Source organism: Mustela nivalis (assembly GCF_964662115.1).
Source record: "Mustela nivalis genome assembly, chromosome: 1".
Lineage (NCBI taxonomy): Eukaryota > Metazoa > Chordata > Mammalia > Carnivora > Mustelidae > Mustela > Mustela nivalis.
The window spans coordinates 102698481-102770569 of record NC_139020.1 but is presented as its reverse complement, the minus strand read 5'-3'; the positions used below and the strand labels follow the sequence as shown (position 1 = coordinate 102770569).

General features: G+C 39.1%; 1 long non-coding RNA gene across 1 annotated transcript; it reads right to left on the bottom strand.

Annotated features, from left to right (window-relative positions):
• Positions 1-38083: 38083 nt before the first annotated feature.
• On the bottom strand, positions 38084-51927 carry LOC309841527. Its single transcript, XR_014299165.1, has 3 exons — positions 51826-51927; positions 51532-51663; positions 38084-38598 (listed from the first exon to the last, which is right to left on the bottom strand). It is a non-coding gene; the product is annotated as an uncharacterized lncRNA (long non-coding RNA).
• Positions 51928-72089: the final 20162 nt, after the last annotated feature.

Genomic DNA, 72089 nt, shown 5'->3' with positions numbered 1-72089 from the left:
CTGGGAAATTTTATGTGGTTATACAGGTAGTAAAAGTTCCATCCCCAAACTTACACAAGAGCAGCCTGAGGTGGCTGGGAATCTTCAGAGGGTACTATTTTCTTTTTGTTGTCTGCTCCTCCTAGAGCCAAGGCTGTGATCAGCATGTATCCTTAACATCTCTTTCTGTGGGAGATATCTATATCTATATCTCTCTATATCTATATCTATATATCTATCATCTATATATATATATCTGTGAGGTATATATATATATATATATATATATATATATATATATATATATCGTCCTACATCCCTGTCCCTAAGTTTTTAAATCTCCTTCTTCAAAGATATTTTACTTTATTTCATAATTATATGATGATAAACCAGACATTTAAAAATAATTCGAGGGGCACCTGTGTGGTTCAGTGGGTTAAGCCTCTGCCTTCAGCTCAGGTCTTGATCTCAGGGTCCTAGAATCAAGCCCTGCATCGGGCTCTCTGCTCAGCAGGGAGCCTGCTTCCCCCCACCCTGCCTACTTGTGATCTCTCTCTCTCTCTCTCTCTCTGTCAAATAAATAAATAAAATCTTTAAAAAAATAATTTGAAACCTTCAAATCCACTGTGAGCACTGGCAAGACACTTCAAAGCTAACTAGACCCAATGTGATTTGAAGACCAACCAGTTGTGGTCATTGGTTTCAGAAAGGGAGACACAGAAAGTGTGTCTCTAGGCAATTCACTTCTCAGTAGAGTCTGGCACTTTTCCCTGTAAGATTTAGCAGTCTATTTGCTCAGTAGGGTCTATTTGCTTTTTTCTAAGATTAATAATTTACTGGATAAATCCTTGCATGTTCATATTAACATATTTCATCTTTATTTGCTCTAACAGAATTAATTATTTTCAAAGAATTACAATCACTATCATCATCATGGTCATTAATTACTACCAATATCAGTGAATACATACTGAATATGGGGTACTACTAGGCTTCATATGAATTTACATAATTCAGAAGACCATTTCTCATAATGAAATTTTTTAACCCAGGAGAATTAAATTATGGTTCTTTCAGATAATTCATAATTATGCTTCTTCTTTTTCCTGACCTTTCTTCAGCAACAGTGATTCTTTATTCTTATACATTTTTATTTGACATTTTACATCTTTTAGACTAACAAGACTAATGGAAATTTTAAAGTAGTTGGTTTCTCTTTTGTTTGTTTGTTTTAAAGATTTTATTGATTTATTTGACAGCAAGAGACAAAGTGAGAGAAGGAACACAAGCAGGAGGAGTGGGAGAGGGAGGAGACTCTGCACCGAGCAAGGAGCCTGATGTGGAGCTTAATTCCACAATCCCGGGATCATGACTTGAACTGAAAACAGATGCTTAACAACGGAGTCTCCAGGAGCCCTTAAAGTAGTTGGTTTCTAAAGGATACATCACAACGCCTTCAAGGAACCTCGAAATAGGAGAAATAAAATTGCCCTTGGAAGTTAAGCCTCAAGATCAGCACACAATGGCTCAAAGAAGAGATTTCCAGGTGAGTTAAACTAAACTAAGTGCATTGGATAGTATTGTCTACTGGTTTCATTCTTACCTCGCCTGCTTCTTCACCTTAGGGTTTACCCCTACCCCAGCTAAGCTATCTTTCTCACCACTCCACTGAATCCTCTCTTGCTAAAGTCACAAATACCTCCATGTTGCCTAATCCAATAGCCAAATCTTAGTCTTTAGACTTCAAGAGTGAGCTCTACCCCTCAGAAGACTTTTCAAATAATTAACACTCCCCAAATCTTGAAACATTTTCTTCATTTGGTCTCAGGGCTATGTGCGGCTGGTTTTTCTCCCGTCTCATTGACTGTTCTTCCTTAATCCCTTTGCTAGACTCTTCTTATCCCTGCTGCCAAATGGGAATTGCCTCAGGCCTCAGTCTTGGCATTCCTTCTCTTCTCTATCTGTAAGCACCATCCTGAGGAATTGAATTCATTTTGTGGCTTTAAAAACCGCCTACGTGCTGATGACTTCAGTTTCAACCTCTCTGCTATTGACTGTAGACTACCAACTATTTATTCCACTGCCTACTCAAAATCTGCCTTCTCATGTCCAATAGGCACACTAAACGCATTGCGTCCAAAAACAAATCTCGACTGCGTTCCCTTACCCAAATATGGATTCTGTATTCACCTATTGGTCAGGCCTCAAATTCGGAGTACATCCTTCAAAATACATTCCAAATCCCATATTTCTTAATTATTTTGCCATTTTCTGCTCTGTCCTAAGGTCCCTTCATCTCTTATCTGACCTTGCAGTGTATACCGATCCTGGTTCCCAATTGGCACTGTGCCCTCATTAGTCCATTCTCCATGTTGCAGCTGCAGTGGTCCTTTTAAAATACAAATCTGAGGGACACCTATGTGGCTCAGTTGGTTTAACATCTGCTTTCAGCTCAGGTCTTGATCCTAGGGTCTTGGGATTGAGTCCCACATTGGGCTTGTTGTTTAGTGGGGAACCTGCTTCTCCCTCTGCCTGCTGCTCCCTCTGCTTGTGCACTCCTCTCTCTCTGACAAATAAATAAAAGTAAAAAAAAATACAAATCTGAGCACATCATTTTACTGTTGAAAACCCTTAAATAGCTTCTATAATATTAGGATAAAATCCAAAATACCTTATCATGGCCTAAAAGCTCATAGGACCTTTTCTGATATGGTCCCTGACTGCCTCTCTCAAAGCACCCTACCATTTTTTCCCTCATCCTTTGAACAATAGATAATTGGTCTACTATCTGTTTCTCAAACATGTCAAAAATGTTTCCACTGCAAGGCTTTTCCCATGTCTGAACACTGGTATCATGTCCACTTGGCTTGCTTTCATACTCATTCAGGTACCTGTTCAAATATCACTCCCTCAAATAGTCCTTCACTGACCACTCAATTTAAACTACATATTTTTTAATTTAAGATTTTATTGATTGATTGATTGATTTGTCAAAGAGAGAGAGAGAGCACAAGCAGGCAGAATGGCAGGCAGGTGCAGAGAGAGAAGCAGGTTCCCCACTGAGCAAAGATCCCAATGTGGGACTTGATCCCAGGACTTTGGGATCATGACCTGAGCAGAAGGCAGCAGCTTAACCAACTGAGCCACCCAGGCGTCCCATAAACTGACATCTCTTAACCCTCTTTTTTTCCCCCCTGCTTCATTTTTCCTTCATAGCACCTACTATTAACTGGTTTTGATGATTAATTTACAGATTTATGAATTTTTTCACCATTATCTGTTTCTCCCATTTGGAATATAAGATTTATGAGAGCAGGGATTTTATATGAAGCACTTAGAATCATCATACCATTGGGACACCTGGGTGGCTCAGTAAGTTAAACGTGCAACTCTTTGTTTCAGCTCAGATCATGATCTCAGGGTTGTGGGATCAAGCCCGGTGTTGGGCTCCATGCTCAGTGGGGCATCTGCTTGAGTTTCTCTCCCTCTACCCCTCCTCCTGCTCGTGTTCTCTCTCTCTCTTTCCAAAATAAATAAATCTTTAAAAAATATAAAAGAATTACCATAGCCTTATACTACCAGAACCTAGGCAGTCAATAAGTGTTTGTTAATGTTAGAATAGATTAATATAAGGGAGACCTGACACAGTTGTAAATTTGATAAAGGTAATGGATGGGAGCTTCTCAGAAAGCCACCTTATCTTGGTAACCTACTCAGTATTTTGTATATTTGTACATGTATTCATGTAAAGCTTCATTAGTTGCTTTCTTATACAAAAGGGAGGGTACATGGATGGTATGAATGAATTCATTAGGTCCTGAGCTCTGGCAGGATCCCACTGATAGCATGGTGGTAGTGAAGATCAGAGCTCCAAAGTGAGACAGACAGTGAGTTTTCTACCACTCAGCAACCATGGAATTTGAGACAAAATAATCTCTGCATTTCTTGGTTTCCTCATCAGTAAAATAGAAGGAAAAAGAGTATTTACATCATAGGTCTATTGTCAGTCCATACACAAATCTTAGAATACTGTCTACTACATGGTAAGTACTCTAAATATTTGCAATAATTATTATCAGTATTCTTTCATTTCTGTCAGTCTTTCAAAGATCAAACCAACTATTGGACTTTATATCACAGAGTTGGATTCAAGAAAAAAGAAAGTGAAAAAATCTTTTGAGTTCTGTTTTCATCATTGACTCTGAGTTACTCCTTTAATTTGAGAAAAGTGTTAAGTGGAATGAAGGCTTGCCATCTGCCTAGGTCCCAGCAGGTGAGTGGAGAGTAACCAGGAGGTTACAAAACACACTGCAAATATCAAATGGCAGGAATAATGCTAAAAGTAATTCCTTGTAATTTTACAACTACATATGACCAATGGCTCCACCAAAACTCAGTTGACTACTTAACTCTTGAACCCTGGAGTTAACAAGGGAGTCACCAACATGGTGATGGTTGCCCAGCTAAGCAAACTGGAATCCACCTTTATACCTAGAGTAACACCAGGAAATGGGAGATGGCAGAAGGGCACTTTTTTAAAAAAAATACACATTAGGTGCAAAATGTCTGTTTTCCCTCTGTTCAAGCCTTGCTCTTTTATATACTAGCTTTGTTGAAGAACTGTTTAAAACAAAGCGAAACACAAAACCGTAAGAACATTTACTTAACACCTACCATGTACCGTGAACCTTCCAAAGTGTTTTATATGTATTAATTCATTTCTTCCTCACAATTACTCCATGAAATAAGTGCTTTTAACATCTCAATTTTATAGGAAGAACTGAGACAGTCCCAAGAGGTTCAGGAATATACCCATGGTCACACAGCTGGAAGCGATGGAGCTGGGATTCCAGCCTGGGTAATCTGGCTCCCGAGTCCAGAAACTTAAGCGTGCCACTCCATTATATTGTTTAGGAAACTGCTTAAGATACAAATCTTACACACATTTTGGTTATCACTACTATACTTATTATTACAAATAAACTCTCCTTACATATGGAAACCTATCCATTTCTCTTTACAAGTTTTTTAGGGATGAGTACAAGGTACTGGATAACACAGGGAAGATCTACTTCTCATACAAATGTGTAACTGGAACAAATTCACTTGCATTGATTCTATTGGCTCACTCCTCCTGCTCTCTTGTTTTAGACAGTTACCTGACTTCTTGAACAATGCAGTGTGTTCTTTTGTTTTTCCAGCAGAGTTGTAGGAAGGCCCATTGTGTCTGTTCTTCGGCAGCAGGTGGAGCGCTAGAGGGACTAAAAATGGAACAGCCTATCCTCTCTGCCTCTCTCTGCTGTGTGTGTGAATTTTAATAGATACTTTCTGAAGTTAGGCTCCAACTGTCAAAGAGACACATAATAGCAGCGGACAAGAGAATATTACTCAAGGCAAATACTGGTCTGAGAGATAACTCTACTCAATGCTTATTCCTTATTCCTTTAAGACTGATCTGGAAGTGGGATAGGAGGGGTCAGTGGTGTCTTTTGTCCTTCTTCAGCTGAAGAGTAATCTTTTTTGACTCAGTGACTGTGGTGAGGCAGAGAGAACCAAGATCCCGGGTAGAGACATAATTGCTGGTAAAGATATAATTAAGGATGTTTTGTCTAACTTCCTTCTAACCTGAAATTCATGACACAAACATTTTATTCTGCTTTGAAAATAGAGTAAGACTACTTGCCCCTGCTCATTTTGGCACTTGGGTTCATGAAGGCGAGGAAGAGCCCAAGATTTAGAGGCAGATGGAACCTGATTTTACTTACAAGCTGTGACCATTGGCATATTACTTGTTTTCTTCTTTTGTAGAATGGAATATTTTTAAAGATTTTATTTATTTATTTGACAGACAGAGATCACAAGTAAGCAGAGAGGCAGGCAGAGAGAGAGGAAGAAGCAGACTCCCCTCTGAGCAGAAAGCCCGATGCGGGGCTCGATCCCAGGATTCTGGGATCATGACCTGAGCCGAAGGCAGAGGCTCTAACCCACTGAGCCACCCAGGTGCCCCTGTAGAATGGAATTTATAATACCTTCTGGATTGTTGTGAAGACATTAACATATACTACAGGACATATAAAATCACTCGGTAAATGGTGGCTATTATTATTAACTATGACGTTCAAAGGTCTTAAGAACCCTGTATTCTGGGGCACCTGGGTGGCTCAGTGGGTTAAGCCTCTGCCTTCGGCTCAGGTCATGATCTCAGGGTCCTGGGATCGAGCCCCGCATCGGGCTCTCTGCTCAGCGGGGAGCCTGCTTCCCCCTCTCTCTCTCTGCCTGCCTCTCTACTTGTGATCTCTCTTTCTATGTCAAATAAATAAAAATCTTAAAAAAAAAAAAAGAACCCTGTATTCTATTTAATCCATGCAGAAATGTCTTAAATTATCCATTCATTTGGACCTATATTTCCAAAAAGTTAATAGGCTTCCTAGATAATGGCTCTCCTTTTGATAGAAAAGACTCATCAACTTTGCAGAGACATATGAGAAGTACCACATCAGGGACAACCCTTCAAAAATAAGGCAAACTCCTTATACTGGGCAGAATGTGTTTATACCCCATTAAGCATCCTGTATACCAATAGGTCTTCAAAGTCACTTTTCTGTGCAGGATTTTCTTCATTCGTAAAATGAAGGCATTAGCTCAGCTCTGAATTCCCTTCCAGCTCAAACCTCCTCTAGTTTACTGATGAGGTGAGAGGTGATTTATTCAGAGACTGTGGGTTTAGGAACTGTGGATTTTAATTATAAAATTGCTCACTAAGAAGCAAGTTACTTTCTATTATCTATTCTAAGAGGTAAGAAGACTGTAAGTCTCCAGAACTATGTATTATTATCTTCACCACAAAGCTTTGTTGTACAACAAAGGTACAAAATATCTCCAATTTGAGGTATTAATTGGACTGTGAGACACCTAGAAACAAAAAAGCGTCTCCTGAAGCTAGGAAAACAGGCTGGCTTCAGAAACACAGTATATGACCATTTCCTATGGCTCAGTCATTTCTGTTTTAAGACACAACCACTGAACACATACCTTTATTCCTTGGAAACATTTTTTTTTTTCACAGTGTTTGGGCATAATCTGTATATCAAGTGGCAATAAACATTTTCCACCCACACAAATTGAACAGTGTGACATCATTCATACTATGACAAGCCTTGCATTTAGAAATCCAGAGAAATATTAGTAATTTACTCTAAAAAACTTGAATATGGTACTTTATAACTATAACTTTTAACGCTATATTAAGTAGGAAATGAGAACAATAATAGTGTTCTCTGAGCTCTTTGAAGTAGTCCTGTCTTATTAACCTTTATTTCCCCAGTACCTGCCACAGGCAAGAGGATATTTAAATATTGAAAAGAATACTTAATATTTGTGTGAGGGATATTTGAATGGAATTTATTTCTTGAATTCTTAGAGCACTTTCTCAAGTGTCATATGCTATCCATTACATCTCCATGTCTCACTTACTTTATAACTGAAAGATTATACCTCTCAATCTCCTTTACTTATTCGTCCACCCCTTCCCCACCTCCCCTCTGGCGACCATCAATCTGTTCCTTGCAGTTATGAATCTGTTTCTACTTTGTTTTGCTTGTTTGTTTTGCTTTTTAGATTCCACATACAAGTGAAATCATACAGTATTTGTCTCTCTTTGACTGACTGATTTCACTTAGCATAGTACCCTCAAGGTCCATCCATGTTGTTACAAATGACAAAATTTTGTTCTTTTTGATGGCCTAGTAATATTCCATTGTATATGTATACCCTCACATCTTCTTTATCCATTCAACTATTGATGGACCCTGGGGTTGCTTCCATAGCTTGGTTATTGTAAATATTACTGTGATGAACATGGACGTGCATACATCTTTTTGAATTAGTGTTTTTGCTCTCTTTGGATAAATTCCTAGAAGTGGAATTGCTGGATCATGTGGGAGTTCTATCTTTAATTTTTTAAGGAGCTTCCTTACTATTTTCCAGAGTGGCTGCACTAATTTACATTCTCATCAGCAGTGCACAAGAGCTCCTTTTTCTCCATATCCTCACCAACATTTGTCTCATATAATCTCAAAAAAAAAAAAATCTGTGAGCTATTTTGAAAAGTAGGAGCAATTTTTTACCCAGGATCAGATGGTGAATTAAAAGTACATCTATCCTTCGACCTCAGTCCTCTCTCTCCAGTTGCAATATTAAATGCCCCTAAAGAACATTTTGGAATGAGTCGTACTATTGCTTCTTTGCTGTTTGAGTTGGAAACTTAACTATTACTTAACCTCTCCAAGCCTCAGTGTCCTTTTTTGTAAAATGTCTTTGTTGTTATTTGGATTGTTTTAGTCAATATTCAGCCTAATGCTTGTAGCTTATAGCACAAAACCTGGCATATGGAGGAACTATTATTATTGTCGTTATTACGAAGTTACTCTCACCAGTGGTAAGATAACGACATTTCCTGCTATAAAATCAGGAACTACTGTTTGTCATTTCACTAAATCTAGACGAGTTAACATATCCCTCTTTGGCTTGATAAAATACGGAATTTCAGAGTCATCACAGGGAACTGAAAATGCTAACTACCACTCCCACCAAAGGCAAACCCCACTCCCAGACCCCATTCTGTGTGTTCCTGAGCATCCACTCGGCCAGACCCGCTGGGAGAAATAAAAATCAGGACAAGGTCCCCATGCAGAGCTGAATGATTCATGTACAAACGCCCTCTCTGATTCATAACAAGGGACGAAATCATCCTCTCATTCCCAGAAGCCTGCAGAGCCAGCCTCATTTGGCAGGGACTGTGGGGGCTCCCAGCTTCCGGGCATGAAGTTTGGCTGCATTCTGAATGCTTGGTGATGACCAAATTGGTGAGGAATATAGCTGTGCAGCAGAGCTGACGACTCATGGAGGTACTGTGGGTAATTAGAGATTCATTACAATCCCATAGTTTGTATCATGGCTCGAGGTCAACACAGGGTCACTGCACATGGCAAACTTAGGGAGCTGTGTCTGGAAGGATGACGCCAGCTAGGAGAGGCTGGGAGAGCAAAGCGGCCAGAGATGAGGAGCCAGGGGGGCTGGGGTACAGATACACAGCCAGGGACTGGCGACAGCCCGGATGTGGGGCAGTGGGCCCCGCAGGCGCTGGGGAGGGGAGCAAAACACAGGCAGCTGAACTGGCTTCCCCACCGCCATCCCTGCCATCTCCAATTAACCTTCTAAACCAAGGGTTTCCAGAGACTGGCATGTCAAGGGCCAGTCCAATTTCAAAAAATAATTGGGGCCTGACATAGGGTAGCCAACTTTTTATTTTGCAGAGTAAGGACATTGAAAACAAACAAAACAGTTGCCATCCACTATCACCATCACTTCACAAGAGAAAGGGTATTTTTACACTAAATAATGTAGGAAGGACATAATCTCAGGATAAATGACAGTCATGTAAATTTAATTAATTTAGCTTACCAAGTTGTGGTTATTTTTCTCATTACCATGAATACTCAGGAAAACTCTCTTGCAGACTGGCTTTAGGTTTTCCCTCGAGATTTTCCACAAGGGCAAGACCCAGAGAACGGTTTTGTAAAGAATATTCATGAGAAGAAAAACAACATTACAGACTTCATGAACTTTTTATGAAGGACAACTTTATGAAGATTTCTTTATGAAAAATTTTGTGAAGAAAAATGGCTTCCGTTCCTTCTCTATACATTCATTTCATTCTCCAGTGAAAAAGAAGAAGAAGAAAAAAGAAAGGTAAAGAAAAGGCAAGTTATTTGTTAAATCTCTTCATTAGGATGACTTTTGAAGTTCTGGTATAAAGATGTTTCAGTGGGGGGCACCCAGGTGGCTCAGTCAGTTAAGCGTCTGCCTTTGGCTCATGATCTCAGGGTCCTGGAATCAAGCCCCACAGCAGGCTACCTGCTCAGTGGGAGTCTTCTTCTCCCTTTCCCTCTGCTTATGATCTCTCTCTCTCTCTCTCAAATAAATAAATAAAATCTTAAAAAAAGAAAAGAAAATGAAAAAATTGGGATGCCTGGGTAGCTCAGTTGGTTAAACATCTTCCTTCAGGTCAGGTCATGATCCTGGGTTCCTGGGGTCCGGTTCTCCACTGGACTTCTTGCTCAGCCTGTTTCTCCCTCTGCCTGCTGCTCCCCCTGTTTGTGCTCTCTCTCTCTCTGTCTCTGACAAATAAATAAATAAAATCTTTTTTACAAAGTATGTACATCGATTTCAAAAAAAAAAAAAAGAAAAAGAAAAAGAAAAAAACATTTCAGTGGGTCTAAATGGGATTTTTGACCCTGTATTCATCCTTTCCAGGTGACATAGCAATGATCATTTATGCCTGTAGAGCTCTTTCATTTATAACGGACTTTCACATTTATAATCTCATTTGAATCTCCAAATTCTGAAGCTAGTCCTTACTATGATATTACCCATTCTACAGATGAGGAAACTGAGGATAAAATCTGTCCAAGGTAACATATTTGATAAACTGTGGAGGTAGGATTTAAACCCTTGCCCTCTGGTTCCAAATTCTGTGCTTTCTCTACTCCATGCCAAAAAAAAAAAAAAACCAAAAAACGATCCCTTGGTCTTTTGTCATGCTCAGTATATTTTATTCTGCAGAACAAGACTATTACATTTTGGGTAAATGTTATAGAGAACCAAAAATTCAACCAGAGTACGCCTAAAATGAAAAGTTATGTTCTCAGCCCCAAGACACTCTAATTACAAAGAGTGACTAGAGCAAACGTGCTGTATCGAAAGCCACATTTCATTATTTCAAGTGGACTACCTGCAGGATGGAACCACACAGAAAGAGAAAAGCAGAAAGCACCTAGGGAACAAAACAAACCCCCAAAGTGTCAGTGCCTCACTGTAGCTGATTTCCTGTTTGCATTTCAGATTTCCTTTTTTCCTTTTAAAAAAGATATGTTCGTACCTCTTTCTGCTCCATCAAATTGACTTATTTAACATGTGCCAATTTGTTCACATTGGGGACTGGGAAATGAGTCCTTGCTCTGTTGAAGCCTTTCTCTCCAAAGGTGGTAGGTAGGGGGCTGTGGGGCAAGGAGACTGCAGTTTGGGTGAGAGAGGGGTGGGATGTGTTCCTTGGGTGTGACCGGTTGGGGGAGGGCCCATGTAAGGACATGAGGGATGGCCTCCCTCCAGCTGGGTTTGATTCTCCCAAGACGTCTCGGGTGTCATACTCACCTTGCTGGAGTTGAAAAGCTGCTTGAATGCTGAACCCACCCTCAATTTTCTCTTCCCTTCTATCCTAATGCACAGCAACATCCAGAACTGGAAGAAAAGGAGGAAATCACGTTTTAGGGAGAGAAGAGCTTTGCGCTTACAGATTAAAATCAGGGATTCTCGTGTCTATATCCTTTTGAAACTATGCAGGGCTTTGGGATTTGCTTCTGCAGAACGGATAGACCAGACTTCTAAGTAGGTTGTAACAAGTAACTTTTTGAATTTTAAAATTCTTTGAAATTGAGGGGAATTGTGCAGCTTAACAGGTTTTTTACCCTAACACATGTGTCTCATTTGCCTGATTAATGGAGCCAAGATATTAGCTAATTAGCTCCTAACCCTGAGATTAAAAAACCCTTCATGTAAATTCAAATAACGTCCTCATCTGAGTTGATGGAATTGCACAAATGATAATTCCTGGCTTTTGAGACTCTACCATGGTTATATACGGTATCATCCTTGGTGGCAGTGGGGTAAAAGTTATAGAAAGTGTACTATTTTTGCAACCTCTTCAGAGTCAAACTACTTCAAAATCAAAGTTACTAAAAACCTCACAAACTCATTATATAGCTCTTTCCCGGAAAGCTAAGAAGTCTCCAAGAAATAAATAACATTAACGGAAAGGTGATAAACCATATATTCATATCCTCAGAATGCTGAGTGGTTTTTAAAAAAAAATCTAGATAGGTCAAAATAATCATCTAAAAATCTTCTTTGCTAGGTACCTTCATGTGTTTCACGAATAGTTGCTTATCCTTGCCCTGTGTTTGCAGACCAGAGGACCTCCATTTAGAACTAATAAAAGGAATGTTTCTCTCTAAGAAAATTCTATACAAGAGCTTTAAGGAATTAACAATAGTTACCATCCATTGTGGAAGGCACAGGCTTCTGGGCCCTCATATATATTATGTCCTTTAATCCATATTCTAAGCCCGCAAGGCAGTTCCCATTATTCTCCTTTTACAGCTAAGACACTGAGACACACGGACTTGAGGGACTTGTGGGAGGCCACCCAGCTCTGAGGTTCAGGTCCTCCAGAACAAGTTCCTGAAATACCTATCCTGCACCAGCTTTAGTTAATCGCAGGAATTTAATGAGAACAATGTATAATTTCTCATTCACTCAGTGATTTTTTTTTGACATCTATTTTGCTATACATGTTTGTTCTGAAAATTTTCTCTTTTAATCATTCATTAATTGACTGAGTCATTCAACAAACATTGATGGAGTGCCTAGAATGTCAAGCAAAAACAGAACTGCAGAATAATGCTCCTGTCCTCATGGTGGTTGACAGATAATTATATAGATATTTTAAAATAGCAAGAAGTCTATGGAAGAAAAATAAGGTGGTGAGGGACAGGAAAGTACAGTGAGAGTCAGGTGGGAGATGAGGTTACTATTTCAGATGTGGGAAGGGGGAGGTGTTGGGAAAGGCCTCCCTGGGGTGGGGGACAACAGATGAGCAGAGACCTGATGCCGTGAGTGGCAATGCCATAGGGAAAAGGAATAACAAGTGCACAGGCTGTGAGGAGGGAGGGGCGTGAAGCAGGTTGGAACTCAGCAAGCTGAGAGACTGGATTTGGGTTTTATTCTAACTGTGATAGGAAGCCACCAGAAAAAGACCTGGTCAAATTTACATTTCAAAAGAATCATTCTGGATGCTGCCTGGGAACTGTGTGTTAGGGAACTGGGATAGAAGCAAGGGGGCTGGGACCGTTGGGGGCCAGTCAAGGGATCCTGGTAGCTTAGATGAAGGTAAGAGTTTCTTTCCATCCTGGCTCTACAGTCCATGGCTTTCTGACAGTGAACTCTAATATTGAAAGTCTTTTGGCTTCACAATGTAGGGATCCCAACCTGCCAAAGCTGTGGGCACAGAACAAATAACACATTTTGTATTCTGAGTGTCTCTGGGAAAGGAAGAAAAACATGACAGGTGAAAGGGAACAAAGAGAGTGTGTGTTTTGCCATTGTCTCTAAAAGTAGATAATGTGCATTTAGGGCCCTCCCCCTTTCAACTCATCTTAGTGCTTATTTCTGCGCCACTAATTTTTACATAATCACATGTGGCCTTTCTGTGCAACTTCCTTTAAGAAGATGGATCTCTTCTTTCCAAGAATCCTAGAAGCTCCTAAGGGCAGTTACTATGTTGACAACTCTTATATTCAATGACTAGCACTAGTGTAACATAGTGAGTGTGAAGAATGTATACTTTTAGAATGAATCCGTGTTTAGGGAATTGAACTCATGCAACTGAAGTGTGACATTCATTTATTAAATTTAGAAAATACTTTGGCTTTATTGGATGTCTTCTGCCTCTGCTCCATCCTTTCCAAAGGACATTCCATGGACCACGGTTGCACAAGATCTTGAGGTGGGCATAGATGTGAAGAGGTGGTCAGGGTTTTGTGGTCAGCTTGTTTGGAGTATCTATGAGACAACTGAAATTATATAAGTTTCTTCACTGTTGGACTCCAGAACGGTTTTACTATGCTAATGTCTATTGTGAATATCTAAGGACTGACATTATTTGTAGGCTTTCCTTAGCTTATTTAACCATGGAACTCTTTTTTTTTTTTTTTTTTTGGAATTGTTTTCCAGAGCATCTCCTAAGACTAGAGTAATGAAGACATACACTACACTTTGCAAAAGATTTCAGTGGAAATCATGATAGATAATAAAGTGGGCAGACTTTTCTTCTGACTCTCTTAGGAAGACCAAAGCCTGTAGCAAAGAATTAGCAAACGCTGCAATTTACTTTTTGGAACTCACCATCAGAAATACAGTATTGAAACGCACTTTCTACCTTAATCTTAACAAAATGTTGACTTGAGTTTGTCATCCTGGTGTGAAATACAGAATTCACTCAATTTACTGTTTTAGATCCAAATCTACAACGAAGTAGTCTATTAATTTCTTGGAGCCAAAAGACTAATTCATAAAAGACTAATTCATTTGCCAATCATTTGCGTCAAGTATAATAACACTTAACTAAAACCAGTACCAAAATTTGTTGCTAGACGTGATTTCTGCAGACTCAGAAATCACGTCCAGCAACACAGTGGTTCAGTGGTCTAGAGTCATCATGTCCAGTGGTCTAGAGTACTTCATTTTCACGGTCTCACCTGTGCCCGCCAATACTAACTCCCCAGTTCTGCTTGCCTTCCATAATGATGAAACCAAGAAGCTGCCGTGAGCAGACTATACCAGCAAGAAGTGGCAGCAGTGGTCTGGGCAGGATATCTTGACATTAGTTCATGAGTATCATTCTGGGCATAGTCAGGCGCCAAGACCCACAGCAGTTATGAGAATGATCAGGTTTAGTTGTCAAAAGCAACACAAGAAGAGCAATTAGAGCTTGGTAAGAAGATGATCAGAGTAATACTGACCACATATCGTAACTCAAAGATCCCATTGCATTTAACTGACAGAGACAATGCTAGCCTTTCTTCCATTAGCGTCTGTGAAAATCTGGTTGAGAATGGCAACTGAAAAATGGGGGTACCCCAAACCAGGTGCTGAAAGACTCGAGAAACCCTATGGAAGCTGGCATTGCCGCCCAAGGAGCTGAGATGCAGATACTTTACATCACAGGGTATCTTCTAGCACAGACACCAGATCTTACTCCCAAAGCAGCCCTTCTACTCAGAAAGAGGAGATCTTAAGAATTGTGGCTCATTACTTATTCAGTTAATTTTAGTGTGTGTTATCTGGGAGAATATTAACTAAGCTAGAGGGCTATTTAACTTTACAGCAGTAGCTTATAACCTACTAGTAATATATTTTGATTTAGTTTTTTTTTAATTGATTTATTCGAGAGAGAGAGAGAAGGAGAAGGTGAATGAGCAGCAGAGGGAGAGGGACAAGCAGACTCTCTGCTGAGCAGGGAGCCCAAAGTGGAGCTCGGTCCTGGGACCCTGGGATCCTGACCTGAGCTGAATGCAAACACGTCACCGACTCAGCCACTCATGTGCCCCAAGTTTTTTTTTTCTTTCAGTTTAAGTGCTTTTATGCCTCTCAGGCAGTGGAAATTATGTGTGGCACAGGTGTTTTCTTAAGAAGAAAAAGCAATTGATATTTGTTCCATTTTAAAAAGAGAGACACCTAGATGCCAAAAGACAGAGACTGTGGAAGCTCTTCTGAGATCCATCCCAGGCTTTGTGAGCTTTAGTCCCCTTCACTATGTTGAATTACAATATACTTGTTATGTTACCATTTGACAAGATACAGTGTGTCAGTGGAACCACGTCCTTTGAGGTGCCTTTCTGAGTTGCCACTGCCTGGGGTGAAATCCAGCAATCTCAGTGTGGCTGATAAGCCTACTACGTCCTCCATGCTCTGTTACCTTGACATGGAAAAAATCTCCAGCTCCTCATTTCCTACTCTTTCCTTGTGTCTCCTCCCCTCTCTTCTAGGCCTTCCTTGGGGGCCTTCTCTGACACCACTTGCACCTTGTAATTCTACCTCCCATTCCTCACTTACCACATGCGTGCACACACATGGAGAAGTACTTCTTAGAAATACACTGTTTTAACATGCATTTCCCCGCCAGTCCTAAGCTCCTTAAAGCAGGGGCCATACCCCCTTAACTCATTGTTGCATCCCTGTAACCTATCACAATGCAAGGAAAATTAATGAATACAGAGTATCCCTATGATATTTACAGTGTTTATAACTTGTGAATTTCCTGATAGCTCTACTATAGGATTTTTCTCTGCCTTAGTTAAAAGTTAGTCACACTAAAATTAAAAAAAAAAAAAAATTTAAAAAAACTTTACAAGTTCAGTTAGGCTTCCCACAGAGTCCAAGGTCTTAGACCTGAAAAGAATGCAGTCTGTAGAATTCTTATAAAAGCCTGAGTTCCTCCAACCAGTAGCAAACATTCTCTGCAAGCTCCTGAGAAGAGTTGTGTACATTTTGGGTCTTACGGACATAAAGATATAAATGGCATGTTCTGGGCATCGGAAGATTTAACATTTGCCATTTCAGTTTATCAGCCTAGGATACGTAGTATTTTGCAATTTTTCCAAGTCACAAAATTTAACCAAGTGATTTGTTCATCTGGGTTGTGAAAGTGAATCATTGTTTTTTTTTTTAAACTCATTATTTAACATAATAACTCTTAGGAATTAAAAATAAACTTTGCTTACTTGTATAACAGCACCCAGTGAATGAAGAATCAACTTAGTGACAATTGAGAAGGGAATAAATTTGTGGTGTGAAGGTGTGAACAGAAAATAATCCACAGAACACCCAGGATCATGCAAAAACTTTCCATTTTCTCTAGTTTGGGATCATTAGGGATTTAGGGGTGTCCTTCATAAATATCAGGGGTCTCGCATACACATTTGATATTTCAGCACAGTATAAGGGTCATCCCAGAATAGAATTGTTGCCACTGATTATAATACATCAGAACATATTCCTGTGCTTGAAAAATATACTAAAACATAGATTAAATACATTAAAATTCATTGACAACAAACTTTTTTTTTTGTGGAAAGAACGGAAAACTTTTTGAATGCTCTGGAAAAATATTGGCCAACTTGACCATTTTAATGTTTTCTTGACTGGGAGTGGACTAGAAAGATCATTACCATGTGTCCTTGTCCAGGTTTTCTTGGATTCTTTTTCTCCTTCTCTAACTCTGCCCTCCACCCCTCTCCTTGCAGAGCTAGTACCTCTGGATGTTGCTGTGTCACCGGAAAGGACATAGTCTTGCTTTTGGTGATTTGGATGCAGGGTGGGGTTCATTGATATGTTACACAGAACCTCCAACTCCAAGGGCCAATGCTTGGTTTAATGTTTTTCTGTTGCTGTCTTTCAATTCTTAGTAACTTTAACTTTGAACTTGTGTTTTCTGAGTTCAGAGGAGCAATGAAGCATGAGCTTGAGCAAAGGAAGTACATGCAACATTCCTGCTGCCATTTCTTGCCTAACTCATTCATGTGTAGTAGTCATGATACCCTATAAACACAGAATTCTGGTGGACCTGTGATGTGGGACTTCAGAGAGACTGGAACTGAATACAGAACTTTCTTCTAATGCAAAAACAAAGTGATGGGATTCTAAGAACCATGAAAGACCAAGGAACCCATCAAACCCTTCTTACTTATGTTACTTCCTTGTTTTAGCCACACACGTATGTTGAAAATGATGACACAGAAGGACAGGGAAAGATAGGGCAGCCCATGGTTCAGTCTTTCCTTATTCAACAGCAAACCAAAGGAGGAAAGTACTGGTAGAATATGAAGATTAAAAAAATGAAATAAAAATGATTGTTTGTTTTGAGCAATGTTCTCACTCTCCAGTAAGAACAAAAGACATATGCATGTGTGAGTTATGAAAAATGCGTTGTGTAATATCAGTGACTCTGCATCTGAGTTAAGTGCTCTTTATAAAACTGTTCTTGCACCATATAAAGATGAGTGGCAAAGATTCATGCTAATAATTGAATTAAAAATTTTTTTTTCTTTACGTAGAAAGGCAATAAATAGCAGCTAAGAACATCATGACAAGCTGGGGAGGGAGAAGGCAAAAATGAAAAACATTGTCTTAATGCCTTTAATGGTGCATTTTTCTTGCTTTTTAAAGAAGGGGCTCCACATTTTCATTCTGCACTGGGTGCTGCAAATGTGCAGCCAGCTCTGGTCACTGGCTCTCTGCTGACAGGTGCAAAGACTTCCGGAGCCTCTGACCCCCAGACCCCTTCCCAGGCCTTCTTCCCTAGACAGAAGCCATTATAAAGGAACTGGGAGTTGCTTGGATTTGTCCAGCCCATGTGGGTGGGAAAAGAAGAGTTCAGTTCATTTGGGTGTATCCAGAGCAGTAGTTTAAAAATTTCCAAACACAGTGCTATTTAGCAAGTAGTGCTACTAGTCACTATGTTGATTCTTTGCATGAAATTGCTGACACCTTGGAAACTGCCTAATGATACAGAAAATTCTATTTTTTCTGTGTGGAATGCCACTGGGCAAGTGGGTATTACTTATAGATGTATAAATATTGTGCATATTAGCATAAGGAGTCACTTACAAGTCAATAAGCTTTCTGAACTGTGGAAGAACAAAAGGGAAAAAAATCACAGAGAAACGAATAATTTCATAGGATTTTGTTTGATTATTTCTTAACCTTGGTAAGGCGAACCATTTCTATAAGATGGTGATTTTAATTTTATTTCAAAGGTAATACAAAGGCAACGTTAAATTAGGTTTCCATTTTACCATTTAGCCTTGAAAGAAAAAATATATATTTGCTTTCATTTTAGAATCCTGGGTAGAACAACAGAAGATTTTGAAACATGGCAAAGCGAGCGTTCATTGTTACCTCTTTAATCCTTCTTTTGCACTTTGTTCTTTGGATCTGCTCCATTCTGACTTGCCTTTATTTTATTTTTTTTTTCACCCAGCTACCCTAGGAGCATATTTGCAAAGCCATTAGTAAGGAGAAGTGTACCACACACAATTATTACTTGTTAGCACTAGAGGTCAAAGCATGGCCTTCTATAGCTTGGGGCTGACCCCATGGGACAAGTCTGTTTCTGATTCCAATTCCTAAAGTTAGAAGACTTTTGCTTTTGCTTGGTTCTTATTCTCATTACCTGTATACACCACCACATTAGCGTGGCCTATTGAAACGCATACCTGGGACCTTGTGGTCTTAGAAAACTGGGTTGAATCTATTCATGTAGCTTGTGAGGGTAAAGAATCGGCCTCTTGGGGCCTCCAATTCTCACTCCCAACTTGAAGGGAAGTCTTAGCATATAGAGCTGTCATAGAGATGGGATGAGATAACACATGCAGAGTTGGGGAGTGGCACATGGAAATGCTCCCTAATTCTTTTTATTTTTAAATTTATTTATTTTTTAATTTTTATTTATTTGACAGATAGAGATCACAAGTAGGTAGAGAGGCAGGCAGAGAGAGAGGAGGAAGCAGGCTCCCTGCTGCTCAGAGAGCCCGATGTGGGGCTCGATCCCAGAACTCTGAGATCATGACCTGAGCTGAAGGTAGAGGCTTTACCCACTGAGCCACCCAGATGCCCCCTTAATTCTTTTATTGTCTTCATTTCCCTTCCATATAAAACTTTACACACCCTTAAAAGTCAGCTTCTTGATGAAATCCCAATAGTTCATTTTTTCCCTTGCTTCCCTTGCCTTTGGCGTTGTTCCTAGGAAGATGTTGCTGTGGCTGAGGTCAAAGAGGTTGCGCTTTTGCACAGCAAAGGAAACAGTTAACAAAATCAAAAGACAACTGACAGGATGGGAGAAGATATTTGCAAACGACATATCAGATAAAGGACTAGTGTCCAGAATCTATAAAGAACTTAGCAAACTCAACACTCAAAGAACAAATAATCCAATCAAGAAATGGGCAGAGGACATGAACAGACATTTCTGCAAAGAAGACATCCAGATGGCCAACAGACACATGAAAAAGTGCTCCATATCACTCGGCATCAGGGAAATACAAATCAAAACCACAATGCGATATCACCTCACACCAGTCAGAATGGCTAAAATCAACAAGTCAGGAAATGACAGATGCTGGCGAGGATGCGGAGAAAGGGGAACCCTCCTACACTGTTGGTGGGAATGCAAGCTGGTGCAACCTCTCTGGGAAACAGCATGGAGGTTCCTCAAAATGTTGAAAATAGAACTGCCCTATGACCCAGCAATTGCACTATTGGGTATCTACCCTAAAGATACAAACGTAGTGATCCAAAGGGGCACGTGTACCCGAATGTTTATAGCAGCAATGTCCACAATAGCCAAACTATGGAAAGAACCTAGATGTCCATCAACAGATGAATGGATCAAGAAGATGTGGTATATATACACAATGGAATACTATGCAGCCATCAAAAGAAATGAAATCTTGCCATTTGCAACAACATGGATGGAACTAGAGCGTATCATGCTTAGCGAAATAAGTCAAGCGGAGAAAGACAACTATCATATGATCTCCCTGATATGAGGAAGTGGTGATGCAACATGGGGGCTTAAGTGGGCACGAGAAGAATAAATGAAAGAAAATGGGATTGGGAGGGAGACAAACCATAAGTGACTCTTAATCTCACAAAACAAACTGAGGGTTGCTGGGGGGAGGGGGTTTGGGAGAAGGGGGTGGGATTGTGGACATTGGGGAGGGTATGTGCTTTGGTGAGTGCTGTGAAGTGTGTAAGCCTGGTGATTCACAGACCCGTACCCCTGGGGATAAAAATATATGTTTATAAAAAATAAAAAATTATAAAAAAAAAGAAGTCAGCTTCTTTTGTATGTTTAAAAAAGAGTGAAGTTTTTGCTATGTAACAATTTCAAAAACATGTATAGGTATGTCCACTACAAAAAGTGTAACTCCTCCTTCCAAACCCCCAGGCCTATTGTGTAGGGAGCCAGAGAACATCTTTTTGCAGATTATCTTGTGAGAGGGCTGCATGAGGATCTATGCAGCTAGGTCACTTCCCAGTATTTATAATCACAGATGAGGCCGTGCTGTACACAGCCACATGCAAGTCAGTCTTTGCCTCTTTTCACAAGTAGCCTGCTGTTCCCAGTCCTATTATTTCTTTCTTTTTTTAAAATTTAATTTAATTTTTTTCAGTGTTCTAAGATTCATTGTTTATGCACCACACCCAGTGCTCATGAAATACATGCCCTTCATAATACCCACCACCAAGCTCACCCAACCCCCTAGCCTCCTCCCCTCCAAAACCCTCAGTTTGTTTCTCAGAGTCCACAGTCTCTCCTGGTAGGTCTCCTCCAATTTTCCCCAACTCACTTCTCTCCATCTCCCCATGTCCTCCGTGTTATTCCTTAGGCTCTGCAAGTAAGTGAAACCATATGATAATTGACTCTCTCTCTGCTTGACTTATTTCACTCAGCATAAAATCCTCCAGTTCTGTCCATGCTGATGTAAAAGTTGGGTATTCATCCTTTCTGATGGAGGCATAAATATTCCATTGCATATATAGACCATATCTTCTTTATCCATTCATCCATTGAAGGGCATCCTGAACTGGAATTCCACTTTGTGGATGCCCACAATTTATTTTTAGTGGAATTTTGGTTTGTTTCCAGTTTTTTTGTGATCCCCAACAATGTAGCAGTGAGCATTTTTATGTACATGTCTTCATCTGTCTGGGTAATTGCTTATGTAGGGTGCCTTCCCAGAAGTAGAGTTGGTGGGTCAAAAGGCATATTCATCTTTACTCTGTGTCTTTCCTACATGTCCCTCTCCAACTCCAGCTCCATCACTGATCTCCTTATCCCCTCTGTCAAAAAATCTAAATTATGTACAATAATAATCTGATATAATAATAATATTAATAATCATATTTTCCTACCTTTCCCTTCTTAGGGTTGTTGTGAAGAACAAATGAATTTGGTGAAAAGCCTAAGTTAACTTTAACATACTATGTGGAATTTGGTATAATGTAAATTGTAATAACAGGATATGTGGTAATACATTTACCACATACAATCAAATGAATAATCTTGACCCTCTTAGGAGTTTGGAGAGACTAAATCCTCGGGAAGGGTTTTTGGGAAAGGCTCAGGTATTGTTCTGAAGTCATTCCACTCATGTAGACATCTATTCTGCGAGTGCTAATTCGAGGTTCTCCCCCAGCGGGACCTTCTCTAGCCTTATGCAACTCGGTTACAAAGGGACACACTCATGGTTTTCTCAAAGTTGGTGAACTTCCCTAAGTGGTTTTAGAAGCTCAAATTACAAACAGCTTCCTAATTGTCTTTGAAAACCACCCTTCCTATGAGTGTTGAGTTATTGCTGATTGAGTCTTATCCTTGGGTTTTACTGTGTCCTTGCTGACAAGTCCTGGATCCAAGGAAAATACAGAGAAATGCTCTGAAAGCAAACCTGTTCCTATCCATTAGAAAATGCCATTATTCAGTGGCTGCCATAGACTCAGGGAAACAATGTGATCCTTTCATAACTCTATTTCTCTAACAGTCCTCATTGTATCTGCCCTGTCCATGAATGGGTTCCACCATGCAGGAAGTGGCATGGCACAGTGAGCTTAAGAATATTCCTTATTTTTGTTCAGTTGGGTAATACCATGTGTCTAACTACAAAGCAAGAGGGAAGTAATGGTAACTCGTATCACAGTGAAGATGGTTCACTAATCTGATTAGCTCATCTGAACAAATTTTGCAATTGAAGCAATGTCATAAATTTCAACTGTGTGCCTTAAAGTCAAATTTTTCTGTAAGGACATTTTTGGAGTAATTATAAAATAAATAGGTAGAGCCTGTGATCCCTTTTCCTCAGAATATTTTGGTCTCTTTTATAAATGAAAACATTTCCAAGGTCACATATTTAGATCAAGCTCAAATCTGCCAGAGTCCAAAATTTAAGTTTTCTATCAAACTAGGTCAACTGCCAGATAAAACGTGTGCCTGCCTTCTGTGTAAAGTTCTAATTTGTAATACTTCAATGCTGCCCCCAAAGCAAACATTTTCTTCACAAATTGGCCATCTCAAGGGAAGTTTTTTTCTTTTTACTTCTCAACAGTCTCCATAAATTATATTAAATCATGGTCTGCTTATTAATAATCAGATCACATGAAAATGGTTAAGACGATTTTGAGCAAACTTGAAGAATGTTTTGGAATTATCTGACTTGATTCACAGGGTAATGGTGTATTTGAAATTTGCTTTGGGGGGGATTTCCAAAAGATATAGGCAGTGATTATCTGGATTAACTGAAACTGGGGCACCCAGGAAAAGCCTATGTGACTGCCAGCTGGCAGAGTCTAGGGGCAGAGGAAACACAGAGGACAAAGAAAACAGAGCAGGTGTCCTATAGTAGCCCCAATCCAGAAGTCACAAAAGAATACTTCCCCATGCAAGTGTGGCTTGTCACTGAACTTCTTCTGACGTGGGCAGCTCTGTGTGTTGTGGGCTGGGTGAGTTGCAGTTGGGATTTATTTACTTAAGGATGGTTAGCGATTCTATAATATCTCTCTTTATTTTATTAACGCACTCTAGGTTCTCTCTAGTTGCAAAACTTGGCTTCTCTATCTGAGGGTTTACTGGTTATTCCCTTAAACTTCTCTGATTCTTCTGATTATTAGGAGAATAGAAATAAATTAAAACAGCAGCTGGCATCATGCATGGCCATGCATTAGGAAATATTTATGGTTAATAGTCAGGGTGACTGTGTCCCACTGCAAGAAAGTCTCCCACTTAAATCTGTTGTCTGAGCCTAATTATGAATGGGACCCTCTTTCTCCTTCAGAGGTTTGTTCAATAAATTATATGGCCACCCTACCCATAGCTCATATGACTTTGCAGAACTTGAACTGAGTACTGAGCCCAGGCCTCTAAGTGTTCTGACCTTCAATGGCATGCTAGCTCCTGACTTCATCCTCTCCGTGAAGAGTTGCTCACTACGTGTTATGTAAGAGGTCCTTCCTCACAGCAGAACAAGCCAGTTAGAGAGCAACTTGATATTCCTGTGAGAACAGTCAGAATTTCTCCATCTTGAAGGCTCACATTTCCTTGGCCATGGCTGGTTCCTGAAAAGTCTTGAGTTTCCCACTATAGCCAACAGGGTGGGTGGGGCTTCTTCTCTGGGAAACATGGTATCCTCTTCATCCAACTACTCTCTCAGGCCTGATGTTGCTGCTCAGGCTTCTAGATAAAACCTTCTTGTCATTCAAGCCTTTGGACGTCAGAGCCAGCTCTGCCTGTTGTTTTCTCTACGAAGCCTTGCACGCTCCCGCCCTCGGGCTTACCTGTCTTCCAATGAGAAATTAGTCCATTGAGGGCAGACACCACTTACTGGAATCCTTTGTATCCCCTGCATCCTGCCCCTTGGTGATGCTCAGTAATTGTTTATTGATGATGCCAATTTTTGCAGACTAACTTTATCCCCCAGTTTCTAGTGCTGATGTAAAATGCCTAGGAAATAGCATTCTTTATTTTGCCAAAAGCTTACATATTCTGTACATCTCTCTTCTTTATCATACTTTAGTATAAAATGAATCAATACAAAGATTTCAAGTGTGAAACACTCTGAAAGCTTCTAAATAAGGAAGCTAATATGAAAACATTTATAAATAATTTGAAAATTATATTTATCTTGATTAGACAGAAGACAGGGGTGGTGTCTTTTGGAGGGCCACTGGCATAATGTATAGATGTTACTCAGAAAGGGAAGGAGGACTGAGAAAAAAGTCTTCTCCCCTTAACACTGAGTAGCTTTGTCTGCCATCTTGGCCAATTGCCACCTTGGAGTGCCCTCAGAGCCCTGAGGAGGTGGGACCCAGAATAAATACTTGCTTGTTAGTTCTTGGGGCCAAGGTCTGATCGTTTATTACTCATCTCTGTAGTAGCTGAAATGTGGCAGGTGTTCAATAATCTTTCCTTAAACAGGATGGTGGCAAGAAAGATCCATAGTTTTAGGCACCATCTGGGGATTATGAATACTAGAGGAGGCATTACAAATGGATTCTCTAGGAACACTTACTAGTTTATCTTGGGACTATAACATCTGGAAGCTATAACATCTGGAAGACCAGGCCCTAACCAGAAACTAGTTCTTATTCAGAGCATAGCAAGATTTTTATTTAACTGTTGTATGTAGATCCCTTGGGACCTACACCCGTTGGTCTTATTCCCTAACACATCCTGATCTAATAGACTTTGTTGCAGAAATACCAGGCCGTTACCCATACCACCAACTATCTTGTTGTTCTCTTTGCCTCATTACCCTTCCCCACCTAGAAAACTCTTCTTCAAGGCTCAGCCCAGGCACTGAGAATTCCGTCATCAACCCAACCTCCTTTGTGTTCCCATATCAACGTGGGCATAACTTGTGTCTTTTTATTGGAATTGCTTATTTTCTTTTTATCTTCCCCACATAGTAAACTCTGTAAGTCAAGAAACTTATGAGCTTCACCCTGGTGTCTCCAAAACCCAGCAGAGTTTTGAGCATAATTTAGGTGCTCAGTGAAAGTTTGTGCAACTGAAATGAGACAGTCTATGTACCGGTAAACATCACTCTGTATTAAAACTGTATGAATGAGGGGTCAAATATTACAATGACTTCGGTACTTTCCATCTTATCTTCTTTAAAAAGCTAGGGGCTAAATTTAAACTGCCCCTAGCTAGTATATTTATTTGTAATGAGACTGAGCATTTTCAGGGAAAGAAAAAGAAAAATTGACCTATGAGTTTGTTCTTTTCACCCAAAATAATCTTCTGGGAAGATGATACCTCAGCGTCGAGATCAAAGATAATTGTACCTCTCTTAGAAACCCCCAGGTTATTTTTAAGTAAAACAAAATGGGATGATTATAAAAGATTATGTTTGGAAATATAATTATTTCCTAACTTCTGAGCACATGCCTTGAGAGTGTTTCTTTGAATACATGCACTGACAAATATTCCATTAAAGGATAGACTTGTTTACAGCAAAAACATTTCAGTGCAACAAGGTTACCCACTTAACAATTTCTCATAGTATATTGTAATTATATAGTGTAATTAAAAATAATCTGATTACTAAAAAAAGCCACATGTAAGTTCTAATTATTCCCAAAGCATATATATTAAAAATGCCTAATTTAATGTAAAGTGGACCAAAGTTGGGATATCTCAACTCAACAATCTTTTTGGTGTATTCTTTTTTTTTTTTTAAGAATTTATTTATTTATTTGACAGAGATCACAAGTAGGCGGAGAGGCAGGCAGAGAGAGAGAGTGAAGAAAACAGGCTTCCCACTGAGGAGAGAGCCCGATGTGGGGCTTGACCCCAGGACCCTGGGATCATGACGCAAGCTGAAGGCAGAGGCTTTAACCCACTGAACCACCCAGGTGACCCTTTGGTGTATTCTTGAGAATGGGGCTGATAAGATATAATAAAGAAAAAGTTTGAAAATAAATACTGCCTTTTATTGCCTTACAGAAATATAAACAAATATATTTATACATCTGCACAGTACACCAGCCCCTGGCTAACTGCTGCTATGTGATATACCTTTGGTCATATTTCAGAAATTTCAAAGGGATAACTCACCTTTCATAGGAATAATTAGACAAGGCAGATGCCAATTATGCAGAGACATTGCAAGGATGATTATCTGTCATTTACCCATTATTACAAAGGGATCTCTTTCTAACAAATAGGTCAAGCTCTATTACTGTTAGGTCACAATCTCAAAGTAAAAATTCCAGTACTATGGAGGTACTCCAAAGAACTGTCCAGTATACCTATTAATCTGAAGCCATATCAGCTACATTCAAGGGTTCTGGAATAAAATACATAGACCGGATAAGTTTTGCTCTTATGTTGCCTTATGTGGTAACAGAATTGAAAGGATGGGAAAAAATCTAAGTTCATTTAATAACTATTTTCTGAAGATCCATAAACATGGTGCAGGACACAGAATGATATTGCATGGTTCCTGCCCTAAAGTAATTTAGGGACTAATTTGGAAGATGTGATTTAAGCATGAACAACAATTATAGAACAACAAGAGCAATCCATTTTGAAGAAATGTCATGGGAGATTAGAAGGTACCAAATAGGGGGTTTTAGAGCAGTGGAAAGGATCTGTCTTCCTGCCTAATTAGGGCTCGTTTCCAGGTCATAAATGTGACCTGGAAATGCAGGTTGCAGTATTCACTTGTGCTCTGTGGTCTTGACGAAAGCCCAGATTTCAGAGCAAAACATCGCTGACCTGTGCTGATAAGATGGACTGAGCGATGTCAAATGGAACTTGTGATTCCATTTTGATTCAAGGACCTCTTGGCTTGAATCAATGGCAAGAACTTGAATCTTCAGAAAAATTTCTCTGGTAAACTGACCGTGCACTCTACTGGTGGGGGGTTGGCGGGAGGGCCACCAAGCATGTAGTATGAGAGAATTAAGTTGAGAAAAATGCATATGAAGGTGAGGGTTTTTTTGTTTTGTTTTGTTTTTAAATCACTAAGTTTAGGAGAGAACTATGAAGAGAGAACTGTGAAGCTGCCTTGATTTCAAATATTTCCAAGAACATGCCACATGTGAAAACAAGCCTAAAATTCAGAGGGGTTGAGACCCTGGTGAAATTTCTAGATATACTTAATTTCTGTTGAAGCAAAATTCAGGAGAAATTCTCTTCATTTTGTCACTTTTATCTGAGGTATTCTAAAACACAGCATGAATTCAAATGTACAGTTTTCAACTTACACACACAAAAAATCAAAAATGAAAAGTTTTCTGGAGCTGCCATCTTCTTCTTACTTTTATTTATATAATTTATTTAGAAAATATTTAAATTCATGTCTTTTAAAAATTAAATGCCTTTACCCCATTTTTGAAGTGTGCTAAGCTGTAGTTTACATGCCTGAAGAACGTTGAGGGTATGGTGGAAATCTGTTCCTTTTGCTCTCCTAACATCGTTTTCCTCATTTATAAAATGATATTACTACTCTTTGAGGAACTGTCTTGTCCTTATTGTATGTGCTTCTGCAAGCCTACTAATCAGAGGGCACTGTCCCTCTTCTTTATGACAAAGATGAAGAGAAAGTGTTCCAGGCCTATTGAGAATGCCATTGTGCTGGCCACACTGAATGGTCAGTTAGAATCCTTCTCTTGGATTTTATAGATAAATTCTGCAGCAAGAAGCTCACTCTCTTCCTCTGGGGTCATTAAGGTGTAATGATATAATCCCAGCCTTCTGGCTCTAGTTGCAAAAGGATGCTCATTTTGCAGAAGAGAATGATACCAATAATCAAGAGAAAGAGGCAAAAAAAGCAGAGACAGATGAAGAGAAAAGAGAGTGAGTGTGAGCATGCATGCATGTAAGGGAAAAAGAACTCATGTCACCTTCTGAGTCCCTTGCAGTCTCTGAACCCAGCTTCATCCTTGAATTTCTCATCCAAGTGAACCATTTATTGAGTTGGGTCACTTTTCGGCTATACCAGAAAGAATCCAGCCTTATGCATAAGCTTAAAACTTCATATTGTTAATCCCATCCCTACAAAAAGGCGATAAAAATCATCTAATCATCTATCCATTCATTCATCCACCCATGTGTGCAATGAACATCTAATGAACACTTGCTATCCAAGCTCTGGGAAGGGCTCTTTGGATGATGTGCTAACATGACTAAGACAGGACCCCAACCCTCAAGGAATTTTCAGCCTAGAGGGGCACATATATATATGGGTCATTCACAAGAAAATGAGAGATTTGAAAAATACTGATGTGAGTACACACCCATAGACATACAGGATCAGTGCATCTGCATGAAAGTCAGAGAACTGGGCTGTGAAGTAATAAGCAGGGCTGTATAGGCAAAAATGGCTTGAAGAAGAAGCTGGAATATGTGAACAAATGTGTAATGCTTTGAAATTATCTGGTAATTCTGGAGACTGGTGAAGAGATTGTCACTGTGGTAGAAAGGTACACACAGAAAGTGAACTTAAGTTAATCCTAAAGGCAACAGAATAGAGGGTTTTTTTTTTTTTTTTTGAACTTCACATGTTGTTTTATCTTCTTTTGGGAAAAGCATGATTAACTTATTTTTAGGAAGCCAACTGTCGTGTCTGTGTGGAGGATGAATCAGAGCTGAGGAGAGTGGGTTAGAGAGACAATAGTCCAATCTTGATGGTGTGAGGTTCAGAGGCATTGTGGTCTTCAAGAGACATCTAAGCAATGGATGGGATTTGGTGCTGACTACAAAGGTGAGCAGAGCAAAGACTGACCACGAGATTTGTAACTTGAATTTCCAGGAGGTAGCGGAAGACATCAGTCAAGATCAGGATCATAGAGGGACGAACAGGGAGAAGATAGCGAATCATTTTTTGAACGTATTAATTTGTGGGCTGTGGAAGAGGTGATGTTTAATGGGGCACCTGTTAGCATGGATATAGAACTTAGAGTGTTTCAGCGACCAGAGATAGGGTTTCAGGAAGTTTTGAAAATGTAGAGGGTAATTAAAGCCCTGTGGGATGATTGAGATTATCCACAGCAGAGCTTTAAGACTGGGAAGAGTGTGCATCAAGAATTAGACTTCCTTGAATCACTATACTGAAACTAATATGATACTGTTATGTTAACTACATTGAAATTAAATTTAAAAACAATTAGAACTAAAAAAGTAGAAACTTAGATAAATAAATAGGATAATTTTAAATTGGGAAAATAAAAAAGAATGAGACTGCTTTGGGAAACATCAATATTTAGAAATAGGAAGAAGAGGAAATGCCAGTATTATAGAGAAAGGAAATGAGAATTGACACCCAACACATAAGAAGGGCTCCTCTGATATTTTTGAATAAATGAATGTATGCATGAGTAAGACACCAGGACTCTAGATATTAGGACAGAAAAGAATTTTGATAGTAAGGAGTGGATAGTCCCTCCCTGACATTTAAACATAAAATGGCAAATAAAATGGGAAAGAAAATTACAAATGATTAAAACCGATGTCCTATTTCAATGTTTCCCTGATATTTGCTTTATCTGCTAAGTCTGATAACTCTATAGTTTATAGATTAGACCTAAAGTTTGCCTGGGTGGAAAGAACCAGAATATGCCCCAGATATTCAAGGAAAGACCTCATTACTGAAAGCATGATGCTTCTGTATTGACGAACAGTCTCACTGTGTTCCAGGGGACTTCCTGCACTAGCTGTTTGTCATTGACATTCATGCCAGGGGTTCCCACTGAGTCAGTATCTGGAGGAGAGCACTAAAGCAAGTCTTAACATTAGGACTCCAATGGGGTTGCCATGGCATACTCCCACCACTTTTGGAAAAAGAAAGTGTTTGCTTTCTGGGTGTCAGGCTTCTTGATTTTGAGAATGTCTTTCTCTGTTCATTGGAGGAATAGCTGACATTTTCTTCATGCTACAAATTGGAGACAACCAGAAAAGAAAAAAGGTTCATTTTAGAAAAAGGAAAAAAAAAATCTTTTTACAGCATCTTTTATAAATGGTGACAATTGCACCTAGGTAATTATTCATTTAGTTTCAGAGGTTTCAGGAGATCAAACAGAGAGAGCATGATTCATGAAATTTAAATAGTAGCAGGTAAAGTCAGATCTGTGACAGGGAGCAGGAGGCTGCCACGCTGCAATTAGAGAGTTCTGGATCATGGGGTAGAGAAGGTGAAGCTAATTAAAATGGCTGAAACTTTAGGCCATGGCCTTGCTCGGGAGACCTTAAATATTCTTGAAATTTTGGTTGGCACTTTAAAAGATTAACCCACAAGGTTCTCCACCTCGTTCAAGTAAAAGTTGTCAGTAGGTCACAAACTGTGGATGTTGGGCACAAAAATCTTACAAAAACATGCACATTATGACCCACATAAGTCGATCAGAAAATAACTTGATAGGTCTTTCCCAAATAATGGCTAACACACATGTTGAACCTACCAGTTCACTGCTCTAAGTGCTTTGGTTGTTCATTTAATTCTTACAACAACTCTATGAAGAGGAGATCATTATTACCTTCATTTTGCAGATGGGGATATGAAAATTCAGGGAGTTAAGAAATTTGTCTGGGGCCATGCAAACAGCCAGTAAGCAGCATAAGCAGGGATTTGAACCCAGGTTTTTGAGCCAGAGTCTGAATGCCCAGAAGTCTGGGGATGGTGTCCATTATTTTCTGACTCAAGGGTTTCACGCAGGGAAAAGTGTCTTGTAAACTATAAACAGCATTTCAACAGAAGGAAAGAAACATGGAGAAGAAGACAAGGAGAGGAAGAGAAAAACTATTAAGATTAAAGAGAGAATGAATCACAGACTTGTACCCGGGGTCAAATAATACATTACATGTTAATTAAAAAAGAGATTAAAGGAGGAAGTAGACAAAGGAGAGGTAGAGAAAGAAGAGAAATAAGGAAATGGATCCAATAAAAAAAGGAAATAAAAGGTTGACACCTCCAGTGTACCAGCAACATGAAGGCTGGCTCATCTAGTTGTGTGTCTGGCTCTGTGCTTACTGTCCAGTTGGATTTTTTTGTTGTCTAACACACTCCTCACTCTGGCTAGGATTACACTCATGACTCGGGAATTATGCTGGTTCTGTCTAGTTCCCACTGTTCTGAATGTGTTCTCCTTCCCTCTGTCGGATTCCCTCCACAGACACTCATCTGCTCTGTCTTTCAAAACCCACTTCAAGTCCAGCCCATTGTAGCAAACCTCTGTAGACTACTCCAGCTTTTAGTGATTTTTGGACCAACTTGAAAACCAGAGAACTTTAGACTTTGACCATCTTTAGACATTCTCTAGTTCAAATTGTTCATTTTACAAATGAGAGAAACCTAGGTCTATGGAAGGGAAGTGGTTTGCCCAGGGCCTCCAGCTAGAAGTGATGGTGCCAGAACACATTCCAGTTTTCCTTTACTTCCCACAGCTACCCTGCATTGTTCAAGCTAATTGTTGGTACTTCTCTCTCCAACTGGACTGTCACCCTTATGAACCAGGGCCAGGTCTTCCTTCACTTTTGTGTTGTCTGCTTCATATAGCACAGTGTTGCACATAGTAGGTGCTCGGGAAACAATTGACTCAGTGTTAATGAACTTTCTCTTTGTATATAAGTAAACTATTTAGAAATAGTAAGTAAAGTTAAAAATACCATCAGCTCTACTCTAATGCAAATAAATATTTTCTGTAGCATCTCCCTAAGAGCAGTTATAATTCATACATATCAGAGATTATCTTCAATTTTAAAAAATAAATGTGTCTTTTAATAATAATCTAAATCAGTGCATCCTCATTAGCCTTTTTGTGTGTTCTTTTATGCAAACAGAAAACTTGTCTCTGAAGGCAGCAGGAAACCTATCTTGTGACAAAATTATGAATTTTCCTTTCTTGAGTTTCTCCACAAATGGTAAATAGTACATAGGAGTATCTTAAACCATGCCAACAAAGGCCTCATTAAACCTTTGCTGGCAATTGATGAAGATTAATGTGTGGGTATATTCACTGAACGAAGTGTGTCGATGGCTCTTACTTATTAAATATAACAAATTAAAAGGAAATAAATTGGTTTATTACCTTTAATTGAAGCATCCCCAATTGACCACATCATCAGGGTCAAAAATGACAACAGATATGAACTTTGGGCAAATATCATTTTATACTACACATTTATCAATTATCCCAACAGCAACATTAATAACAAGTAATAAAAAAAAGTAATAATCACATTCTTAAAGCATAACTAATAGTATTGTGAAAGCAGACATCATAGGAAGAGGCAAGAGAATGAAAGCCAGACCACAGGGACACAAAAAGACAAGAGCATATCCTTTAGTTCTAATGGAAATACGTATGCTGAAAGATTTCCAAAAGGGATGCAAAAATGAGAACAGGAAACCAACAGGCATTAAGTAACTCTTACAAGCCATGCTCTGTACTGTCCCTTTCACAAACACAACCTTGTTTAGTCCTCCCCAACCACCCACGCAGTAGACATTTTTCACTCTATTTTATATGTGAGGATACTAAAATTTTAAGAGGTGAAATTGTCTACGTTTGAAAATGGTGAGCCTGGATTCAAACCCAGATCTGTATGACTGCAAATATCATGGTGGACACTGCTGGCTCCTAGTCAACCTCCATCACCATTCTTCTTTGTTGTCAGGACAAAGATATCGAGCAGCTTTGTGTTTCAGGGGCACCTGGCCTTCCTACCAGCTCTAGACAGTCAGTCTTGCTGAGTCTAGTGACCTCTTGCCAGTGTTCAACTTAGGGGTTGACAATGACCCAATCCTGGCCAATCAAAGGGAAAGGGTGGTTGTTCTGGGGGCTTCTAGGAAGATTCTTCTTGCTCTTAAAGATACACCCACAGAAGAAGGACACTCTTTGGCCTTTGGATACTTTGTCACCTATAACCAAGAGAGATATAACTGACCTACTAACATTAAGAGGGAGAAAAGGTAGAGAGTGCCTGGGTCTGTGATTGTGCATTTAAATTGCTGAATTCGCTGGCCTGAAACTGCTCTAGATCTAGACTTCCTCTTATGTGGAATAATGCATTTTCCTCTTTGCTTAGGCTACTTTCAGCTTTGCAGCTTAAATGTGTTCCCAGATACACATTTCATGTCCTTTCAACAATGATGAGATTGAATTAAAAACAAAACAAACCGCTGCTTCCTGGGAGAGTTTATAGGCGAGTTGAAATTATCCAAGGTGTGTGAGAAAACAAGTGTCTCAAAGAAAGCAGCAAAGGACAACCAGACAGAAAATGATGAGCATGTTTACAGTGACTGCCTTGGGCCAAAGTCTTGATGCCAGCTGCGTGTTTCATCTCCACTGACACCTTCCTCTGAGAAGCTTGTGCCACTTAGGGCAGAGGGAGCCCTTTGTTTTAGGGAGGTTCTGATGAATGTGTTCTCTTGAGTCCTTTATTTCTCTTCACAGAAGGTAGCAGCCTTGTGGAATGGGTCCAGTCTTGCAGAAAGGAGTAAAAATTGGCCAAGCCACAAACATATCTTGCCATCCCTTCCTCCTGCCTGCCCATTCCATGGTCTGTGTGCATTGTCCAGATCACAGAGTAAATAAAATTGCAATTATGTGGATTGGTTCCTTAAAAACCAGTCTTGTGCATTCCTGATACTTGGCAAGACGGGTCCAGGTTCTTGCAGCCCTTTTAAGCAGAGTGGGTACTCCCTGGAGGTGCTGTGAAGGCACTCTGGGCATGTTCACAGAAAACAAATGATAAATGTGAGAGTTGCCTTGCCTTGTAGGTCCTTGTGGTTTTGGACCAAGGCCTAATTTCTGGGAATTAAGAGTATATATAGGTATAGGTATAAATACTTTGACATATAAACAAAGCAAAAGGACAGACTAAAAAAAAGGAAATAAACCAAAAAACAAAAACCAACCAACCAACCAGTGACCGCAGCATGGAATTAATGGAAAAGCATCAAGATGACATAGCCACTTAGACATGCGTGTGAATCCGGACTCTGTAACCTTAGGTAATTTATCCAGACCTTCTTACTTTAAGTTTTCTCATTTGTTTGTTGGAGGTAACAAGTACCGGTGTCGGAGGAGGGTTCTGAGGTGTGAAGGAGACATGATTACTGCACTTCCTAAACACTCACACCGTACCTCCTGCCCTAACCCAGGAGCTGGATTGTCTCAGTTAATGCTCACAGCCCTAAGAAGTAGATCTTGTCTTCCTTGGCCCACATTGCAAGTGCGGAAGTTGAGGTCTAGAAAAGGACAAATAGTTTTCTAGAAGCCACACGTTCCTGAGATGGAAAGAAGGGTTGAATGAGGATCACTGACCCTATTCACGCAGGCACTGACTGGGCACACAGCTGCTTGTTCCACCCTGCCCAGGCTCTCCCTTGGAGATCTTTCTTTCCCAAGTCACCCCAGCCTCGTTTGCAAGATTTCTGTGTGCTGACCCCTTCTAGTCATAACCTACTCCCTGGCACCTGCCAGAAGGTTTTCCTATTCATAATCTGGCCCCAAAATAAAGTTAATGGTGTCGGGCAAACTTTTGTATCCAAATTGAAGCCTTCTTTGATTTTGAAGGGATTTCTTCTTTCCGGTGAGATCATCAGTTATTTTAAGAGCTAACGTTGAAGCCGCTAATAGGAGAAGCCATTGAGACAAAGGCCTCTGCCCAAAGCAAAATTATCCAATTAGAGGCCATCAGTGTGCTGGGACGGGGGTGCTTTTTTGCTTTCTGGGTGGCCACACACCCTCCCCACCACTTCACAGACTCAACTCATCTTGTTCCTATCCCTCCTGCCTTCATATTCAATTAGTGGCTGCCAGGGAAAAGCCTGGAGCTGTTTGCTCTTCCCCTTCACCAACCTCAACCCACCCCAAAACTTGATAAGCTCCAGCCGGCAGCTTTGTGGCAGGTCCCTTGGGCTGAAGGATGCTGGGAGAAGTCAGAAGTAAAGTGACTTGCCCCTCTCAGCTCAGGGAGGTAGTAGGAAGCCAGATAGGGCTGCCTCGTGTGGCCTGGGTGCTTGTGTACAGGGTGGGAAATCCTGGCCGGGATGGTCTGGGGAGAGCCTGCCTGGAGACTAGGGTCTGAGAAGTATGTGGACATCCCTTTCAGGGAGTGTGTGGGACCAAGTTTAGGAGGATTGACCCCAGGAAATTCTTTCCCGCTGGCTTACCTGATGAGCTGTCCTAGTCGGCTGCAAATCCACTTGGGGTGAAGATTCCCACGCTGAAGGCTAATCATGCCGTCATCAGAATTTATATGATTTGCTGGTTCTGCAAAACCCTCTCTCTAACCGACCGCACATTTACAATGTGCAGTTCCTGGGCACCGTCTGCACGCCCTGAGCTGTGTCAAGCACTATTAACGTCTAGGGGCTTTACTCAAGGTGGATGCTTCCCATCATCTATACAGTGTAGATGTATCTCTGGGATTGATATGTTTTTACTTGTCTCTCTCTCTCTCCCTCCCTTTCTTTCTCCTTCTGTAACATTTGTTTTATCTTACTCCTACAGCTGTGGCTAGTTTCCACTGCTGTCACCCTTGTTCTTGAAAGATAACCTGACAGTAGAATAAGGTTTCTTTGAGTCCTGGGTATGATGGCATGACTGTGAGTCCTGGTTTCCTCTGATGACCCATTCCCATATCAGCCACAGAACAGGGGCCTCCAGGTCCTGCAGCTAAGGCTGATTCTTAGGTAAGCGGGTGCATGCAGCCCAAGGAGTCCCAGACATTGTGACCTGTAGCTGGGGGTGGGTCACACTGCATGACCAGCTTAATATTGCTCTCCCTGGAGTGGCTTCTCTAAACCTACTCCAGCCTGTCTCTTCTGCCCTCTCACGGTACCCTTTGTATTATGCTTACCTTTCCTTGTCCATCTCTCCAAACAGACATTGAGATCCTTGTGAGCAAAGGCTAGATGTTAAATATCTCTGTATCCCTAGTGCCTAGTACATTGTCTGCCAAATAATGAATGCCAATATAATATTTGTTGATTCAATAAATTAATGAGGTGGACCTGTGAATTCTCTCTGGAAAACATTAGTTCGGATCTCACTTCATTTTCTTTTCTTTGGGAAAAAATGCCCAGACTCTATCAATACATATATGATAAAAGTGATGGATAAAGCACAGTATAAAAGTGAGATATTAATGAATTTAAACTTAATTTTAATTAATTTTTTGAATTAATTCAAATCATCCCTAGGTACTTCATTTGGAAACTTTTTTTTTTAAAGATTTTATTTATTTATTTGACAGACAGAGATAACAAGTAGGTAGAGAAGCAGGCAGAGAGAGAGAGAGAGGAGGAAGCAGGCTCCCTGCTGAGCAGAGAGCCCGATGCCGGACTCCATCCCAGGACCCTGAGATCATGACCTGAGCTGAAGGCAGAAGCTTAACCCACTGAGCCACCCAGGCACCCCTCATTTGGAAACTATTAAAGGGATACATGCCCAACAGACTACCATACAAGAAATAACAGGTTTTTTGTTTGTTTTCAGCAAAGGCTATTGGAAAGATGTATCTGTGTTTCTTGCTATGCATCTCAAGTTCTGGGTTGTTTGGGTGATCAGGTATATATCAGGTATAAGTGATGCCTTAAATGCTATAAAGTTATAAAGGTAAGGAAGAGAAAATTGAAGACATAGCCGCAGAAACCTGAGAAAATGCATTTAAAGCTATGCTTAAAATTATGTATGTTTCAATTGTGTTCCCAGACTGTGTTACTGACTTATAAACCTACTTCTTTGTTCTTTATCCTTCCTTTCCTTGGAGTCAGCTCTTATCTTCAACTTCTCAGTGCTCTGCACTGCATTTTTTTATTTTTTAAAGTTTTATTTATTTATCATTTGAGAGAGAGAGAGAGAGCGAGTGGGAGCGCTGGGGGAGGGGCAGGAGAGAATCTCCAGCAGACTCTGCGCTCAGCATGGAACAGGGCTCTATCTCACCACCCTGAGATCGGGACCTGAGCCCAAACCAAGAGCTGGAGACTTAACCGATTCTGTGACCCAGGTACCCCTGCACTGCATTTTTAATGTCTGCATCCTTCTCGCTTCCAGCTTTGCCTGGTCTCTTGCATAATATCTTGTGCAAATGACATCTCTGGAGGAGTTAAGAGTAGGATGCCTCTTACATCCATGAACTTAAGTGGTTTTCTCAGCTTCATGGATGATAAATCCTTTCCCCGAGAACAATCCTAGAATTTTCTGCAGGGAAATTCATAGCCCACTTCTAGGAACTTTGTAATGGTTACTACTATTTGACAACACTTTATCTTGGTTTCCCTGCGAGGGAAAAATCACGCACTTAGATATACAAGCAAAATTCGCTTTCTAGTGCTAAGCTAGCACAAATCATGGTCCCCGGTATTGGTCTGTGAAAGGGAAAAACCATCAGGATGAGAGCTTCTAATTTATTAAATATCTCAAAAATAAATAATTGACAAATCAATGTGTGTGTGTGTGTGTGTGTGTGTGTGTGTGTGTGTGTGTGTTTTAGAGTGCAAGCAACATACTGCGTGAATATTGCCTGAGCCGACCTCACCTTGCCAGTCACTCAGCTCTCTGGCAGTTAACAAAAAGGTTTTAAGATAGAAAGTGGACTATTTAGCCTTCATTAATCATTCATAGTGTTCAAACACATCATCCAGTAACTGAAGAGGGGTTAATGGTAGCTAAGCTTGAGTCTGTTGTCAAAAGTAGGTTTAACTTTCTATGAACTCACTGGACACAAAGAATGCTGCCTGTTTACTATTCCAAATGTCACCAGCAAGGAGCAAACGGATGACTACTAATGGTAATTAAATACCTCTGAAGCCATTTGTACCAATAACAAAGAGTTACTGTCAGAACTTGAATGAGGTCCATCTGCCCATTTTAAAAGAATGTTAACATTATATAAGTGATAAAACAGACAGCAACAACTAAATAAATAGACAAACAAATAAGTTTAGTGATAACATTTCTCTAGATGAACACTCGATGTCTTTTCTTTGGAGATGAGAGATTAATGAAAATATTCTGTAGCCGTTAGTTGTTTCAATCTCACTTTGGTCCACAATGTAATTAGAGAAGGTTTTTAGTAAAGGTTCTCCAATCTATATTTTCAAAGCTGTGGAAAGAATTGTTTGAAATTCTTTTTGAATTTTTTTCTTTCTACCTTGCAAACTTCCTGGATTCCGTTCCTACTATTGACTATTTAATTTAATTCATACGCTCTCGTCTCCTTAAGTGAAGGGAGAAGAATAGAGTGCGGATTATTCTGCTGTTTGTCTCCACAGCACAGAACTCCACAGTTGCTACTTCTTGCACAGATGGATTGACAGCCCGAGGTTTTTCTTTGGTGGGTCCATCTATTCAGTTGCCCCTGAGGCCCCTGCAAGGGGCCATCTGAATTCTGTTGGCTGTCCACTGTGGTTTCCTCTGCATCTTCATCTTTCTCTACTGTGACAAGACAAAATATGAAAGATATTGCATGAAAGAACCAAAAGGTGAAGAATATCTAAATGCTTTTGAAATATACCTAAAATCCTAGAGCAGCCAGAATAAAAGTGCACAGAGGATACTGAGGGGGAGCTAATGCATTCATCAAACCTTTGAAAAGGCAGTTTCTTATAAAGATATGGACTTCATTAAATCAGCTCTCTTTTCCCAGGAGGTAGAAGTACCTGTGTATCTGATGGCTCAGTTCTAGTGAGAAGAGAAAGTGGTAGGTGAAGAAGAGGAATTGCAAAGGCATTGGTAGCAATTGTAGAGTGGGGGTGGGTGAATGAGTAGTGAGAACTTAAGACATTTCTCTATGTCCCTACATAGTGCTTAAAGCGGCATCAGAGTAGGAATGGCAAAATAACATCCTGAAGACACAGAGATCAGAGCTAAGAAAGAAAAATGGGTGTATAAAATCTGAAACGGCAGCCTGTATCAATTAAGTCTTTTTATGTTCCAAATAACGGAAAACTTAAACTGTTTAAAACAATAGGAGAATTTATTGACTTACATAACTGGGAAGTCTAGAGGTAGGGCGGGCTACAAGATTGGTTTGATCTAGCTCAGCAATGTCCCTAAGGACTCTGTCGCTTTGCTCTGCCTTTTGTTCATGGTGTCAGTTTTATCCTAAGCCTGATTTCACACATGGTTGCAAGATGGCTGCCAGTAGCTCCAGGGATCCCGTGCTTTCTCACATATGCCCAGAGAGGGAAAGGGAGAGGTAAAGTGTCTTTCTCCTAACCAAGCAAAAGTCCAGGATTTCAGTCTGATAGGACCAGTTTAGGTCATGTTTTTTATGGGAATGGGCTCAAACTGAATAGCAATTAAGTGCTCACATCTGGAATTGAGGGGTGAGGGATCAATGACCCTCAAACTACAAAATGGTGGTGGTGGTGAGGAGAAGAGCAATGCATCAGATGTATGCCGTGACCCAAGCATATCAATTCTGCATGGTTCCTGAGAAAGGAGACATTTCATCAAGTTAATGTTTTCTTTGCTTCCTTCATAGACTTATCTCAGAAGAATTTACAGTACTTCTCAAAGTATTGTTCATGGACCGAAATGAACATTCCTGGGCTCTTCCCAAGACCTTCTGAATCATAATCTGTGTGAGTGACAGCTGAGAATTTATATTTCTGGCAAGCTTCATGGGTGGTTTTTATGCCCATTAGTGTATGGGAATTTTATAGAACTTGCTCAGAGGTTAGGGTAACATGGAACTGTCATCTTACTTTAGGATTTGATAGCTACCAATAATTGCCACACTAGTAACATCTCACATTAATATGGATCTTGTTTTATCCTAGTAAAATGTAAAAATCTTTTATTAAAACAGTCTATAAAATGATTTGTGTATTTTTATTCAGGGAATAACTCTAGATTTTGGCATCATGCAAAAATTATATACTGCATTTTTTTCTTTTTAGGGGATGCTTTTAAAATTATTCACATACATTTAAACTTCATCTTAACTTCCTTTTGGGTATAGTAATGGGTATTACAAAACCTATAAATATTAACTGAAAGACATGGTTTTCTACTACATTTGGGAAAAGGGCAAGTACTTTCTCTTTATATCAAGTAAAAATAGATTTCCTCTTAAGAAAGTTGGAAAGATGGGGCACCGGAGTGGCTCAATCAGTTAAACGTCTGTCTTTGGCTCAGGTCATGATAGTAGGGTCCTGAGACTGAGCCCCATGTCTGGCTCCCTGCTCAGTGGGGAGTGTGCTTCTCCATCTCACTCTCCCTCTGTGCTCTCTTTCTCTCAAATAAATAAATAAAACCTCAAAAAAAAAAAAAAAAAGAAAGATGAGAGGAAGAATGAGATTTTTGTCTTCTGGCTGATCAATGATTATTGGTACAACTTCTTTTCACAAAATTAGTTTATTTTGATTAATATTTTCTCATAAACTGAGATTGATCTATAACATTATCTTTATTATCCTGATGGTGATGATTGTCTCAAAGCATGAAGAGTCTGAGTGGGTTTTTCAGTGGGTTGATATTTTAGGAACAAGATTTCTATACTTGCATTATATTCATAGGTTTTAAGCTTATTTGTTCATTCAGTAATGTTATTGTGTGTCTAATATATACTAGGCTACTTTGTTAAATGCTGAGGATACAGTCATCAATAAAACATTCATGGTACCTTCTCTTATAGAGTTCATTATCCAACATTGTGCTCTCAAATATGGTAGTCACTAGCCACATATGGCTATTTATATTTGAATTAAATGAAATTAAAAATTTTTAGTTGTGTCACATTTCAAATGCTTAACAGCTACATGTGGCCAGTGGCTATTGTATTGGACACTGCAGATACAGAATAGTCCCATCATTACAGAAAATTCCATTGGACAACACTGGTAGTAGAATCAAATAAACTTCACTGGAGGGGGAGGTGGTTCAAGATGGCAGCATAGAAAAATCCTGAACTCACCTCTTCCCATAGACATACTCAATCTACAACCACATATGAAATAATTCCCACTGAAAAAGAACCAAAAACTAGGTGAATAATTTCCTTTACAAAAAGGGATTAAAGGATCACATCAAGATGGTAGGAGGCAAACACTCGGTCTTGCCAGAAACCCCATCCCTGGCATAGTGACACACAATAGAGAGGGATCCATGGGCCAAAGCCTCTCAAGTGAGAATCAAGGGAGTTTGTGCCCCATATTGAACCCCTCAACCATTGGGACCTGCATCAAAGAGATGAAGTACCAAAAACTTCTGGCTTTGGAAACCAATGGAGCTTATATCCAGGGGCCCAAGGAGCTATGGAGATCTGAATACTCCTTTCAAGTCTTTCAAGAGACTTGCACATGGACTCATTCGTCCTGGGATCCAGTGCAAAGGCAAAAGTTTGAGAGGTGACTAGATTATAAATGAAGGTGATTCGGTGGCTCATCTTAAAACTTTTGCCAGTGAAACAGGGATTAGGTGGGATTTTCCTAGCAGATGGAGGTGCTGAGGGCACTGTTCTTTTTCTCCCTCTACTTTGCTAATGTAGACATGAACACCTAATGCTCTTTTCCAGCATTACCAAATGTGGGTGTGCCTTGCCCCTAGTGCTCTTTCCTGGCCTTGCTAAAGCCAAAGGTGTATCCTGTCACTAATACTCTTCTCCTGTGTTTGCCATGCAAAAGGAAACAAAAAGAAACCTGGGGTAGCTTCATTTATAGCAGACAAAATAAACTTTAAAACAAAGACTGTAATAAAAGACAAAGAAGGACATTATGTAATGACAAATGGACCAATCGAACAAGAGGATATTAACAATTGTAAATATTTATGTATCCAACATAGGAACACCTAAATATATACAGAAAATATTAACTGACCTAAAGGAGAACTGGGAACCAATACAATCATAGTAGGGGGGTTTTAACACCCCACTGACATCAGTGGAAATCCAGACAGAAAAAAGGAAACATCAGCTATATATAACATGTTAGATTAGATGTACATAATAGGCATATACAGAACATTCATTCCATTCTAAAACAGCAAAATATACATTTTTCTAAAGTACACATAGAATATTCCCAGGATAGATCACAAGTTAGACCATAAAATGTCTCAATAAATTTTAAAAGATTGAAATCATATTAGGCACCTTTTCTGACCATAATGGTATGAAAATAGAAATAAATTACAAGAAGAAAACTGGAAAAAACACAAATACATGTAGGTTAAGCAAAATGCTACTGAACAACCATTGGGTCAACAAAGAAATCAAAGGGGAAATTAAAAAAAATTAAGACAAATTAAGTGGAAATATAACCCCATATCTGTGAGACGCAGCAAAAGCAGTTCTAAGAGAAAAACTCATAACAATATAGGCCTATCTTAAGAAACAAGAAAAATCTCAAAGCAATTTAACTTTATACCTAAAGCCTAAAGTTAGTAGAAAGAAGGAAATAATTAAGTGGATCAGAGTGTAAATAAATGAAGGATACTGAAAAACAAACAAACAAACAAACAAACAGGAGAAAAGAAAATTGAAAAGCTGGTTCTTTGAAAGGAAAAACAAGATTAACAAACCACATAGCTAAACCCACCAAGGAAGAGAGAGAGAGAGAAAGGGAGAGAGATGGCTCAAATAAATAAAATCAGAAATGAAACAGAAGTTACAACTGATGCACAGAAATGCAAAAGATCATAAAATACTGTTATTAAAAATATGCACAACTGGAGAAGATAGAAAAAATAAAAATTCCTAGAATCATACAATCTTCCAAGACTGAATCATGAAGAAGTAGAAAATCTGAATAGACTTATTATAAGCAAGGAGATTGAATCAGTAATCAAAAACCTCCCAACAAACAAAAGTCCAGGATCAGACGGTTCACTGTTAGATTCTACCAAACAATCAAAGATATCCTCAGACTCTTCCCCCCCAAATTGAAGAGGATGGAATACTTCCAAACTAACTTTGTGAAACCAGCATCATCCTAATACCAAAACCAGGTTAAGGACACTAAAAAGAAAGAAAATTATAGGTCAATTTCACAATTAACACAGATGCAAACATCCTCAACAAAATATTAGGAAACTGAATTTAACAATAAAATCAAAGGATCACACACCATGATTAAATAGAATTTATTCCCAGGATGCAAGAATGGTTCAACATCTGCATATCAATCAATGTGATACAACACATTAGCAAAATGAAGAACTAATATTATATGATAATCTTGATAGATGCAGAAAAGCCATTCTGCAAAATTCAGGAGCTATTAGTGATACAAATTTTTAACAAAGTGAGAATAAAGGAAAGATACCACAACATAGTTAAGGTCACATGTTAAGGAAAACAAAAGCAAAAATAAGCTATTGGAACTACATCAAAATAAAAAGCTTCTGCACGGTAGAGGAAACAAACAATAAAAGCAAAAGAAAAAAGAAGAAACTAAAAGACAACCTACTGAATGGAAGAAGATATTTACAAGTGACATATCCCATAAAGGATTAGTATACAAAATATATAAAGAACTTAGAAACCTCAACACCCAAAAAACATCAAATTAAAAATGAACAGAAGACATAAACAGACATTTCTCTGAAGGAAACATGTAGATGGGCAACATGATAAGATGCTCAACATCACTCATCATCAGGAAAATGTAAATCAAAACCACAACAGTTAGCACCTTACATCTCTTAGAATGGCTAAAACAAAGTAAAAAGACACAAGAAAAAGAGGTGTTGGTGAGGGTATGGAGAAAGGGGAACCTTTGTGCACTGTTGGTGGGAGTGCAAACTGGTGCAGCTACTGTGGAAATAGTGTGGAGTTCCCTCAAAAAGTTTAAAAAAGAACAATCATAAAATCCAGCAATTACACTATAAGGTATTTACCCACAGAATATAAAAACACCAATTCAAAGGGATACATGTACCCCTGTGTTTAAACAGAATTATTTACAATAGTTAAATTGTGGAAACAACCCAAGTATCCATTGGTTGATGAATGGATAAAGAGGATACACACACACACACACACATATATACATAAACACACACACAATGGAATATTATTCAGCCATATGGTGTGTGTGTGTGTGTGTGAGAGAGAGAGAGAGAGAATATTATTCAGCCATAAAAAAGAATGAAATGTTACCACTTGCAATGATATGAATGGAGCTAGAGATTATAATGCTAAGTGAAATAAGTCAGAGAAAGATAAATACCATACGATTTCACGTACACGTGGAATTTAAGAAAGAAAACAAAGGAACAAGGGGAAAAAGAAAGCAAAACAAACCAAGAAACAGACTCTTAATTATAGAGAACAAACTGATGGTTACCAGAGGGGAGGGGACTGGGGGGGATGGGTTAAGTAGGTGATAGGGATTCAGGAGTACACTTGGTGCTAAGCACCAAGTGATGAGTGATGTAAGGATAATGATGTATGGATTGTACACCTGAAACGAATAAAACATTGTATGTTAACTAACTAGAATTAAAATAAAAACTTTAAAATAGTAAAATAAAGAACACGTATGACAACACCCACAATAATCATCATACTAAATGGTGAAAAGCTGGCTTTTCCTTAAGATTAGGAACAAGACAAGGATGCTCTCTCTTGCTGCTTTCATTCAATAAAGCATTAGAAGTCTTAGCCATGGCAATTAAGCAAGAAAAAAATATGTCATCCAAATAGGAAAGGAAGAAGTAAAACTATCACCATTGAAAAATTCTTAGATATAATATATGAATTCAGTAAATTTATAGGATATAAGATCAATATATGGAAATTGGTTGCATTTCTATACAATAATGATGACCTACCAGAAAGAGAAAGTAGGAAAACAATCCCATTTATAATGACATCAAAAAGAGTAAAATACATAGGAATAAATTACACCAAGAAGGTGAAAGATCTATACACTAAAAACTATAGAACACTGGTGAAAGGAATTGAAGAAGATATAAGTAAATGAAAAGATAGGTCATGTTCATGGATTGGAAGAATTAATATTATTAAAATTTCCATACTCCCTGAAGTAATTCATGAATCTAATCTAAATTCCAATGGTATTTTTTGCAGAACTAGAACAAATAATTTTAAGGTATGTATAGAACCACAAAACAAAAACAAAAACAAACAAACAAAAGCCTCTGAATAGCTAAAACAATCAGGAAAAAACAAAGCTGGAGGTATCAAGTTACCTGATTTCAAATACAAATAGACCAACAGAAGAGAATAAAAAGCCCAGATATAAGCCCAGGTGGCTATGATCAATTAATTTATGATGAAGGAGGCATGAATATACGATGGGGATAGTACAGTCATTTCCATAAATGTGTTGGGAAAACTGGGCAGCCACTGTAAAAGAATAGATCACTCTTTCCTTTTTTTTTTTTAAGCCCCCCCCCAATTTACTTTCATAAATTAACATGCACAACAGTGGGGATTTTAGATCCACAAGCTACCAGATAGAATAATGTGCTGCAGGGCACAATGTATTCTAATGTCAACCAAAATGTACAAATTTCACTTAACTACTAAGCATGGTAATATATAAACACTTCAGGCAGCAGTTTGGTCCCAGACCAGCCTAAGGAGATGCTGAGGCTTCTTGGCTATCAAAAGAACTCATCTAACTCAATAACAAACATATAAAAATTATTTAAAAATGGACAAAGGGCATGAATAGATATTTTTCCAAAGAAGTCATACACATGGCCAACAGGTATAAGAAGGATATTACACATCACTCATCATCAGGGAAAAGGAAATCAATATCACAGTGAGATATCACCTCATATCTGTCAGAATGGCTACTATCAAAAAGATAAGAAATAAGTATTGGAGAAGTTGTAGACAAAAGGGAACCATCATATATTATTGAAAGGAATGTGAACTGATGCAGCCACTATGGAAAATGGTATGGAGGTTTCTCAAAAAACAAAAAGGAGAACTACTGTGTGACCCAAGTATTCCACTTCTGGGTATTCATCTGAAGAAAACAAAAACAATAATTTGAAAAGATACATGCACCTCTATGTTTGTTGTAGCATTGTTTACAATAGCCAAGATATGGAAACAACCTATATGGCCATTAATGGATGAATGGATAAAGAAGCTGTGGTATATATATATACAATAGGATATTACTCAGCCATGATAAAAGAAGAAAATCTTGCTTTTTGCGACAACATGGATAGATCTTAAGGGTATTACGCTAACTGAAATAAGTCAGACAGAGAAAGACAAATACTCATATAAGTGATTTCACTCATATGAGTGATTTCACTCATATAAACTCTAAAAACCAAATAAATGAACAAACAAAATAAAACTAAGAGATTTGAGAAGAGATTGGTGGTTTTTCAGAGGGTAAGGGTGTTGGGGAGCAAAAAAAGTGAAGGGGGTCAATTGTATGGTGATAGATGGTAGCTAGAATTATTGTGGTGATCACTTTGTAACACATGCAAATATTGAACTATTACGTGGTACATTTGAAACTAATATAATGTTATATACCAGTTTTACCTCAATTGAAAAAACAAACAAACCAAAGAACAGACTTCACTTCAAATCATGGTTTTTATACCTAATAGTTGTATGCTCTTGGAAAAATTACTTAATCTCTTTGAACCTGATTTGCAAATTTCCCAACTGATAAATTTTCTAATTTGTAAAATAGGGATATAATAACAATGCACAGAGTTAGTGAAGATTGCATGAAACAATGTTAGGAAGGCTGTTAGGTGAGTATTTAGCCCAGGGTAAACAATAATTCTAGACTACCATCATCATTGTTAGCATTAAACATTCTGTTGATCATAGGGGCATTTTATATTTCTCTAATTTTCATTCAGCAGATAAGAGAGATTCTCTCATTCTTGAGAAAGACAGGAGAAGATGGGTCTTGGCTGTGGTGGCCTTATCCTTCAGATTCCATACTAGAATTTTCCAGTGAGGTGCTTTTACATCTCTTGCAGTTGTTTACTTGAACTATGAACTGTGTGGGTGTCACAAATCACTCTTGAGATATATTAGACTGCTTTTAAATATGAGAGAATTTTAAGAATCACCCAACGCTTTCTTTCTACTGTTAAATGATAAACTAAGGGGCATAAAGATATTGTGGCTTTAAAAAAATGATACTGTAGTGAACATAAGAGCCATCTGTACCCCAATGTTCATAGCATCAATGGTTGCAGTCAGTAAACTGTGGAGAGAGCCACGATGCCCTTCAACAGACAAATGGATAAAGAAGAAAGTTCCATATATACAATGGAGTATTATGCATCCATCAGAAAGGATCAATACCCAACTTTTGTATCAGTATGGATGGGACTGGAGGAGATTATGCTGAGTGAAATAAGTCAAATAGAGAGAGTCAATTATCATATGGTTTCGCTTACTTGTGGAGCGTAAGGAGTAACACAGAGGACATTGGGAGATGGAGAGGAGAAGTGAGTTGGCGGAAATCAGAGGGGGAGACAAATCATGAGAGACTGTGGACTCTGAGAAATAAACTGAGGGTTTTGGAGGGAAGGGAGGTGGGGGATTGCATGAGCCTGGTGGTGAGTATTAAGGAGGGCAGGTATTGCATGGAGCACTGGGTGTGGTGCATAAACAATGAATTTTGGAACACTGAAAACAAAATTTTAAAAAGTGATATTGTAGTAAGTGAGCACAGCTAATTGGGTAAATTTATTAAATTATCTTAGACAGAATTTGCAGGGTAGCAAACAGTTATCATCTCTAAGACCAACTGCACAAATTGGTAGCAACTTCCTATGGAGCTTTTGAGTATTGCAAGGCCCATGAGAACACAGCAGGAAAGAACTATGTGATCTATTAGTGATGCCTGCGAAGGGTATGGGACTTACAGGGGGGATGATACACATTTATCTGTTTATCAACCTTTTTGAAAGGACAGGTTGGTTACAGAAAAAAGCAGGTTTCTTGTTTGGGCTTCTATTGCTAATTGCAGCCATCTTTGCTAGATTAAATTTTATCTGTTTGAGGTCTAAAATCACCTCAGGCCCATTTTATTTAGACTTAAATCCCATGAGCCATTGCCTTCACCAACTGTAAACGAGTCCAAGGTATGAAATCCTGCACTAGTTTAAGACAAGGAGCAGGGGCTGTGTTTTACATTTCACAGTCCGTTAGTTAGATTGGATGACAACTCTTGAGACACACAATTTGTACTATTACTTAGTTCTCAAATGAGTTAGAGGTAGGAGGAAATACAAGCATCAAAATCTTGTATTTTCACTGCGTTATTCTCTGTTCAGGAGCCCACAGTGGCTTCCTACTGCTAATTAGTATCTCTTTTTAACTTTCAAGATATTTAATAATCAAGCTTCACATCCTATGTTTCTAGACTTTCGTTTTTTACCTTTTACCACTATTTTTACTTTTGCCACTCATCAACAGCAATAGTCCATTCTAGAGCATCCTGAAACCATATGGTACCCAGCTATTTTTCTCACTAACAGTTCCATATGTGTTGGTTTAATCTTCCTGACAAGATTCTTTGCATTTAAGAAATAATACCTCATCTTACTGTCTTCTAAACTTCTCAGTGCATTGATCACAGCACAAAGTAGACATTAAATAGTAAGATCCTCAAGGTTTGGGGCATTCTTAACGGTTACACGCCTCAATAAATATTTGTTGATCTTGTTTCTCGATTGCAGTATTGCAATAAATGTTTGATTTTCTGACTGAAAAGAGAAACCAAAGTAATGTATTACTCTTATTTTCTGTTTAGAAATTTGTTGCAGTGGGAATTCTGTCTTATCGTATAAAGGAAGAAACATAATGTTGTCTACAACAGGGTTTGATTAATATTGAAATAAAAATACATCATTCTTCTAAAAGTTTCCTAAAGGCAGCTTTCTGGGAGAGACCCGACTACCTGACTCTAATTTCTGAAGGGTGATTTATGGTATATTATGTGTAGCTAGCAAGAACAGGGCAACTCTAGGCAGATACCTCTGGGCATATTTTATAGCTATAAATTATTATTAATAATCACACATGTAAAATTCCAAATCCTTAATATGTTAAAAGATTTTATTCATAAACACTTCTTCCCCAATACAAAAAAAAATTGTATTACCTTAATATGTTGCAAAACAATAAAACGATTACTAAAAAACTAGATTCTTTTGCAAGTTTTTCAACCCTGGATTAAAATTGTATTAGAGTCATTTACAACCCAGGCACTTATTTATTGTCTTTTGTCCCAACAAAAATCATGAATGATTTAAAGGAGAAAAATTGAGAAGGGTGGACATGGATGACTCTAAAGCAATACTGGTTTTATGAGCAAAACAAATTTCCATAGAAACTGTTAAATATAAAAGAAAACAGCTTTGTTTAGCAACAGTAGGCAGGTGTGGAAATATAATTTTGTAATATTATTGATGGTAGTGGGGAAAATTTACTCTTACTACTACATTTAAGTCACAGAAGTAGTGAAATGATTTGAATTCTGGAGATGGGGAAGTATGTGACTTTCTTTCTTTCTCTTGCTCTTTGTCCTGCCTGTGTTCCCACCATTCCTGAATTCATCTTATTGTGGAAGATCTATCTTCTTATTCAAAACAACAGCTTTATACAGAACTCCAATATGGAATTAAATCTTGGAAAATAAGTGCACAGATAATTTTTTTAATGAAATAAAACTTGGTTTGTTTTGGGGCTCCTCCCTGGTAGGCTAATATTTGAATAGTAGAATGAGAATCTGTATTCCTAAGTAGAAGGAACATTATGGCTCTGGTCTTACTCAACTACTTGATGCTGCCAAATGTACGGGTCTCTTAACTTCCCTTCCATGCCTTCCACTATGCCTTACTGCTGCAAACACTCTTCGCTGCCTCTCTCATCTTGGTAACTCCTATTTGTCCATTAGGCCCTGATTAGCCCCATGCACCCCAACATGCATGCATGTGCATACACACACACGCACACACACACACACACACGCACGCACGCACACCTGTTTGGCTAGGTCAGGGAACCTCTGTCTCTCAGTGTTTTCACAGCACTCTGGACTTGCTCTATCATAGCAGGGGGAAGCCTACAGTGTCACTTGTCACCTTACTGATTTTCTCCAATTTGCTCCTCGAGGTGAGAGAAATGTTTTAATTTACATACAATGCCAGCACCTGGGTCAGTGCCAGGCAACAAGTGTAAACCCTCTGGGTATTTGTTTAATGAAAAGGTAAGTCAGTTAATCTTTATTCAAAGTTATTCAAAATTACCAAATATATAAATACACTTTTATCATCAAATTATGAACTCTTCAAAGGTCAAAACTGTATCTAACTTACTTATCTTCAATACCTATGTCAGTATTTTGTATACTGAGATGTTGAAAGAAATGTTTGCTGCAGCGATTGAACTGTTACTTCAATTCAATTCAATTCTATCAATAACTATAATAAGGTCCCTGATATTTTCTGATTAGTAAAATTTGGGGTAGAAGAGAGTTAACATTTCTCAACAGAAGGTACCGGTCTATAATTTTTCTAGAAATTATTAGTCAATACTTTCAGAGCAGAGTTTTCAAAATTTATCTGATAGCAAGAATCATCTGAGGAATATTCACTAAAAATAGAGCTCTCCTGTTCCCACTGCAGACCTACTGTGGGATTAGAATCTCCAGTAACAGAGATTTTACATTTTTCTCAGGTGATTTATGATTCAGAGGAGGTTTGGGATACAATTCCTAGCACTTGAGAGTAGTTTTCTTAAGCACATTGATGGTAACATTTTGTCTTCAAAATTATGAAATTATGAAATTGCTTCTTCTTCAGATTATATAAATGACATTCTAGCTTAGTGCATCAGAATGATTCCAAATACTGAAAAATTCTAAGTTAGTGGAGGTTCTATAATAATAAGATTCTTTCGTGAGCCAAATTTTATTTGAACCCAGCATCCTGGGTTCAAATTAAATTTAAGCATGAGTTCAAGAAGAGACAGTGCAACTTAAAAAGCATCTCCTACTTTTAGTCCTAACAATTTATAAATGATCTCAAATTAAATGATGGTCCTTACCAGTGACAAATGATTCTATTTGTGTCATCTGGGATCACAAAAATCTCTCTCACTCCTTTTGCAGTTGGTTATAGAGAGCAGAGAGCGGTTTTGTACACCACTTTGTTGTCGTGTGTGACTTTCTGAACTCCACAGGCATATATGTATCTGGTTAGTGTTACGTTAACAAATTAAAAAAAAAAAAAAAAAGCATAACATAACCAAGCTAGCACTTAAGAGTGTTACTCTCCCATCTCCAAGATTTCTCTTTAGAAATCACTTTGAGGACTTTGGGATTGAGGAAAAAGGTGAGAATGACCCCTTTAGCAAGGATTTGGCCATTCCCACAAAGTGATCATACTCACAGGTGAGACTCTAACTTTCTCCCTTGTTCACCAGACGTGCACGCGTGTATCGAGCAGCTCCCTGCCGCCACAGTAAAGCAAATTACGAGGAACAAAGGACATTAACTTTCCGGTGCTGAGGAGCAAGGTAACCTGCAGAAACACACAAGAGAGACGCAGAACAAACAAGGAAGAACTAACTGACTAATGAACAGGACAGGAAACCAATCCAGAAAAATAAACAGGCAGAGAAAGCAACTGGTGATCAAACAAAGGAGCAGAATGACTCTGCGGACTCAGGAGTCTGGCGCTCACCTGGGGCCCACCTGCTGAACAGGTGAAGGGAAATGGCCAGGGCTGAAGCCTTTTGTGGGTCCCAGCTCCCTCTCCTCCACACCCTGAAAGAGGTGGGGTTGTGGAGCAAGCAGGAGAGCTGTTTTTATGGCTCTGTGCCCTTTTCCCTGATGCAAGACCCATAAATACTTCATTACAAAGAGCCAATAGACAGGGCAGTAGCTTCCGTAAACAAGCAGCAGACATAATGGATTGAAAAATGTCAAAACTACAGCTCATGTGAATTATAAGAAAGTTTCTGTGTGCTGTGTAACTAGGTTAAACTGTAGTCATATTAGAGATGAGGATGATGTTCCGAGTAGTTATAAATAAATATTTAAAATTTGCAATACAAAAATCTTTCTTTGCGGATCTCCAATATAAGTGGACATACACATAGGAAATACAATTAATGATTATTTATTGAGCACCTACTCTGAGCAAGGTATAATTCTGGCCCATACTCTATAATGTATATATTAAATCTTTTTTATGAAGGACAGTCAGCTTGATAGTGGTGTTCCATGGGTAAGGGTGCACAAGAAGCCTGGTATTATTATTATCACTCAAATGCTCACTTGAAGACTCTTCGGGGAGGAGTAGAGGTGTGGGTGGGGAATTGTGGGAGAATATTCAAAAAGATTGATTCTTTTAAAAAAGGGACACAATGGATTTGCCATTTCTGACTCATTTCATAGTGGAAATACCAAAAGTCTATTTTCTTAGTGAAATTATATTTGTCCTGCTTGAAAACACTCTTGTAAATTTTCTGAAGGAAAAGTCTTTGAAAGTAAGTTAGAATCATTTTAATATCTGTTAACTTTAGATTGATTAAAGAAAGAAATATTTCTCATGGCTACTGAGACAGAAGTGAGGTTGATGCCAAATATTCAGGCTGTGTAATCTTCTGTATTTCCAGAAAGCATGATACCAATTTAGCTCTGCAACTTCTCTTTCTTTCTCTCTTTCTTTCTTTCTTTCTTTCTTTCTTTCTTTCTTTCTTTCTTTCTTTCTTTCTTTCTTTGATTTTATTTATTTGACAGAGAGACCACAAGTAGGCAGAGAGGCAGGCAGAGAGAGCGGGGGAAGCAGACTCCCTGCTGAGCAGAGAGCCCAATGTGGGGCTCAATCCTAGGACCCTGAGATCATGACCTGAGCTGAAGGCAGAGGCTTAACCCACTGAGCCACCGAGGGGCCCCAGCTCTGCGATTTCTAGCAGTGAATGAAGAGGGAAACCCTGAAAGTTACAAGAACCAGTATATAAATGAAAGCAAAGCAAACCAACTTCTTAAACAACAAAAATATGAATATTGAGACTTAACAGAAATGTCTGCTCTTAGAAAGGATTTGAGCAAAAGGAGAGAAAAAAATCTCTGCACAATGTCCTTATGACAAATACACTTTGCCTCACCTTATTTTTAATTTAAGCTATCTCCCTGAATGGTATGCATTATTGTAAGAACTTAAGTCTGTTTAGTACAGAGATACCTGTTTGAAATTAGGACATGGACAACCAGCCTTTTGGACCTTCATTCTCATTTAGTTTCCTAAGTATTTGTTCAGTCTCACTGTATTACTTTTCTAAGAAAAAATTCAAGAACACCCTCTTCACTCTGCAAATATAAGTCTTTTTGGATTACTCCAAAGAGAAATAAAAAGTTTTGACTTTCTTAGCCCTGACGGTTTAGGGCCCGCCCTGTGGATGTTCAAAAAAAGGAGCTAAATCCGTCTCTCTCCATTCATGTTGACCTTAAAACAGATAACACCATAGAGAATAGCATGGCACTTGAGTTTATTAAATAATATACTTTTTTCCCCTTCCCCTTTGGATATCTGCTATTTTCCCCAAAAGGCCCTGTACTTTCCCATCTCTGCATCTTTGCCTGAATTAGCAGCTGACTCTGGAATGCTTTCCCCTTCCCACTTCTGTGTCTTGTCTGCTTACAAAAATCATACCGTCTTTTCTAGGTCAGTCCAAATGCCACTTCTTCTACAATGTCTTGCCCATTTTACCCAAATGTGATCAATCCTGCCCAAATCTCCCAGAGTCCCTCAATTAACATAAAACAAGAGCTTGTTCTGCATTAATTGTTGTAGATGACTATGGGTAAGCTTTATTTTCTCAGATCAAAAGTTCCCCGACCTATTATTTAGCCTAAGAATCTGTAATTCCTGCAAATAAAAAGTTAAGTTCAAAAAAAGAATTCCCTGAGGATATTCGTCTTGACACAGCCCTCTCCTAAAAGTCTAGAACAGTGACTAGAGCTCAGCAGTAGGCCATTGGCAAGAACTGTGGAGTATATGTCCATGAATGAACGTTGAAGCAATACACGTGCGTGGAATTTAAACAAAAAAAACTGGGTTTGGCTATTAGCTTTCCTTTCTACTTGGAAAAGTCTGAGACAAATGGCTTGGTCTTCCTAAGCCTCAATTTTTGATTGATCAACTGGGAATGATAGTAAGTCACTCACTAAGTTATAGTGAGGATCAATGAATGTGCTAGTATTCCATCTGTTGTGAGCTTTGTTGGTTAGTAGGATTGGTGCTAAAGCAACTGTATATACACAATGACCAGTGTTGCTGTGGGTGCCAGTCAGCTGTAGACAGTTTTAGCTTGGCACCCCACCTATCTCCTTGTTCTATTGTACAACATTCTGGAAGCCTCTTTATTTTTCCATCCTTTCCAACGATCCCCCAAATGATCTATTCTATTCTCTCAAGTAAGATGTAGGGAAGAAATAGTTGGAACAACAGAAAACTGGAACACCTTCATAAAACTGTGCTTGGCAGTATTCATAACATACCTATATGTTAGTAAGCAAAACAATTCTAATTCAGTTTATGTTCTGCATGTTGTTATTCTTGTATGAAGACAGTCTCTGACTTACAAAAACTGACACATAAACAGTCTATTTTAAACAAGGGTCCTAAAATCAGGACTTTAGCTATATACCACTGTAAATTCAGACAGACATGGTCTAGAAGGTTGGCAGCTCAGGCAGCTGGAGGTCTCTTAGTTGGAAAGAGTGATGGACTTCATGGGGAGACACTTCACCAGCCAAGGGAACGGACTTCTCAGACTGGGCCCAATAGCAATTGCACATCATTCCATGTCAGACTCAAATAGTTCTCTGGCCTAGGCCTCATACAGACACTTCAGAATAGCTAAATTACTATAGGAAAAAATACTAAGAAATACATATCAGAAATGCTTTGTGAGCCCTCTGACAGATTGTAATGAAGCAGGGAAGGAGGCTTGGTATCTTTTTCTCTATCGTTTGAAGACTACTAAAAGCAGAAATAAAGCATTAGAAGTTTTGCTACTCATCTGAAGGAACTGATGTTTTTCCAACGTTAGAAACAGAAGAGAACTATAGTGGCAAAGGGGTTGACCTGGTGCCCCAGGACAGGTCCAATCACCTATAAGACCACATGGGGCAGACAGTATGTGGTGACTAAGGGATCTGTATTCTAGAGCACACAGAAGACACACCACAAAGAAACCCCAAACTTGAGAAAGAAGGGAGTTGCCACTATTCTATGGGGAGAACACAAGTCTGACAAACGCTTTTCATATTTACTAATGTAACACTTTCAAACCCTTCTCCAGTGCTTAGGGAACCATGGGTTATTCCTATACAACCAGTCCTACCGGTGGCCTTCTCATGATCCAACTTCACCCTAGCACCCTTGCCGTCACAATCATCGTGAATTCATGCCTGCCCAAACCCACGTCCCTTTTCTCCCTCTTATTTGGCTCTAGTTTCAATTACTGTTTTCTATCCTCATTGTTGTGCCAGGAAAGGAGGTAGAAGACCTGAGAAGAAATGTCCGTTTGTCCTAGGTTGAAACAAGGAATTCCCCTTTCCTTGGGGGAAAGTCATAATGTGTGGCTTCCAAAGAACTCAGAATTGTAGACACGCTTCAATATAGGCTAAGTAATTTTGTTGTCATCTAACCTTTAATACTGATTATATCATTGTTATGGGACTATGCCATTTGTATTCCAAAACCAATTTCTTCAGCAATATCTGAAAGACTGAGAGGTCTTTGTGAAGAACTTGAGTCACTTATTTTATACTCCACAAGAAGTACTCACTTCATGTTGGTTGAATTAAGTCATATAATTTAGGGATCATCCATATCAGCCAATATGGCCATAAAATGGGAAAAACTTTTTCTCAGCCTCAGGGCTTCGATAGTCTGCTTTCTTCTAATTCAAGTGACATTTTCCTGTTAAGTACATGGTTCACACCACTAAATTCTCTCATATATTGTCTGTCATTCTTCAATATAATAAGATATGAAAATAATTGACATGTTTTCCCTTAATTTGGTTAAGTGCTGTACTCGGAGGCATTTTTATTCCATCTCCACTAGCTCAATAGTTAGATATGATTTCTTTTGTGCTAAAAATAACAACGGTAGTATTTGGAAGAAATAAGAATGGACGAGTTGATAAATTATTTATAGCAATTTCCAGCAGCCTGCCAATCTGTTTTGTAATGTAGTTGAATCTTAATTTTTAATGAGGGAACCTATGAAAATCTGCTGGAGTGAAAACCATGACCTCTAAATGATAGCACAGAAGCCCCATCCTGTAGCCAGGCAGCACCTCCCTTTCCCATCATCTCACTAGGGCTTCACCTCCAGCTGACCTTACCTGGTCCAAGCTGAGGGGAGTTGGTTGGTATAAAACCTGACTAAGACAGGAAAGGTGGAGTGAGGGAGAAACCCAGCTCTGAAAGGGGATAAAACAAACCACCTTGGGGGACTATTGTGTACCATTTCAAAAGTCTGTTTTGACTAATGCTCCATGCTATTCAACCTTACATCCTTAATCTGTTGTGTCTGTTTCAAGTTAAAAAAAAAGAAAGAAAAAAGATAATAAGTGGGGGGGAAATAAGGACAATGAGAGTGTATTAGTGAACACAAATAAATGAGAGATGAAAGCAGCCCTTTGGAGGGAATGCCACTGCAGCTCTGATGATACATCTGAATGTGAATTGGCGGATCCCATTTTACCACTGGGCTTCAGCAAAAATGCATTTGACTCGTTATGGTCTTACTCCCTGGTTAAATCTCCAGTTCATAGATGGACTTCTGCTGTTCAAAGAAATTCAACAGATCTTGTCATTCTGAGTTATTAAATATTAAACACTGGAACCTATGTGATCTTGGAGATCATTTGCTCTGAACTCCCCAGTAAACATTTGAGGAAGCTAAGGCTCAGGAATGTTAAAGAGGTTGCCCTAGGTCTCACAGCAGCTAATGAAATAGCTTGTATATTAGTTCATGACCTTTGAATTCTGGCTTCATCCCTTTTGCTACATTTTCTGTGCTGTGCCCTACCATCCCCATCAGAGACTGACGCATAATGCTTTTCTTAATAAATAAATGCTTATCTTCAAACCATGCTCTTCCTCCATATCCTGTAGTTTTGATCCCTAGTAAGTGCCTCTCTTCAACAAACACCAGGAAGGCACTATATGGAAACGGGTCATACTGTTTTTGACCATGGAGTTTTCTGAATTTGAAATAGCAAAATGCAGTGAAACAATGATAATATATTTGAGGAAAAGAGGGGAACCAGGTGATGAAGAGAACCAAAGGTTAACCCACAGTAGTCCCACTCTGAAGGGAGCAAGAGGGACTTCCTCTATAAATGGAGAAAGAGGGAAGTTGTGATGTTTGTGCAAAACTTCGAATCATTTAACCAAACAATGCAGAGTTGAACTTAGCCAACAAGAACGCTATGAATCACTGGGGTGGTGGAAGGTGAAACTCCGTCTGATACTTGTAATTAGAAAATTGTGAACTGAAATTGCTGGTGTAAAATAAACTTTCTGTTGTGTCGCAACATTTTGAAAAGGCAGGTAGAGATGTCTTGAAAATTCTTACTGGTTGAAATCCCTGCAGTGTTTGCAAAGGATTTTTGCAAAGGATTGTGTGGATTGAAATCTAAATCTATCATCCTGTCTTTGTTCACTTGTTACTGCACAGTGGAGAATGATCTAGTCCAATGAATTGTTAACTACGTTGATGATATAAACTGTGTACTCATCAAAACTAAACTTATTTTCAGATGTTCCTGCAGCCCCACTAGCTCTCTATTTTGCCATCTGCTTACTTAATCTTGGAGGAATATAGTGAAGTAATAAGAGGGTCTATTTTCTATGAATTCAAACAAGATGAAAATTAAAAAATTAATTTGTATTACTCATCAAATTTTTTTTGTTTTTTTTTTATTATGAAGATTGTCAAACATATAGTAAACTAAGAGAGAACTGTGTAATATATATCTGTGCAACCATCACTTAGATCTACTATTTTTTAACACTTTTGCCATATTTGCTTCATACATTTTGTTTCTGATGAAGTCTTTTAAGAAACTTACAGATATGACATTTCACCTCTAAATGCTTTAATATGCATCTTTAAAAAATAAGAATGTTTTTGGTATAGCCACAATACCAGTATCACAACTAATATAATTAAATATTTCCTAATATTATCTAAAGTCCAATTCATATTCAATTTACCCAATGTATAATTTATTGCTGGATTTGTTTAAACCAGGATCCAATTAAGACCACACATTACATTTGGCTGTTGTGACTCTAAAATGTATTGTAATCCAAACCAATACCTCCCATCCACTGCCATGCATCTTTTTCACATGGCACATTTTTTTACATAACTACAGGTTGTCCTGTAGAATGTTACTTGTTTTCTGGTGGTGGTTTAGCTTTTACTTCTACTCCCTGTTTACTGTAAACTGGAAGTTTCTTCAGGTTTTTTTCAAGATGTAATTATTTATTTTAAAGAGAGCTTGCAAGGAAAGGGTAGAGGGAAAGAATTTCAAGCAGACTCCCCCTTGAGCACAGAGCTCAAGGTGGGGCTCATCTCCTGGACCCTGACATCATGACCTAAAACAAAATCAAGAGTAGGATACTTAACTGATTGAGCCACCCAGGCACCCCAACTGGAAGTTTGCCAGAAGTTCTGATTAGACCCAAGATTAAACTTTGTTGGCAAGAATATTTCATAGAAACCTAACAATTCCACTCCTGTATCATACCCAAGAAAAATAAAAGCACACAGCCACACACACACACAAAGTCTTGTTATAAGAATGTTCATAATAGCTCTATTTACAATATTTACTCTATTTACTACAATATTTACTCTATTTACAATAAGGCCAAATTGGAAACAACTCAAATATCTGTCAACAGAAGAGTGGATAAAAATGCAAAATATTCATACAATGGAATACTACTTAACATTAAAAAGGAATTAACCAGTGATACATACATCAATAGGGATAAATTTTTAAAGAATTATATTGACATTGTATATACATTTACTCCATGTCTTGACAAATATACAAGTACAAAATATAATATTCAAGGAGGACAGTTTGAGGGCTGTGCTGCCCATACAATTCTCTAAACCAAGCCATTGTCACAAAGCTACATTGCTTAGATCACACTTGGCTTTTTGGGGTGGGAAGTTCTTGGACAATTCCTTTAGTTTAACTTTGGCCTAAGCCATGTACTGAGGGTCATCATGAGAAATAATTAAATGAAATTCACTGTCTGGAGTAGAGATGAGAAATGTCTTTTTTATTGCACCTTGCCTTTTAATGAGGACACACTTAAGGAATTTCTCCTGAGTGAGGTTTGTTATTCCTGAGCCCTGCACAGAGCTAAATCTGTGCCTGCCTCTAGTCCTGAACAGGACATAATAGCAAGTGGTTTTATTTCCATATCCATATCATCTTTCTATCTAGATTTGCTTCTATCCTCTCTTGTATCCTTTGGAATCACATGTATGTTATAAGTCTCTTCAGAGACATTAGGGAAAGAGTCCAAGTATAAATGAATAAATAAAGAGATTAAATGCTTCAAATCATGGGAGGCTACAGAGAATTATCATATTTCAGTAATATAGTTTCTGGTGAGACAATATCCTTTCAACTTGATTTGTAGTTTAACGTTAGGATAGAACATGCTTCCATTCAATAAATGTTTTAATGATCTTTCTACCATATCTTTCCTTAAAGACAACTTTGGAAGATTACAGCTTTAAGGCACTGGAATATTTAATAAAAAGAAGACTTCATAAAACAGCACACATATCACAAAGAAAACATAAAACCCGCCCAGTCCCTGGAAACATGTATTGCCTTGGTGCTGCACGCCCTGTGTTCTTGCTGGCTGGGGAGAAGGGAAGGATTGATGGTCAGCCCTGTAGCCAGTGTGGGAGGGAGGTTCATTTAAGGAAACCTGTAGTGAATCATTTTTATAAGGTAAAACATCCTTTGGCAACACAAAACGTGCACCTTCCCTCCAACTGCAGCTTGCCATGTGAAAACAGCTGTTACAGTCTAGGATTTTGTACCTCGGTTTTTCTCAAAGCAAGATCCCCCCATTCTAAAAACACAAATGCAAAAGCCTCAACCCTCTAGATGATGCCAAAATTTCTTTTTGTAGGATGTTGTTTCATTACATGGTATGATTAAATCACTGTCAATGAAGCAATAATCCCTCTGGGAATTAATGAGGACAAAGCCTTTTAGTGAGCTTTCAGATTCTCACATCCAACCAGAAGATTCACAGGTCCCTCCTCTGAGGCTATGCACCTGCTGGCACTAGACGGTGCTGTCCCCTCCTCTGGCTTTCCACAGAGCCAGGCGTGATAGTTGTGGCTAGGCACTGAGTAGGGACTGCACTTTGAAAGATCCCTTCTGGCGCTGAACAGTGAGGCTCTGCTTATCACAGCAGATCCCCATCTGCCTGGCTCCCCATTCCTCTTCTGCCTGCAAGGACGCTTGATTTCCTTGTGATTTTGTGGGTGGGAAGGTCCCTGGGAAGTTTTTTCTCATTCTTTCCCAAATTTCTCATCTTTTGAGATCAACATCTCATCACTCCTCACTTTTATGTAGGATTTTCTTTCCATTCCAATTTGTCCACTGCCCCTACACCACACTTCTTTCTCACTAGAGTAAATCAAACTTTTCATCTTTAGAAGTCTCAGCTTAATTTTGAGGAGAAACAGTAGACTGTCGATAGAAGATGTCTATGATCTTGGAATTCTTACCATGTTCTCAGTTCTTTTTTTAATTAAAAAGTATAACTTCAAGATTTTTATGTTTTTTAGTGATCCAACTTAGTGTCTGGCAAGAAGTGAAATAACAGCTCAGCTTTTATTGAGTACTTACTATGTGCCAGACATTCTGAGCACTTGACACGTAGTATTCACTCCTCAGGACAATGCTATGAGGTATTCATTCCTATTTTTACAGATGAGATAAAGAGGCATGAGAACTAAACATCAAGCAGCTGCTAAGTATTAGGGAATGAAATCTAGGGAGTCTGATTCCATTATACTATAGTGATTTCAGGAATCTGACTCTGGTAGGTAACTGGTCTAGGTTAGAATCTAGAGAAGGAAAGATTTGGCTCATGTGTCTCCAAACTCAGAAGTCTTATCAGGTCAAGCGCCTGAATGTGCTCATCCTACTACTGCATGAAGATGATTTTGCTTGTTTTTAAACGGTCTCAAAATGATAGAACAGGTCCAGAAAGATATACATAAAAAAAAGAAAGCCACCTACCTTTTACAGGATACCTCTTTAAAGTATAGGAAAATATTTCCTTTCTAATTAGAGGAGTCTCCCCCAGATCTTTCATTCAGTCTGATATGTTTTAGAGCATTTTTACATTAACTTAAAAGTGCAGTTAGTAGCCTAATAAATGAACTGAATTTGATAGATATTTACATTTATCTTTAGTTCACCAAAAAGCTTCAAAATCATAAATCAACAGTTCTCAAACTGTAGTCCTTGGACTATAGCATCAACATCACCTGAAAACTCATTAGAAATGTAAACTCAGGGACCTCACCCTACACCTACACCTACTGTTTCTGAAGTTCTAGGTGTGGGGCCAGGAAATCTGAGTTTGCACAAGACTGTGGGGTGATTCTGATATGCCCTAAAGTCTGAGGACTGCTGCCTTAAATCATGGCGGCATAAAGAGCTTAGGTAGGGGGGCGCCTGGATGGCTCAGTGGGTTAAAACCTCTGCCTTAGGCTCAGGCCATGATCCCAGGGTCCTAGGATCGAGCCCCGCATCGGGCTTTCTGCTCAGCAGGGAGCCTGCTTTCTCCTCTCTCTCTCTGCCTGCCTCTCTGCCCACTTGTGATTTCTGTCTGTTAAATAAATAAATTAAAATCTTAAAAAAAAAAAAAAAAAAGAGCTAAGGTAGGACTTGACAATCTCTCAAGAAGTAATAGTTGGAATTGGAAGGGATTTTGGCCAGGACCTGATTTCCTTTTTCACAGATGAGAAAATGGAGGCTCAGGGAAGTGGAGTGACTTGCCTGAGACCACATAGCAAGTTACTAGACGAAATGGGCTTGAACCCAATTTCCCTGACGCCAGTCTGAGTCTCTTCCTCCAGCACCAGTGCTTATTTTTCTTCTGACAGTTATATTTCCTTCTGTGGTAAGTTCCCTCTCACCTGGGCCTGAAGTCTTTCCATGGATGGAACATTATTAAAATGGTTGCTAAATTTGTTCCTCTGAATCTTTCTCCTCCTGACAGAGGATCTGCCACTGAGAAAGTGAATGGGCAGGTACTGCCATGGGAGATTCACTCTCTCATGTAATCTTGAGCTGAAGATGTTGAAAATTCCAGTCCAGTGAACACTCTTTAGAATTCTTGACACTCAATGTTTTGAGAGCTTGTAGAAGAATTGACAATCCATTCTCTAAAGAACCAGAGGATGAACACTCAAATCATTAACTATAAGGATAGTCAGGAAACAAACAAACAAAAAAATCCTAAATTATGCCTTTTGTTTTTTTGTTTTTTTAAGATTTATTTTTTTATAAGTAAAAAAGGAGGGAGAGCACAGGGGGAGGGGCAGAGGAAGGCAGGAGAGTATTAAGCAGACTCTGTGCTGAACACAGAGTCCAACAATGGTCTTGACCTGGGGCTCCATCTGGGGCTCCATTCAGGGTTCCATTTGGCTTGATCTGGGGCAAAATCTCATGACTTGAGATCAAGACTTGAGTTGAAATGAAGAGTCAGAAGCCTAATGGACTGTGCCACCCAGGTTCCCTCTAAATGATGCCTTGTAGATACAGTTTATAGCTTCCTGAGTTTTGCCAAAACTTTTAAGCATAATAGAAACATGAAAAGATGAATTAGTCAACTTTCCTTTGACTCAGTTTCCTTGTCTAAAATAATGCCTCACTTAAAGAATGCTATGCAAATTAGGTAAAAGGATATATGCAAAGCTGGGTCTTTCAGTAGATGTCTGATGTTTCATAAAGTAGATGTCTAAGAATGGTTAGTTCATTTTCCCTACTTTTTTCCTGATCTTGCTGGTATTAATATCCGATAGCTGATTGGAGGTACAGTGCAATTATTAATGACTTTTCAAAAACTAACATAGGAACAATTCATCTTGTTCCAGAAGACATAGGTGACTGATATCTCTTTTTCATTTTTCCCTATGGTTGCCCTAAGGGATTTGCTTGTTTTATATTAATTGGATTCATATGTCTTAACTTTTCCTTCATTATCTTCCTTCATGGGACAGGAAAAAACAGATGATAAGCCCTGCCACAGAAGAGCAGGTCATTTGTTTGGCTTCAAGAGAGTGGATGCAAAGGGACTAATTGTATCCTACGATCTTGGGGTACATAATAGGCTAATAATATGCTAATAATTGAGGTCCATGTTGGATTAAAGAAACTTTATCATATATGATCATCCAATGGCATGTTTTGAATAAGCATGAGAGAAATACAGGATAAAAATAATCCCTTGAATTGTGTTATGTGTGTCTACAAAGTTCAAGCATGGATTTTGTATTTTTTAAAAGAATATATATTTTAAAACTAGAAATTGGGCTTTGTGGTACTTTTGCGTATGGCAACCTGGCTTTTCTTAAGTCTGTCTGTGAATTTTCACCTATCATTTCATTTGCCTTCTCACTTTTTGTTTTGCTGATATCCCAGATATCATTTTTCTATAAAATACTGCCCAATGTGTATTTTCTAACCACCAGGGCAGGCTGCCGGCTCCGCAAACCCAATTCCTCAGCTATCGTCAGAATTACTTAATATTCACCATTACAATCTGTGAAATTAGGAGATAATAATAGTATTCACAACAAACTACAGTGGTTTGTGGTACTAACTCTGTTCACGGCTGGGTATCCGAGGAGACTTTTGGAGTACCCAGTCAACATTCTAACTGCCTTGAAAGACCTCATGGAAGAAGTTGCTTTGTGTTGCTTTAAGAAGTTTCCTAAACAAGTTTTGAAGTATATATTCTTCTTCCACTTCATGATGCACTAATTTGGTTATTTAGAAGCTATCCAAAGGCTAGGTCAAACTCTGCCAGTTAGTTTTGATGCTTTCCAATGGAAATACACTCCTCAAAAATATAATTGACAAAAAAGGTCATAGAAATGGATGGTTATTCAACTCCAGGAGACTGAGGGAAAAAGAAAATCACCTTTGCGAGGGTTAACTTTCTCAGAATCAGATATTGGTCCAAGCTACGGTTTCATGTCCCCCACCCGGCTGCCAGCAGGGCAGTGAGAGAGGTGAGGGCGATGCTGGAGATAACTGGTGGTTTCTCATGCAGTTCTGTTTACCGCGGAGAATGGCTCAGATTCATGGGGTGGCTCATCTGTTTGTTTCCCAGGAGTGTCCTCCTCATCAGGTACAAATGACTTGTTGTTCCCCCCATCCCGTCTGCCTCCTTGGTGACGGATAGAGGAGAACTGTTCCCTGTGCTCTGGGACTCTAATGTGATCTGGGTCATGCTGGTGGCAGGAGGGGAGGGAAGGGGGAGGCATCGAGAAGAACAAGGGGAAGTTAACACTAGGGGAACTCCAGTCTTTCTTGGAAAAGAAAGTGTGTTTGTGTTCTAGGGCTGGTGCCCTTCTCTAACAGCTGCTATAATATTGATCTAGCCGTGATTCAGGATTCGATGTTAACATCACCCTCATCAGTGGGAAAGTGAGCCAGGGAAATAGAGAACTCAGTATTTCTTCTGATGCAGCAACTCAAAGAAACCAAATATTACAAGGAAAGTGGAGGAAAGAACTCCACCTCTTTGAGTCTTACAGTAGATACAGGAGGCTTGAAATGAATAGTAATACTTCTGGGGCTTTTACAGCTCCCCTAAAACCAAAGAGTTATAGGCGTGACTGCATTAGTCAAAATCACCCTGTCAGGGGAGGCGATCTCAGGATACATATTAAGCAGGAGGAAATTAAGGCAAGAAGATTAACAACTTACCCAGATTCCCATGCTAATACTACTGGCAGAGCTGGGAACTCACAACGCCTCATTTATCCCATGACCTATGGGTTGAATGGATGGCCACCTTGTGGGTGCTTGTGGGACACTCTGAAAGCTCATGGCTCTCAGCCCTCAAACACTTCCACTATTTGCTTGTTAGCATGCCTTGAATTTCCACCACTAGTAAGATAAGTGTTTGAATAAGTTATTGTATCTCTACAAGAACACCCTTTTAAAAAGATTCTATTAATAACCACCATGCTTTGAGTGTCTACTATGTGTTACTTAATCACTTTTTATGCAATATTTCTAATCCTTGAAATAACCCTACCAGGTAAGTATTAATATCTTAGTTTTACAAAAGAAGCAACCAAGGGCCATTAGAGTTCAAGGAACTTGCCCAAGGAGGAAAAACGAAAGTCAGAGAGTTTAAGTAATTTGTTCCAGGTCACACAGATAAGAAGCGCTTCAGCCCCAAATTGAGGGATGTCAGGTTCCAAAGCTTGTCCTCTTCTATGGAGCCATGCTTCCTCTTTTAACAGTTTCCAGAGGAAACATAAGCCAGCTGCACTTTAGCTTGATAAGTTTATCAAAGATGAACAGACTAATCACCTTGTAAACCAGAGTGAGACTGAGAGGGAAAGGGAGAGAGGCCAGTGGTGGGCTTCAGGGAATTGTATGGAGGAGAAGAGGGAAGGTGGCTAATATCAAAGACACGCTTTGCCTCATGCATCATCAATCGTGCCTAGCACCTGCCAGGTTTACTTCTGTGTGAGCATGCTGCTGTCCAATGCTGCAATTCAGCTTCTTAGGCAGCTGCCTATTCAGGAGAGGACCCCTTAAGTGGCCCTTTCCCTTCATCACAGCCTTTCTATGTAGATGGATATGGCTGCCTCAAACTTTGTCCCACAGAGTGATCTCCTTAATGCTTGGACAATGTTCCATTGCCTTAGAGACTATGGGCTACTCCAGGGCAAGAAGTATGTCCCACTCACGTGTGAGCCCCCATTACCGTGTCCTGACACATATGAGGTATTCTATAAATGTGTAAATGTTCATATGAAGGAACAATTAAGGAAGTGTTGATAATGATGTCATTTTACTTGTTAGCTCTGTCCCAATGGCTGAGAGAAGATGAAAATGTGATGTTGAATCAAGGAGTAGTGGGACCTTACCCTTTTATTCATTTAATAATATTTATTAATAGCAAGGTATTGTGGGGAATAGAAAGATCTGGAAAACTCTCTGGTGGCATTTACACTGTATTTGAGGAAACAGAAAAATAAAGAACAGAATATAACAGAAATTAAGGTATCTAAGAGTAAAATTCAATGAATTAAGGTGTCTAAGAATAAAATTCAATGTTCAGAGACAGCATGGTAGAGTAACTGGTTAAGTGAGTATGAAAAAATGTTTAATAGAGAAGATGATATATACGACCTTGACCTTGAAGAATATGTAGAGAGAGGACTGGAATCCCTGGCAGGGAGGTATTCTGGCTGTGTAAGTAAGGTCAATTGGAGGTGACTTCGTTTAGAGGAATGGCAAATTAAAAAAAAAAAAAAAAACTAGAAGATAGAATATATGGGGGATGTAGTAGCAGATGAGAGAGAAAAATAATTTATGGGGAGCCTTAAACCTTATTATGGAGGAAGAAGGGAACTGGTGAAGGTTTTTGAGGAGGAAAGCAATGTGATCAGACTTGTATTTCTGAGCCACCCTATAGATGATATGGAAAGGAAATTGCTCTGTGAAAGCAGGCAGGCTAAGTGATTTCTTGACTATTTTCTTTGATCCCAGGATACGAGTCCTTTGCAACATTTACTTTGCAGAGGCCATAAAACCACATCAGACTGAATCATGTGCTATCATTCTCTAAGCTTCTGATTCCAGTGGGCCTGATGCAATGCTAAGGTTTACTGAGATTTCAGGTAATCAGAGCAGAAGAGAAGTCATCTTAGCAAACACAGGCCATTTGTGTGGAACACCAGATCAACTCGCAATCAAAGTCTGTGTCAAGGAGAGTGAGAAGCATCACCAGGCAGGTTGTGGAGAGCCCTCCTAGTTCTAGTACATGATATCAAACTGAGCAGAGGTCCATTTTGCCCCAGCCAGGACAGTTAAGACTTGAGACATCTTCTGGCGTGAGTCTTGGCTCCTTGGTCCCAGTAACACTTCCCCTGGTTTGGGTAGTTTGCGTGTTTGTCCCATCAGGCATAATGCTGCTGAGCACTTGGAGGCACATTTTCTGCACAGTGTGTAGGGATTTAGTGGTACAACTCCCATTCATGTTAATGGAAATCCCTCCAGGAAATCTCCATGCCAGGCCACACTGAAAATTCACCACTGATTGTTCTGTTTGATTTGTTTCACCTGTGTCTTCCTCTAGTCAGCTCTGAGTATGTTTGTGGGCTCGTTAGTGCCAGCCTGCACTCAGTGCTGAGTCTTAATCCCATGTAGCATTGGGGAGACTCAGAGGCAACTTTATTGCTGGAGGAAAGGGCATACCTGGTTGTGTTTTACTGTGGTTTTATTTGAAGCTATATAGGTTCTAAGAATGCCAAGGATCCCCTGGATGTTGCTCTCAGGACAGAATATGCTCATTTTCAAAGATGAATTCTGTTGTGCTCAGCATAGGACTGAGGAAAAGAAAACATATCCCCAGTATGATCCCCAGTAAGATACCCACCTGGGGATTCAGGGCACAGTGGAGCCCAATCCTCAGAAGACACAGGCTGGTTAAGTGTCCATGCATGAAGAAAGCCCAGTGAGGAGAAATAAATGATCTCACTCCAACACATGGCTCAAAAGAGCGATGACCCTTTTCCTACCGTGTGCCAAATATGGACTTTTGAGGGTAGCAAAGATTATTGTTAAGGGTCCTGAGCTGTTATGCATTTTTCTCTAAAATATATAACTTCTTTAGTATTTTATTTCAGAGTGTCTTGATTTGCTCTTGACCCCTTAGATACCAAGACACGCTGATTATTGGATTTTTTTCTTCATGATGTTGGAACATGGTCAGCATGTCTGACAGCAGGACTCAGCTGACAAGTTGCTTCTGTGCTTGGCCACCGACACTTGTCCAGTCTGATGTTCATGCTGCTCTGAGCACCTTTGTCTTTATGCCTTTTCCATATGCTTTTATGTGCACATAATTAATGAGATCTAAAGATGTGAGCTCTGACTCTTCCCTGGGGATCAATGCAGTACATTTAACCAAGACTTGGGAGATTTGACTTCAGATTCGGTAGAGAACTGTACCTTACTGTCCCCTCATCATATAAAAATGTGAATAAGACTATGGACTCTGGAGTCAGACTGCCAGGGCTGACATCCACTGTCTTCCCATGAACAAATTATTCAACTTCTCCAAGTCATGGTTTTTACCCATGTAAAATGGAGATATTAATAGTGCCATGAAGTAGGCACAGTTCAATGAGATAATCCATGCTAAGAACTTAGTACTTTCTCTCCCTCATAACAAGAGCTCAAAAAGTGATCATTATTACTAATTATCATTACTTCTGCAACTCCAAATAATGCTATAGGTATTTTGTAGGTAGAAGCAAAAATAATTTATAGGGGCTTTTGAGTATGCTACTGTTCATTCCTTATCTTCATTTTCACCTAAGGTGTACTTAAAAAAAAAATCTTTAAAGATTAGCTTGAAGAACTAGAAGAAGAAGAAGGAAAAGGAGGAGGAGGAGCTGGAGGAAAAGACAGCATTGTGCATGTATGAAACATTCCATGGTTTACTCTCAGCAACCCATGAGTGATAGTCAAAAATGATATACTATCCTCATTTCACAGGTTAGGAAACTGAGTCACGGGATTGCAAACAGCTTCCTAAATGTACACAGCTACTATGTGATGTAGCTGAGACTTAATCTCAATGTTTCTTTAAATACAGTGTATTTTATACTTGCAGGGAAAATGCAAAATGGAAAGGAAAAAAAAAGTTTTTCTGAGCAAAGGAAATGAAGAAAAAAAAAATCTGGGAAAGCTGATGTAATTCCCTGTCAGAAGAAGCCAAACAGCATCATTCTGATGCCCTTGTAAAGCCGATGATCTTGGACCTGTCGATGTTTAATTGGAAATGATTTGGAAAAACACAGTTCTCATTATGCAGTAGTAACTTGTTCCCTTAAGGGCAATTTCACTCTTAAATGATCTCAAAATTCTACCAAAAAGATATAAGCAAGGATATTGTACTGCAGTCTTCCTAAGGAGTAGCATCTCATTTGCATTTTTATCATTATCATGAATTATTTATTAAGAAACAAATTACCTGTAGGGGTACACTAAAAAACTGTCCAAACAGACCTTGAAAATATTCTACAACTCATTTTTGTTTCTGCAAGTTAATAATCTAATGCAGTTCTATAAAAGTAGATACATATACAAACAAACAAAATAACATTAAGCCAAATGGGTCAACAATAAGCGAGTTACACTGTATAATTGAAAGCCTCTGGATCTCTGTTAGGGATTTTATTTTTCATTCCAGGATTGAGTCTGAGCGACTTTCTGAACTGGAAGGAAAAGCAGCAAATGGTATGAAGGCAGACCTTTAAAGGACTGGTCTGAACTCTTACCTTGCCTTCTACCTCAAGCAGTTGTCATAGAGTTGACACACATTAGATGGTGGATAAATGAAATGGGGCAAATCAAGTGAGATAACAGGATAGGTACACAATTAGTTGGAACTATATTGGCAGTGGAAATTTTTCTAAAATATCCTGAAAGGCTTCACTAAAGAGGCATTTGCATTAAACGAAGGAAATTGACCATTATGTCACACCTGGTGAGCCTCCGTGGCAGTGTAGCCACACCATCCAAAGTCTAGATTGCTGGGCAAAGGAAAAGTAAGCATATCCGTAATACTCATTCTCGAGGGAGGACTAGAGATTTTTCAAATGTATACTAAAAAATCTAATTGAATTTTATTTTTAATAAGATTATTACCTATTGAAATAGAATGTTATGAGCTCACTTTATTTTGTAGGAGAAAGATTAGTTTATAGATTAATTTGCCAACAAAATAGCTCTTCACCCTCCATCAATCAGTTAGATGTGAGGCAAAGAAGGCTATCACAGACTGATTCTAAAGAAAGATAGAAAGAATTTTTCTTGCATGAATTGTCCACCTCTCTTAATTCTTTACCTTCTGGTTCAGAAAGCCATTCAGATGAAAGCTTTAATGGAAATAAGTGGACGACAAACTATCCTCAAAAGTCCCAATAATCTTGAGTTTGAGAGCTCCTCAATGTTCCAGAATCGCATGATTCTTTTCTCTTTATCTGCCCTAGAGTTTTGATTCATTCCTAAGAAGCCATATTTCCTCTTCTTCAAAACATGTCTGCATTTCATACCTTCTCTTTGGATACCACGTCTTAACTATCTCTACACTTGAGACCAGTGTGGCCAAACTGACAGATGTGGTGGTTACATGCCAGCTCACACATAACAAGGTGGTGGCTGCAGGGTCCTTGGTGGCTCCTAGTGAGAGATGGGATTGTTTAATCCTCATCTGGGGGTGGAACTAGAATTCCCAGAACTAGATGGGCTTCTATTAGATCTTGATCTTGTCTCAAAAGGTCTCTCTAACAAGAGAGAAAGTACTTGCTAACAAATGTGTATGCTTTCCCTTTCCTTTATAGGGCACACCCACTGAAATGAAGATACTTAGGCCAAGTTCATCATTTTGCGCGTGTGCACACATACACACACACACACACACACACACACACACACCCCTACAAACATTCCAGTCCTTGTTGTCCATGCCAAGACTTTCCAGTTCTCCCTTGCACCATCCCAACCCCCACCCCACCGAGCAGGGAAAATAGTTCCCAAGGAAATTTTGCTATTGACTCCACTCTTGCTATTTGATTTGCTTTTATAAATATTGAATTTATACATAATAGGGGAAGAAGTTAAGGACTGATAGTAGAAGTTCCAGCAGAGAGTGACACAAAACACAAAGTGGTAACAGTGTTGCAGTTAGAGAGGAGCCTTATGTTCTTCTTTTATCCAGTGGTCAATGGTTTGGGAGTCCAATGCTGCCATACGAACTTCTGAATTGCAGTGAATGTTTTTGTTACTAAATTTAATCATAAGTTAGAACCAATTTAGAGAAATAAGGTTGATAGCACAAATTTCTCTGACCTGTCATGGTTTTCCTTATTTCTTCAGTTATGACATCACTATCTTTTTATCTTTCTCTCTCTGAGTACTATGGACAGCAAGTGTTAATCTTAGCCAAGAAGATGAAAAACTGAAAACTTATTCACCAGTTCATGATATTTCTTCCCCCCATAACTGATAGTTGAGCACTTAATCTCTAATAAGTAACTCTTTTTTATATCTTATGTTATTTTACTTAATCCTCAAAGAATCCTAATAGGAGATACTACTTGTAAGGTTTCACAGGCGAGATCAACAACACCAGGCGAGGTAGGCACAAGGCAAGATTTATTAAAGGTACCCTCGAGCGAGGTTCCATGACTCCAGAGAGGAGAGTCAGGGAAGTCACGCCGGGAGAGGGTCGAGTGGGTCTTTTATCTGGGCTAAGAGAGGGAATAGGTTCACAGCCATATAAGGTACGGTATTTGGGGGTTGGAGGTTTGGGGGAGTCCTGATGTTCTGGTTTCTTGCATAGGTATCAGGTTACTTGTGGAGACATGACCTGGGCATACATCCTTATGGCAGGAGAGTCAAGGGTTAGGAAAGGCGGGGGGACCTGGAAGATGGCGGCCCGTTGGTCATTTCTATTGTTTCTCCCGCATTCCCGGAGCCGCTGACCCAACACTACTATTTTGCATTTGACATAATCTAGAGAAATTAAGTAATTTACACAAGTCCACACAGATCATAAATGACAGATCCAAGATTCTAGCCCAGATGGTCTGTG